Source organism: Ambystoma mexicanum, chromosome 7p, assembly GCF_040938575.1.
Source record: "Ambystoma mexicanum isolate Mex_15411 chromosome 7p, UKY_AmexF1_1, whole genome shotgun sequence".
Classification (NCBI taxonomy): Eukaryota; Metazoa; Chordata; class Amphibia; order Caudata; family Ambystomatidae; genus Ambystoma; species Ambystoma mexicanum.
In genome coordinates, this window is record NC_090939.1 from 374801135 (window position 1) to 374873223 (window position 72089).

Sequence of the window (72089 nt, forward strand, 5' to 3'; positions counted from 1 at the left end):
CCCACAGTTGAAAAGAGGGAAAAAAAAACAATAAAATAAATGTTCAAAGTGAATGTTCCCAAAAAGCTGAATGGTTCTGCCACCTGAACGCACACTCCAAAGAATAAAACACCCAGCTAGGGAATCATGCAAGGAGATCGTTTTGCAAGGATAACAATGTTTATATATAAATTCCAGCGAAGAACTCTGCTGCCCGAGAGTGCTCTGCCAAAAATTACACGGGCAGCACATTAAAAAGGGCAAAAGCATCATCAGTGACAACATTAAATATGGTAAAAAATCATATCACTGGTTGGTTGGAAAATATAGCTCAGCCTGCTCCAGAGGGGATGCCATACTCTAACTGGCTGCTGCTTCCCAGTCGACCTCGGTGCATGTGGGTCAGCTGGGCTCATCCTCGTGATGATGGTCAAGTTACACATTAGAAACATTCTATCTAAGCTAAACAACAGGAACCAGTAAGTCATTAGAAATGGCACACACCTGAACATCATATGAAAGGGATGCCTAACAGAAAAGGACATAATATATAGGCATAATGACCCTCTCATGTAGGACATTGTTAATACCACAGTTCCCGCACCCAAGATTCTTCCCCAGGGGTTTGATCTACCGTCTACCTTCCCTGGCGCCTCATGATACGAGAAGACGTGTGTTGCTATTGGAGAGATATACAGCGTGCAGGCTTTAGATCTGTGGTGGGTAATCTGGAATGGTCAGGATCAGAGAGTCGGAGACATATTGCTATGTGAAGAGATAGGAGGACAGGGCAAAGGAGTGTGGTGGGATCTGACCTGGTGGGGTGGGGGTCAGAGGTACACTGGCAGTTTAGTGGAGATGGTTGGACACAGTGCTGGGACCTGGTACTGTCTCACGCTCCTCGCAGAGCGCATTCTTGGAAATGATACTAGTTATTTGCAACATTGAGAGGACAGAGAAAGGATGGACTTCCGTGGGAACAAGGCTTGTGCGGAGCTGGCCTGGTGTGCTGATGACTTGGCACCTCTGTGTGAGCTGGAAATGCGAGAACCGCAACCCTCAGTGGCAGTTTTGGGCCTAGTAAAAAATGGTGTCCAGGCCTAATGCAAAATGAAGTGTTAGAGCTGGGGCATGGCTTACGTTATTCATTAAATTCTATGTGCTATAGGGCTCTTACATGCACCCTGAAGGTAGAGGCGCCCCCCCCCCCCCTTAGCTTCAAATGGAGTTAATTCACCCAGGCTGCAACTAGGGGCAGTGGGATAGGGCCATTCCTTTCCCAACATTCCCCCCTTTTGTTATTTCTGCAGTAACGAATATCCCCCCCAGTATTTATTCGCTCATTAGCCCTTTTTTTCTGCATCCTCCCACGGAGGGCTACCTTTTATAGGCATCCATGCTATGCACACGCTTCTCAAACTTTCCCCACATTGTGCATATTGTTCAGGGGTACAGGTCATATGTATACATCCCCCATCACCCGCCAGATCTACCCATACTTCTCTATAATTCTAGGGGTCTGGTGGAGGTACAATAGTTGTGTGATATAAAGTGTCCACCTCATCCCCAGTGTGGTATATAGCGACCATGCGATATTTGGGACCCTCACTTTCTCCAGTCTGTACTTGCGCTTCCTGTGTATCATGAGGTACCTTTTTATCATTTCTATTCCCAATTGTCACCATCATCATTGAACTATTAGGTACTGCTTTTCCACAGCATCGAAGACCCAACTGGCACAAACAAAAAATCTGTAAGATAAAAACGATGATAGGGATCAGCATTTTCACAGTTGTTCCAAGCCATGAGGATACCCAGCCGAATAAGTGATTTATACCGGTGAGTGGGCACAGCTTACTAGTAGTAAAAACTTAGAAAAATAACATTCTGTATCAAAGTTATTTGTTATTCTCCATGGGGTGCAGCCCACTATCAAGTACCACCGTGCCAGGCACTCATAAGTGTTAGCGAAAGAAAAGAGACCTAGGCCAACGGCTCATTAGCCTAGGTCTCCTTTCTTTTGGTACCCAGCCGAATGCCATATTGACCCAGTCATCTTCTTGTATTCCTGCTTCCTTTTTCATTTTTACACCCAGTTCGTGCACTGCTGCTATCATGTGCAATAGTGTCCCATTTTCAGCGTCTGTCAGAGGTACGACTGTGCAACATGAAATCTCAATCTGTTTGCAAACCCTGCCTTCCATAGCCGTGAGGAGGTCGAGGACATATCTGTTCTGCATTGTCATCAGCCGGAGAGCTCTTAATTCCACCTTGATGACGTTTAACCCTTCTTCAGTGTCATTTGCCAACTGAATTAGCTCAGATCTGACAATTTGGAGCCACTTCGCATGCGCTCTTGTTTGGATGTAGGGCACAAGGGACACAAAAAATGTCTCTGCTGAACTGAAAAGTTTGTATTCGTTTGGTATCTGGACAAGTAGATGTGATATGATATGGCATTTATAATGCACCTATACACAAGTGTTTCAAGGCGCGACGAGGCAAGGGATGGGGAACAGAGGGAAGACAGACAACGATCCTACTAGGCCAGGTGTCAATCAGATCGTGCAAGTGCAACGGAAGGGGGAAGAGGAAAGTGTGGGGCGAGGGGAAGGGGAAAGTGCAGTACATGAGATAAAAATAACAAGATAAATAAAGAGCGGCCAGCTGGTGGCAAGTGCAGGGTGAGTGCAGAATAAGTGCTGGTGGGGGACTGTAGTGATGCAGAAAACAGTCCACATGTGCTGGGGTTGCCAGGGAGGCAGTGCAGGCGTGCAACTGGCAGGGCTTGAGCCCGAGATCAGATGGGTGGCCAGGTAGCCAGTGCAGTATAGTGTCAGCCAGGGCTTCAGCAGGGGAAAGGGGGAGAGAAAGCAGAAGCAAAGAGGAAGGTGTTAAGTGCTTCCGGAACCAAAGATGGTTCTCAAGTTTCAGGGAGGCAGGTAGGCTGTTCCAGAGGGAGGCTCCAGCCGAAGAGATAGATCTACCACCAATCTGTTGCTTGGAGAAGCGACTGACCCTGAGGGAGTTGGAGGCGGATGAACAAAGAGCTCGAGAGTGGAGATATTTAGGAAGACAGAGTTGAAGGTATTGAGGTCCCAGGCCCCAGAAGGCCTTGTGGAAGATGCAGAGGGTTTTCAACTTAATCCTCGCAGCCACTGGGAGCCAGTGCAGAGATTTCAGTCCTGAAGAGATACGATCCCTGGGCCTGAGGCCAAGGGCAAGTCTCGCAGTCCTGTTCTGGATGAGTTGCAGAGGGCAGAGAGTGGAAGCAGGAAGGTTTAAAAAGAGGCTGTTGCAATAGTCCAGCCTAGAGAGAACCAGACCCTTTACTCGTCGGATCCCCTGCACAATTTGTGTCTGTACCCAGGATGGCTATTCACAATTACTATTCTGATGGAAGTTGCCTCGATTACACCGTAGTTTAATATTCCTCATTACATGCCACGAGGTTTAAGCTGTTCCAAAATGGCTGCTCACCATTCTTCGTCTACTCCATTGCCTTGATCTGCATCAGGCCCAGGAACTCGACCGGATTGGTCTTCAGCTTTTTTTTCTTGACCAATTGTGAGCCGTCAGGCTCAAGCCAGTCCACACACTAAGGCACATGCACCAAGGCACCCCCCTATCGTGAGCCTATCTGGAGCCGTTCGTGTCGAGTGCCAGGAGCCTTGCCACTCAATCAACACTGATTCTTATCAATGCCTGTCTTCGCACTCCTGTAATTACTGGGTAAGCTGTCAACTCGAAACTCATCTGACTTTTATACCGTTATATGTACACTGTGCCTACATTGCGTCCCATCTCCACTTCCAGTGCAAACTTTGCCACCACCGTGCTCTTTGTGAGACTTTAAACTGCACCATATAACTAACATCTGCTAACTGCCTATTGGAGGCACTAGCCACTTGCAACCACCCTTCGCGGGGTCTATCTGTTGTAATACTAAGTTAACCTGCTTTTATTCAGATTGGACGCCAGGCCGCTGAATGCGCTGCTATGCCTTTACATGTTGTGTTAATTTCATTCCTACTGCCTTGCGTGCTTTGAAGGCACGCTTTAGCTGCCTCCTACACGCTGCTCGAAACTAAATCCAGCTGCCCATTACATGCTGTGTCTAAACCCTTGATGCTGCTTCTAAGGTTTTTTTCCCCAAAACATTGTGATGCTTGGTAATGCGTTATGCGATCACGAGTTTAGTTGCAGCCTACATATTGTTCTTTAAGTAATTCAATTATTGCGTTTCATGCCGTGCTAAAACGACAGTTACTGCATTTTCAAGTTGCACCTAATTCTTTTTTCCTGCCTTTCAACGTGACATGTTAAACATATTCTTGTTAATGTTCATGTGCCGTGCCAAAACCCTGTCTGCTGCCCCTCACGTGGTCTGCTAAAATGATCCTGCTGCCTTTTTAACACGTTGCGCCCACTCGATTTTAGGTGTACCCTGCATAATGTATTTCAACTAATTCAATTGCTATTGAGTTACATGCCACGCGAAAACGCCATGCAGTTACTGCCTTTTCACGCTGTATCTAATTCGATTTTGCTGCCTATCACGTGCTATGTTAAACACCATTTTAGCTGTCCTTCTGTGTCCAAACCCTTTCAGCTGCCTTTCATGCCGTGTTATCGTGATATCATGCCACAACGATGTGGCTGCCTTTTTCTACGTGCCATGTTCAACACGATTCCAGCGGTCTTCTATGGGTTGTTCTAAGCCAAACCTAGTTGACTCTCACGTAGTGTGTCAAAACGTTCTTGCTGCCCCTTTAACGTATTAGGCCAACACAATTCAGTTGCATTTTATATCCTTTTTCAAACAGACTGCCTCAGCAACTGTCTTATCGCCCTCTGATACTTCAACACCTATTGCCTAAGTTCTGCCCTATAGATCTCCCCACCATTAGTGCGCTAACTACATTACACTACATACACTAAGCCCGCACTATAAAAAATGCACCGTGCCTCCATTGTTTGTTACCTCACGATCATCTCCTCAACGCTGCATGTTGGAGTGCATTGATCTGTTTGTTGCCACTAGTGATGCTCCTACCCACATGTGCCTCTTAAACGCTGCATCTTGTACTGTCTTAACCACTGCCAACACTGTTAACTTAGCCCTTGCGTGTTTACCACTGCATTTGTTTTGACTTGCCCACTGCCACCATTGCTACCTAGCCCTTGTTCACCTCTATAACGCTGTGTTTTGTATCGCCTTGATTGCTGCCCTTGTGCGCCTCTATAACCCTGCGTTTTGCATCGCCTTGATTGCTGCCCTAGTGCTGCTTTTAGCTCACATGGGCCTCCCTAAACGTCGCATCTTGCATTGACTTAACTGTTGCCACCATTGCTACTAGGCCTGCTTCCACTACTGGTGGCTTACACATAACGCATGCCTTAGCCCTGTGTGTTGCCATTGCATTCTTTCCTGACTTGTCCAATGTCACCATTGTTGCCATAGGCACCTCTTCAACACTGCATCTAGTATTGACTTGCCCACTGCTATCATCGCGCCTTGCCCAGGTGTACCCCATCAACGTGCATCTTGCACGGACCTTCCTGCTGCCACCCTGTGCTTTGAGGCCTTCTGCCACCTTGCTGCATCATCCCATATGTGCCTACCGTAAAAGCGGTACTCCGCAACCCTTTGCAGCACTAGCCCACACAGATTACTCCAATGGCCAACCCTAAACCCACATCAGTTATGCCAACCTGGCTCATCCTCATCATGTTTCCCTTCTGTCTGGTACAGATCAACCTACCCTGCATAGGCTTGTATTTCCTCTCCCACCCCAACGGTCTCAGTAGACCAGCATGTCCTAGACAGCATCCTATCCCTTGTCCCACCCCATTCCTACCAAACACAAGCCCATTCCAGCCCCCTCAGACTCAGTCCCACCATAAGGTAGACATATGTATTACCCATGCCCGCCACTATCCCGTGCAATCCTACTCCACAGTACAACATCATCAGTAACTCCTACCCTAGCACAGGCACTATGAGACATGACCGCGTCAGGTCCAGGACACGCATCACCTCAACTCCTACTAACATAAGTGCAAGCAAAAGCAAAACTAAACCCAAACCTGACACCCCTATCACACATACAAGAGTATCCCCCAACCAGTTCACCCATCACTTTAGAGATTCCTCCCCCCGCACACCCATCAGAAAACCACACCAATCCACCGCCGAAACCATCAAAGGCGCACTTATCAACGCTAGATTTTTAGCCACCCACGCAATACACATAACTGACATCATCGCGCTCAACAATCTAGACCTCATAGCTATTACCGAGACATGGCTCCACGCTGTATCTGGCCCCACCCTAGCACTAGCCATCCCCAACGACTACACCATATACCGCACAGACAGACAAACAACCAAAGGCGGAGGAGTAGCTTTTATAGCTAGAAGCTCCCTCAACAAAAGACACATACAAAATCAATCATTCCCTTCCGCTGAATTACTCACATTGAAATTATCCACATCTAGCACAGGCACCATCACCACCCATATTATCTATAGACCACCGGGCCCCATTTCGCCGGGACGATATAGCCCTCCTGCCTTCCAACAACACCAAACCTAACTCACGGATTCTCATTCTAGGTGACTTCAACCTGGGGTACAACGATGAGAAAGATGACAAAGCAAGCATAGTCACTAACACGATCTCAGAATTAGGACTTACCCACCACATCTCTCAACCTACAAACAATAAAGGCTGCATCCTTGATTGGATAGTAGACCTCAACTGTAACACCACCATCCTCTCCAACACACCTTGTACCTGGACTGACCATCACCTCATCACCCTCACCATCAACAAAGATAAACACACACTAGCGCCCCCTCCCAACACTCCACACGCACTCACAATAAATAGTAAAAATATCACTGTCAAGAAGCTCATCCCACTACTCCAACCCATCATCGACTTCACATCCACCATTACCAACCCCACAGAACTAGTAGACCTCTACAACACTACCATCCTCAAAGCCTTGAACACAGTAGCACCCCTGAAACTATGGAAAGCCAAACCTTGTGCACACCTCAATTCCTGGTTCACTCCTGAACTTAAATCCCTCTGCAAAGACAAAAGACAAGCCAAATTAGCATGGAAACATCTCCATCGGCTAATAATAAAACCTCCTACTCCCTAGCATCTTCTATCTGTGAGTCTGCAATCATGCAAACTAAAAAAAATATGTTGAATGAGAGAATCTGCAATGCCAAATCTAACACCAAAGAGCTTTTAAACATCCTGAGAGACCTCGAGTCCCCATCCCCTATCCCTGACACATGTACTAAAGACATATCTTGGTGCACCAACATACAGGAAGCACTTCTTGGCAAATGTGCAATGCTACAAACCAAAATTGAATCTAAAAAAAGACAGTCTCACCCTCAAAGACAATCCCACCTCTCCCATCCACAGCCCATGAACAGACAATATCAACCCATTTGAATTCTCCACCATCACGATCAAAGAGGTTGAAGACATAATCAAATCTCTGAAATCTTCCAAATGCCAAATGCCAAGGGATGCCCCAGGGCCAGGCGGCACTATATAAATAATAAACAAACAGCTCTGGAGACAGTGAGCTTCTGGGGGAAGGACAGGAAAGGAAGAATACCTCTGAGGAGGTGCAGCTGGTAGTGCGACTTCTTGGAGACGTCAGAGATGTGAGGAGAGAAAGAGTGTGGACTCGAAGATGACACGAGGTTTTTAGCCTTGCAGGTGCGAGCAGGAAGAGGGCCAAGAGAGGCCGGCCAGAGAGTTACAGGAAAGGAGGGAGTGGGTGTGCCGATGAGGAGAATCTCAGTCTTACTGGCATTAAGGCAGAGGTCATTGGCGGCACACCACTCCTGGATAGCAGACAGACAGTCAGAGATGAGGGACAGAGAAGAGGTGGCGGAAGGTAGCCTGAAAACGAGCTGAGTGTCCTCCGCATAGCACTGGAAGTTGGGGCAGAGAACGGCAATGCGGTGGGCAAGGAGGGCCAGGTATTGGTTGAACAGCCAGGGAGAGAGGTTAGACCCCTGGGGAACACCACAGGTAGAGAAAAAGATAGCAGAGAGGAAGGACCCAAGTTGGACCTGGGAGGGTCAGTCAGAGAGTAGGAAGTCAGCCACGCCAGGGCCTGACCAGTGATACCTAGGTTATCACGGAGACAGTTTAGCAGGATGGCATGTTTGACAGTGTCAAAGGAAGAAGAGGGATCGAACAAGATGAGGACACAAGGGGTGTTAGAGTCAAGGTTGGAGAGCAGGTCTTCACAGATGTTCAGGAGAGCAGTTTCCATGGTTCTGGCAGCTCTGAAGCCAGACTGATGGTCATGAAGACAACCAACAGATTCAGTGTAGAGATAAAGCTGGTAGATGGCCAGTTTCTCCAGGTGCTTGCCCAAGAAGGGAGGGATGGAGATTGGGCGATAGTTTGCCGGGCAGGATGGATTGCAAAGGGTTTCTTAAGAAGAGGGTGCACAAGGGAGTGCTTCAGGGGGGATGGGAAGACTCCAGTGGCAAAGGAGTGGTTACAGAAGTCATCCAGGGCAGGAGCCAGGGTGTCAATGCGGTCGTTGATGGTTTTGGAGGAACAGGGGTGAACCTGTTTTGACAAAACTTTCATAGATTGGACTTGTCCAGAAACCTCATCAGCGGAGAACAGGGGAAAGGCAGAGAAGGAGGAACGAGAGGTGGCTACAGAAGAGCCAGAGGAAGAGCAGGGAGTAGAGGGAGAGATGAAGTGAGAAGCCAGTGCCGTGCAGAGGGCCTGGGAAGGGAAAGGAGAGGTAGAAACTGCAGCAGAATTGGCCAATTCCTTGAAGATTTTAAAGAGTTCAGCCGAGTTGTTTGATGCCGCCGAGACGCGGGCTTGGATATGAGCCCTCTTCTTGGTGAGGAGAGAGAGTCAGTATTGCCTTTGGAGCAGGCAGCAGGCCAGTTTGTCAGAGGATGTACAAGAAGCACGCCATTGCCTCTCGCCCACCCTGCACTTGTGTTTTAGGGTGACGAGGTCTGAGTCATACCAGGAGTTGCACTTGCCATTGGGCTTCAGGCGGATCCTCATGACAGGGGCAAGGATATCAAGATTATCAGATATAGCAGCGTGGAGAGGGCTGTGCCAGGGTGTGAGTCAGCCAGGAGGGCCAAGGGGGGTTGAGAAAGCGGCAACGAAAGACTCAACTGATACGCGCTTCATGGGTCGGATGACCGAGAAGTTGGATGGCTGTGAAGGAGGTGGCTTGGCCTGAGGGGTAGGGAGGGTGAGATAGGAGGAAAGGAGATAGTGATCACTCCAGGAGAGAGGAGTGGTGAGAGGGACAGAACGGGGAAGGTCTGAGGAGATCAGAACATCCAGAGTGTGCCCTGCAGAGTGAGTCAGGGCAGAGGGGAGAATAGTGAGTGAGACAGAGTCGCAGAGGTCGTGAAAGAGTACAGAGGGAGGACAGGAGGCATCCAGGTGGATGTTGAAGTCTCCAAGAAAGAGGAGTTGAGTGCTCGAGACCAGGATTGAGGAGGAGAGGTCCGCCCACTCAGAGAGGAAGGATGAGATCTGACCAGGTGGCTGATAGATAGTAGCCACTGTAAGGGAATGGCTAGGTGAGAGAGAGAGCCTGCAGACAAGGCATTCAAAAGAGGAGTAGGCCTGCGTAGGAATGACAGATGCAGGAATCCACTCTGGGAAGATCAGGGCTATACCCCCTCCGGAGCGGTTGGATGGGGGCGGAGATGATCTTGTAGCCATCAGGGAGGAGCGTGTCAAAGCTAGTGACAGAGCTGGCCGTGAACCATGTCTCGGTGAGGCCGAGGACATCTAGGTCAAGTTCTTCCAGAAGGCAGCAGATGTCGGAGGAGTGTTTGACAGCTGAGCAAGAGTTAAGAGTGGCAAAGTGGAGAAGGTTGCCATCCTCGAAGAACTTCCAGGGAGGGGTACATATCAGAGGAAAATCCGAGCATCGTTTTTTCCTAAACAGGTGATCGTGCCGCCCTTCTTCTGAGAGTATTTGGAAGATGGGGGGGGGAACTGTGGGTAGTGTCTCCGTTGTTTTTGGTGCCACTGGTCCATCTTCAGGTTCTACTCACCCCTTTAGGTGCTCCTCAGGTACGACCAACAGTGCTGAATGTAGTGTTGCAAGTGAACAATAGCCCCTCCATGATGACGGGAGGTGCAAGTATGCCTTTTAACGCAGACACAATAGTAGTCCATCCGCGCTGATGTTCCTTTTCGAAGTTCTAGAATGATGATTGTTCTGTTGCAGTGTTTGATAGAGCCCATAGATACTTTTCCCTCGCCATAGAAGCACAGTTCATAATTTTCCTCTTGCTGCATCTTCACTGGTTTTTCGAGAACGGAGACCCACATTAGCTTTGTGATATGCTCTGTCCATATTTGCACACGTCTTTTCTGTGAATTCCAATTTTTCATTGTAAAGTCCTTCTGCTTTGCACATAAAGGTTGATTCTTGCCACTTATTTGCTGTGCAACGTGTGCCATCTATAGCCAGGAATGGTTCTTTGATGCACTTAGGGCCTGATTCAAAGAGCATTTTCTTATGGGATTGCACCATTATAAAACTCTTCCATGAATCTGGCCCTTAGTGTCTTTCAATCACATGTTGCATTTCCGGCTGTCTGGAGGTAGGAGTTTTAAATTAACAGTGCATGTCTGAAGGTGCCCTTTATCCTACATAGTGCAAGCTGGATGAGACATTGTGACTCTACCAAAGGTACTTGTGGTACTAAAACTAAAACCTTGGGTGCCCCAGATGCGTGCGATATTAAGGAACACACATAGCAACTCCCATTGGTCGTTTGCCTTCCTGTGGCACTCATATCTGAGTACCAGCTAATTCATTGTCCGGGTTGGCACAGGTCCTCCACTTTATCTAAACCTAAGCCGTGGTAAGCATCATATTTATACTGGTGTGTTTGCGTTCACCTTGTACTATTGTTCAAAAAGAGATTGTCGTTTCCCTGCCAAGCTTCTACATAATCTATCATTGTTACATAAGGGCCTTTGCACTATTGGTGGTAATAACTGGACCATTAAACTACTGCACAGTGTGGATTGAGAGTCGCAACATGCAATGTTGGGGGTGGACATTGAAGGTTGTTGACCATGCATTGGGGAAACATTAGTAATTACATTCACTTGTTCATATACCATTGTGGGATACAAGGATCTTATTCCTGTATTGGGAACTGGTGTAAGTAATTAATCAGACATTGAGGTAGACATTATATTAGGTTGGGAGGTAAAATGATGGGCGGTAAACATTGTGGGTGATGCTAACATAACAGTTGGTGCATCTGGTATACTTTCAGTCACATTATCATTGAATATCAGCACATCTGGGGTTATTCTTGTTGCATTTTTGTGTAAAGTTGTTAAATTGAAGGACATACTGCTATTCCATATCCATTTGACCCCTGTTTTTTATATGGGACCTCCAGATAAAAGATGCACCCCAATAAATCTCCAGAAGTAACATTAATAACGTAAAAACTATAGAACTGAAGTGCAGTCCACAGTGGTAACTATATGTTTGAGTTGCACTCATCCTATTTCTACTGCTATCTACAGGTGTAGTGTCATTGAGTGGAGTCAACTCCAGCATCGTTGTACCTGTTGAAAGGGATAGAATGGGGCAGGGGTGAGTTAATAGAAATCTATATGGGACAAAGGAAGAGGGTGAAGGACCGAAATGAGGGAGAGATACTTATAACATCTCATATTTTTTACATCTGCTTCTCTTTTTTTTTCCAATATGTATTTTAGAAATCAGTGAAGTGTTTACTTATTGCCACGCCCTAAGGTGCAGTGGCAGTCGTTTAGCTTTCTGTCTGAGTGTTTGGGGCCACGTTACCCTGTGCTTTTCGAACATCTGAGAGATGGATCCAGTACTGCACCCTTTCACCTTTACAGCAAGCAGGGTGCAGTAGACTATCTCATACGGTCAATGGAACCTTGGGGAGTTCCATTTCCGGATGAAGCTTCGTATGTAGACCAGTTCTCCTGGCATTAAAGGTTGCACAACATTAAGTTCTATTGGGGCCAGTGGTTGTTTCACGCTCTACAGTGAACAGGGTTGCAATTTGCTTTGAGATGCATCTTATGGCACGTGTGAGTTGCGTGAGATATTCTTTAAACTCTTCCCTGAGGACTGTGGCTGTTCTATGAGCATCAGAGGCTCTACTTACTGGTGACAATGGTGTTTGCATGCATCTACCACTTACATTGTCATGGGGGGACAGGTGGTGGTCCTTTCTAGGCTGTGTGCCCCGTTGGAACAGTGCCAGAGGCAGGCAGTACACCCAGTTTTTTCTTTAGGAAGTTACACCATTTAGATAACCTGCTCTTGAGGAGGCCATTTATTTTCTCAACCATTCCATTCGTTAGCAGGTGGTAAATCAAGCACATTTTGTGTTTTATCCCCAACATTGACATGACCTCTTTGAATAGTTAATTAAAGACACGTGTGTCATTATTTGATCGTATGACCTTACATACTCCCCATCAGGGGAATACCTCTCTCACTAGGAACATCATCGTGCACTTTGCATCTCGGTGGACACAGGGCCCTCCTTCAACCCATCAAGAAAAGGGACACACCACCACAATCAAATATCGGGCCTGTTACATATTTCTCCCATGTCTGTGTAATCAATGTGCAGTTCACAGAAGGGGCCTACAGGGTGGGGCAAAGTGCCCTGCAGCTATCTTATTGTCATCCCTGTGCTGAACACCTGACACGTTGTGCACTGAACCATCATCTTGTTAAGGTATTCCCGAAGGTTTGGAATGAACCAATCTTCCTGGAGATCGGCAGCGATGTGCTGCTTCGAACTGTGGCCTGGAAAGTGTAACTGTTCAAATGCTATGTATAGCAACTCTACTGGCATGACAACTTTCCGTGTTGTGTTTTGTCTCCATAGCAGATCAGTGGGTGATTGGGTACAACCACGTTTAAGCCATATCTCTTGTTCTGCTCTTGGTGCAATGCTTTGCAGCTCTATCACTTGTGCTAAGGGTAAAGCATTGTAAGTGTCTGTTTTGGGCGTTTCTCCTTTGCTCATTATGATGCATTCTGTACTCATGGGTACTAGAAGATACACTGCTGCTTTTGCTGCGGCGTCTCTGTTCCCCAAAGATATTTTGTCTGTATTCTGTGTGTGCTTGTCATTTTACTATCACCACTACAGAGGGGTCTGCAAGGGCCTCAGTCAATTTGTTTAGCAATTCCGCATGTTGGACCGGGGACCTGCCAGCCGTCCTAAATCCCCTCCTCCTCCATCTGGATAGCCCAGCGTGTACCGTAGTGGTTATAGATGCTGAATCAGAATATATTGTCGCAGAGCATTCTTTCGCTACATGATGTGCTTCAATCAGTGTTATGAGTTCTGTTGCTTGCGCGGAATAGTGCATGGGCAGGCGTTTTTTAAACAGTGTTTCATATTCTCCTTCTTCCATTCTCACAACTGCGGCCCCTATGTGTTTTTCACCTGTTTCTTGGTCAACGGACGCTGACCCATCAAAGAAGAACACTTGCCCCTCCTCCGGGGCACATTCTCTGGCCTTTGGAATGTCATCCACCTCTCCCTCGTATGTTGCACAGTCATGCTCTTTCATGTCTTGGACGATGCATGGCTCTGTAAGGAACATGGCAGGGTTTACTGTCTTCCACCTTACCATATGAATATTGGGGCTGGACAGAATCATTTCGTACGCTGATGCTCTTTGTGTAGTTAGTGTGGATTTTGATTGCACTGGTATCGCAAACCGTGAGTGTTCAACATACAGAGTGATGGAGCACCCCAAGACAATTGTTGAACCTTTCTCAATAGCAAAGGCAGCTGCTGCAAGAGCCTGTTCACACGTGAATCGACCTTGCCTCACTGAATCAAGTGTGCCACTATAACAGGCAAGTGGCTTGTGTCCCATTGAACTTTTCTGTGTCAGTACTTCTGTCATAACAGTGAAAGAGATAAAATTCCTGATCATAGTCGGGTGTTGCTAGTAGTGGGGCTATTGAAATTAAAACTTTTAGGTCATTAAAAGCTGTTACTATTTCAGCTGTCCATGTAATGCATGTTTTTTTCCCTCTGTGCTTCCATCAGCCCTTGCAGGAGAGGCCTTGTGTACGCTGCATAATCTAAAAATCCATGCTCTACAGTAGTTGCAGAGTCCTAGGAACTTTTGCATTTCTATTACTGTGTTTGGTTTGGCAGTGGCTCGTACTGTTGCCGCTCTCTCAGGGATTATTCTTTTGCCATCTTTGGAAATAAATTGGCCCAAGTACAGGACATCTGCCAAACAGTATTCAAGTGTATTCTTATCCACCTTGTACCCTTTTTGTGCTAGGAGTTGGAGCAGGACATTGGAATCTCTTTGACAGCTTTCTTCATTCTCACTACAGACCAGTAGGTCATCTACATACTGAATGATTTTGCTAGGAACCTGAATATTGCCAAGATCTTTGTTCAATATCCTATTGAATATGCTGGGACGCTCACAATACTCTTCAATCAACAGTGTTCATATCTCCTCCCCCCCAGAGTAAAGGCCGCGAGGTACTGTGATTCAGAGTCTAAGGGCACTGAGAAAAAGGCGTTGTTCAAATTTACCATGGTAAAGTGAGTGGCTTTGGTTTTGGGATGCTGCACAAAATGGAGGCAGGATTTGGGACAAGAGGAAACTCCTTCTGGACAATATTGTTGAGGGGGCATAGGTTCTATATCATCCTCCAACTTCCCCTGTCGCTTTCTTAATGGAGTACACAGCCGTGTTACATGGGGAGGTAGAGGGGACAATTATGCTTTGCTCGAAGAGTACTCGCAGTGTCTCTTGAATCCCTTCCTCGGCTTCTCTGGACAGGGGGTATTGCTTCACTCTGAGTAGTATAGCTCCTGGCTTAAGTGTTATCTTTACAGGGGTCACTTCCCTTAACAACCCCACATCATGGGGGTTGGTGGTCCACAGGTGGGGCGGGGCCTGCTGCATGTCTGTCTCACAAAAGGGTGGTGGTCCGCTGACAATAGCCATGAGGGGGCTTGGTACGTTTCTGTGCTGCACCATAATATCATAAGGAATACTTATTTCTAACACAATCTCCCCGTCATTGTTGTCGTCAACGAACAACGCTTCATCAGTTAACTCATACAATGGTATATTAGGATCAATGCACAGCACTCGCATCGATGAATGTCAGTACCCATTACAACAATTCTTTTAGCAGACACTTGCTCCCCTTACAGATCTAGGGACAGGATGGTACCAGCAACCATTTCAGGGGTTGCCACAGGGCGGGAGACAAAATCTGAGGGCACTCGCCATTCCTTCCTAGTAAGTTCAGGTACTGAGTTGGCTAGTACTCAAATCCCATTGGCAAACATGTCAGGATTCACTGGTTTCCCGCTCACTTTTATTTCATTGGCCACAGTATGGATTATCAACATTGCCATAAGGGAGCACATACCGGGGGTGGAGCAGACAATCTCTCTTTCAGTGAAAGATATGGTCATGTTTAACTTGCTGAGCAAGCCTCTTCCCAGTAGATTGATGTGGGGACTTTCATTTTAAAGTAGAGGTGCTCCCACTACCTTTCCCCCTATCTTAATATTAAAATCTTCTTTGTAAGGAACCGTGACCACAGTCCCAGAGAATCCTTGCACATCGAGAGTTTATAACAGGAAGTCACCTTTGCAGATGCATGACTTTTCCACCCCTGAGTCCACCATGAAGATGATCTGTTTGTTTCCTTTCTCCGCCCCCACCAGTGGTTCCTCTTCTGGACGCAAGGTAGCCAACAGTACTGGACATGCAAGTGCTCTATGTGGGCTATGTAGGCGGGATAGGTGTCTGTCCCGGGGCAAGAAAAAGAGTCTCCTCCCAGTACACAGGCCCCCTGGTACGATGCAGGTGCACCGTTTGGGGCAGTGGCAAAAGGGTTGTTGTTCCTCATTACTTGTTGAGTGGGGTGGTTTCGGGGCAACTGCATCATATGAGGGGGTGACGGAACGTACTATGGCCAGGCATCGGAGTAGGTAACTGGGGGTAGGGTAGGGGTATTTCATAGGCTCCAGGTGCTGGTCCCTGTGGGTGCCCAGGGTGGGGGTTCCTGTAGTGTTGTTGGTTGTAATAAGGTCGGTTGTATTGGTAGTTCCCTCCATGCCTGCTGTGATATTCCTGCACAAAAGGCCCCACCTCCCACATGACCAACACTGCCCTTGGCTCCCTCCTCTAGGGCCTTGTCCTCCAAATCTTCCTCCCTCTGTCCCTGGGACCCACATCCTCCTCTCGCCGGTCTTCCTAGCCGCTGTGGTCCCATATTCTGTTGATCCCCTCCCCACTGTTCCTGCCCGGTGTCTGGCCACACTGCAGCCATCCTTGCCTGTGTTGTGACGGAGACACCCCCCTCCTCTCCTGTCTGCTCAGGGCGCGGTGCTGCTGTTACGGCAGCCACCTTCACTAGTATTGTTTGCATGAGTTTTGCTTCCTCTGCTAACCTCCTCTGAATAATTTCCTTTTCTCTCTCTTTGATCCTACTACAAATGATGCGCTATTATGCTATGAATCTCAGGCCAACCTTTTGCTTCTATCCCAGCTATCTTATCAAGGGTCTTCTGTACTTCCTTTGGCAGTCCCCGCTTTATTGTAAAGTAAAATAGGGAGGTGGATCGGTCCCACACAGTGCTCGTCTCTGCCCTCCACATCTCTTGCACGGCCCGTATGGGCGAGTTATCAATCCTGAAGAGAAAGTCCCCTGATTTCTATTAATCTTCCGGTGGGGGAGGAGTGGCACTTGAGGGTCAGGGCCCATTTTCGGGTCCTCTTGCTGCCTCACATGCTGCTCGTAATCGAGCCAACTCTGTGCGGCTGGAAGTTAATGCCACCTCAATATTCCTTGCACTAACTCCCATAGGTTGGATTTGAATGCCCTTCTGCTGGTTGGGTGAGCAAGGGTTGCATTTTGTTCAGTTCCCCTTCCCCTTTTCAATTTCTCGCACATTGCCCCCATTAATGTTAATGTTTCTGATACTGTCTCTTGTCTTTGAACTTCTGCCACAGATCTAATATCTCCTTTCGGTTTTGTAGCTGTCTCCCCTTATACTTGGCCGTCAAGTAAGTGGACAGGTGATCTAATGTTCCCTTATCAAAAGACCCGCCCTCTGGCCAGGCATGAGGCAGTCCCTCCCCTTTCGTCTATGTCACTCACTGTCCATTATACCACTTGATTTTGTCACTATACAGGGGTCGGTGTTTACAGATGTGGGATACCGGGGTATCTATTCCCATAGTTGGTTACTTGTATCTAAAGCGTAGGTCCCAATAAATAATCGTGTGGGCATTTCCTCCCCCCACCCGTCTGTACCCTTGAGGTCTACTATTTGTCAGTCAATGGATAAATGTCATATATATATCAATCTTGTTCGTCAAGTGGTCAAACATGCATAGACCTAAAACAGTTTTTAACCAAGGAACAAAGACGCATAGCACAAAACATATACTTAACCCCTATTTTTCCCCCTTGGAGCAATTACATTTCTCGCCTACTCACTCACATCACACCTGCACCTCCTGGGCCTCCTCCCTACATATAAAAAAGAGACACGGAAAATAACACGCTAAAATAATAAGTTAAAATAATAACCACTACTTGTTCCGAGCCACTAATTCTCCACTTCAAATGATCAACCCGTTCATTCACTTTCAATCACTGCGTATTCCCTTCAATCACACTGCTCTATATCCAAAAACCCCACCATATGTTTTTACTTGCAGTCTATACTCCTGTGTCCGTGTTCTTCCGAAAGCCTCCATTTGCGGTTAATCCACAAAACCTCTGGGTCTCTCACTGGGGTCGCACCGAGCTCAACGAGCAGCAGGGTATTTGCAGAGTCGGAACCTGCAAGTGACGCTTCTGCTGCTTACGCTTTTTATGGGACTGGTCAGCTGTAGGTAGGCACAGCCTTTCTGGAGAGGCCCTGGATCTCGCCGCAAGTACAGGGGCTAAGGAATCCTGTCACAGGGGTCACCAAATGAATGGTTCTGCCACCTGAATGCACACTCCAAAGAATAAAACACCTCGCTATCGAATATTGCAAGGAGGTAGTTTTGCAAGGATAACAAAGTTTAGATAAAAATGCCAGCAAACTCCTCTGCGGCCTGAGAGCGCTCTGCCGAAAATTACACGGACAGCACATTAAAAAGGGCAAACATATCATGATGGGTTATGTTAAGGATTCCAATCGGGCGTCACACACTGGACAAGGACACTTTGTCTTAGCCTAGGATGCGGTGCTCAATACGAATGCTTTTTCTTTAATTTCAATTAATTCAAATTGAGCCGGTACCTGACCCGTCTCACACCCTCTTCTACAAATACCCCGGGTCACAATGGACCATGAACCAGGCCGGTTGGTGAAAATACAATATTTATTTATTTTTAAAATTCACAAAAATCACACACATTTTAATATTGGGCAGCAATCACCAATAGGGTGATGATGACAATGGAAATGGAAGCAGTACACGTGGTTAACCTGCTAGTAGACCATATCCAAAGCACAAGTGAATAGGAGCACTTTTTAGAATTAGGATAGATAGCACCCAAGTTAAGGTTTCCCCCTGCAATGTTCCCTCAACCCACCAATATTCGAATTCTGAGTGGATAGAAAGAAGCAGCAGGTAGTCAGGGATAAGAGGCAGAAAACAGATGAATTATATGTGTTAAATAATGGTATACATATGTTTTATGACAGTATTAGGGATGTTACCTCACTATCAACCATCAGGCAAGGTATCACAGAAGCATACAGTTCACAAAACAGATTGAAATTGAAAACCCAGTGCAGCCGAATTCACACATGGAAAAGTTTAATTTTTTCTGGTTTGCAGTTTTAAATAAAAAACGTTTTTTAAAAAAACGGATGAAACACACTGAATCGGAATGCGGATTCTGGGCAGTGGGATAGATGCACAGCACAGGGACAATATATAAGTGAAAGGATGGCTATAGCTGGAGAACAGAGTAATTTGGAAGGTACAATGAGGTTCGTTTTTACGAAAATAGAGGAGTGAAAAAGAGAAAATCGGTTAAAAAAATGAAAGGGAAATTTTACTTAAACTAAATTATTTAGACTATATTGTTAAAGAAAGCCACGGTACGTTCAAAGATTGATTCGCAACATCAACCTTTTCCCGCCGTGTTCTGATCTATGTGGGAATTAATTTAAATTACTCCAAATATCACTAATGAGTTACAAGGTGAGGTGAATAAAAGAGTTGCGCTAACACTAGGAAACAAGAACAGGGTGCAGAGAAAATTGGAATAGTCTATACAAGTTATCAGGGTATGGATATGGTTGCCTAGAGAGTGGCACAATGCCAAAAGTCAAGGTGGGCTAGACTATGTGTTATGGGATGGGGGATACTCACAGTCCAATCCTAAATTCGGGGTTAGGAACAGTCAACCGGGTTCTGGACTCCAGGGCTCGGGTCACCAAGTAGCGGTGGACTCTCCTAGCAGAACAGCTGGGCCTGTCTGGTCACCGGATAATCAGGACAGGTGGATGGCAGGGTTGCAGTGGGCATGCAGTTGGTGGGCAAAAAGCCAGTCTGGTTTCAGGATCCTTCCCAAAAGAACACCACAGCTTTTCCCTTTGGTTATTGGGATTTCTTTAGTGGGATCTCTGGATGGAGGCCTTGCTGGGATGGTCAGCAATGCTTTGGCCTTGCAGTGGAGTCTGGAATCAGTTATGCTTTGGTTTTGAAGTAGGATCTGGAATCAGCTATGCTTTGGCTTTGCAGTGGGATCTGGAATCTGGCAAGATGAATTTAGAACATCAGGAACGCAGGCGCAGGAAATTCAGGAAAAAGTCTGTGTAGAGTTTTGTCAGCCACCCTTTTTATAGAGCATGGTGACATAATAGAATTATACGTCAGGGCAGGCATAGCTAAGCACGCCTCTAAACAACTGGATTGGTCAGGGGAGATAGTTACCACCTTCCTCTCAGCTGGTTGGGTTTCAAGGGCATGATGTCAGATTTCTGATGTGAGTTTTACAATGTCCAGAACCTCCCACAGTTACTTTAGCTACAATTCAGTTTTGCCATAAATGGCACATTTGTGCAGTTGGGGCATCTTAACAAATTACATAAATAGGTTACATATTTTCTGCAGAGCATGCCAGTCCAACTCTACAGTTTGTAAGACATTGTATTGCCCTTCTAATAATTGTTAGTCATTTTTAGTGTGAAATATTCAGCCTAAAATTCTATAACTTTACACGTGTGTATGGATCATTAGGCATGTCAGTGTTGAATTTCACATTGGCATCATGTACACTTTCTGTGGAATACCCAATTCTCTGCCATTTCTGTTCCCTATATGGCAGTGAAGGCTACAATGTCTTAAATTAAAACCCACAAAATTACATTAAAACTTAACTTTTTACATTCCTGCAAATTTTCTGTTGCAAAAATAACTGTCATCAAAGTTTCTTAATAACATAGTCTTTTGAAACAATTGGGCATCCTTTGTCCTTCACTGGAACGATTCTTTTCTCTTCAGCTACCACCAACTGTCACTTCAGCCCAGTGTGGGGAGGGGTTTTCCCAGTTTGATTGAAGGTTTATGGCTGCTTCCACTTCACATGTTGGTGTCCCGGAACTTCCATTGTAAGAGGCCTAAGCCCAGAGGAAAGTCTGCCAAGGTAGCAATTATCACTTGTGCGTTCTAGCATCTACTGTGAGGGGCCTTCTGTTGCTGGAAACCCCCAAGCAGAAACCTGTTTGGGGCTGATTTCCCCCACTGCAAATGCAATTTAATTCCTTATTTTATTTATTTTTGTTGTAAGTCAGAATAAAGCCTGTTGAATCTCCCATGTCTGTTTCACAGCACAAACCTCCTTCATATTGCTAGATAAGGGCAGGGCCTTATCCTACATACACCTTTAAGCAAGTATGTTTCTTAGTTTGCAAGAGTACATTTTGAAAGTGTGGTGACTGCTGACATGTTTCTTGCAAATCTGTTTTTTCTCTTCCCTCTGAATTCCCACATTGTTTTGTAGCCAGATTTAGCTTCTTGTATGCAGCAATGGGTTAAAACACAGATGCACTGAAATTGACATAGGCCCAGAGAGCCAGGGCCTTTTTGATGCATTGATCCTTGACATTTTGTAGCCAAAAAGTAAAGCATTTCCCATGTAGCTGAAGTAAAGCTTCTTTCGATTTCATCAGATCTGAAGAACAGCCTGTCATTCAGGAATACTACTCTTGTCTGCTGGAACACAATGCGAAGGAGGATAAGCATGGCAAGGTCTCATTAATAAAAGTATTGTGATGTGGAACAGAGGAAAAAGAGCATCAAAGCGCCATCATTTTTAAATGTAAATATTTCCCTTTTTCAATGGGAACTTTGGGCTTGCAGCAAAGCAGCGCTGCTTTTTTTCACTCCCCTTCTTTTGTACATGTAATAACACACTGGTGGGCTTTCTCAGTGTGCCCCCTTGTTCCATCCTGCCTAATATGTGTTTGGCAAGATGTGCAGCCATCTTTTTGTAGCTGAAAACACAGTTTTGGTCTGAGGCAGTGGTGCTCACAGGAGCCTGCACAGCAATTTTGCTGCTTCTACTGAAGTGCAGCTTGGTTAGAGAAGGGAGTACAGCTGAGTGGGTAAACATATCCCACTCTTATTTATAACGCACTTAATACCCAGTGGTTGCTAAGCGCAAACCCAGGGATTGAACCTGTGTTGCTCCGTGTCGTCTTGCTTCCAAGGCAAGCATGTTGCCCCTGAGCTATCCTCCCGAGACATCAGTGAAAACATTACATATGGTAGAAAAATCATATTGCTGTTTGATTGGAACATATAGCTCAGCCTGCTCCATAGGGAATGTCAGGCTCTAATTGGCTGCTGCTTCCCAGTCGATCTCGGTGCATGCGTGTCAGCTGGGCTCACCCTCATGGTGAAGGTCGAGTTACACACTAGAAACATTCCATCTAATCTAAGCTAAACAGGAACCAGCAAGTCATTAGAAATGGCATACACTTGAACATCATATGAATGGGATGCCTAACAGAAAAGGACATAATATCTGGGCATATTGACCCTCTCATGTAGGACGTTGTTAATATTGCAGTTCCCGCAACCAAGGTTCTCCCCTGGGGGTTTGATCCACCGTCTACCTTCCCTGGCACCTCAAGATACAAGAAGACGTGTGTTGCTATTGGAGAAATATACAGCCATGCAGGCTTTAGATCTGTGGTGGGTAATCTGGAATGGTCAGGGTCAGAGGGTCGGAGACTTATTGGTATGTGAAGAGATAGGGGACCAGGGCAAAGGAGTGTGGTGGACTCCGACCTGGTGAGGTCAGGGTCAGGGTTATACTAGCAGTTTAGTGGAGATGGATGGGCACAGTGCTGGGACCTGGTACTGTCTCATGCTCCTGTAATGCTTGTGCAAAATGCGAGCAAGAACAACATGGCGCCGTTGCGCAGCCATTTTGGACACTCATCTCCCATCACAGTAATAAAGCCTGCGTCCCTGCCGGGCCTCACAGAATAAACAAGCATTTTCAATAGCGAAAACAACAGAGTAAGGTCACATAGCTAAATAAATATTATTGTTGAATGGATTTACTGTGGAGAATAGTTATTGTATTGTCCACTGAAGGACGAATACAGGGAGGGAATCGGAACGTCCTGCTGGTGCATGATAAGGGGTTCTGGGAATGAATGCGAGGGGAGGGGCACTGGAATTTTCGACTTCTGACTGGTTTTTTCCATCCTCTGTCCCTTCGACTTGTGATCTGCTCTTCGGCTGAGGGCGAACACAACTGAGAAGGGGGGAAATTACCCCATAAAGGAGAGCGCATTGCGTGGCAATAGTTAGTTGGAATTTGGACTCCCGGGTGATGCAGTCTCACTGAGAGGGAGGACGCTCCGCCCCAGACCCCGTTAGAATGAGTGATCTCATTGCCTACCTGCTGAGGGAATAAGCAGTGTGGTAGTGGCGAAGATGAAGGTGTCTTCTTCTTCCTCTCTAACGGTGACGTCCTTTATATGTATATTATTATATATCCAAGTGTATGTTTGTTTATGTATGCCAATTTTATATATGCATATAATGTGTGTATAAAGGGCCTGTAACGAGCCATTTGTTTTGTGATAACGAGTAGTTTATGTGTCTTTTATTTTTGCTTGTCTGAGTACAATAACTTGTTTTGACAGGGGGCCAGGGCGACGCAAGTGTAAGTGTTCCCCTCACGCGGCCAAACAGATGTAAAACAGCTCCTTGCAGAGCGTATTCTTGGAAATGATACTAGTTATTTGCAACATTGAGAGGGTAGAGAAAGGATGGACTTCTGTGGGAACACGGCTCGTGCGGAGCTGGCCTGGTGTGCTGACGTGGCACTTCTGTGGGAGCTGGAAATGCAAGAGGCGCAGCCCTCAGAGTGGCGGTTTTGGGCATAGTAAAAAATGGCACCCGGGCCTAATGCCAAATGAAGTGTTAGAGGTGGGGCATCGCTTACGTTATTCATCTAATTCTATGTGCTATAGTGCTCTTAAACGTGCCTTGAAGGCAGGGGCTGCTTGCTCCCCCCTTAGCTTCAGATGGAGTTTATTCACCCGGGCTGCAACTAGGTGGGCTGGGATAGGGCCATTCCATTCCAAACAAATCCCTCAACAATGTTCCAATGATATGTTCCAAGAGGGAAATCCTTAGAAAGCCAAAGTGCAAAGTTCCCTAATTATCCAGAAGAAAGTCCAGGTCCCCAGAACACAGGGGAAATCCAATCACAATCCAGGAGAAAAAGTCACAGTAAAATACCAGTAGAAAAACACAAACCAGCAAAATCCAGAAGAAAATCCAAGAGGCAAATCCAGGAAAATGAAGCCAATGTCAAGGTGCACCAAAAACAGGAATCACAAGTAGGAAACAACCAGAACGCCACCCACACGAACTCTGAGAATCAATGATGAAAGGATGATTGGGTCTTTTAAAGGTTGATCCCTGGTTGTGTGATTGCATGACTGGTGTGGGTCATGTGAGCGGGCGTCCTCGCAGAGCGTCTAGGAGGCGCCCTGGCAACCTCCAATCACGTTGCACGGAACACACTGCAGGCGCAGCCCCAGACCCCCGGCAAGAAAGCCCATGACACTGGGGATGCGTAGCGGGAACCCTGTGTTGCCCCAGCAACCCCCGCAGGCTAAGCGGGGAGGAAGCAGGACAGCCCCTGACCTGTTTAGGAGGCTAGCGCCAAGGAGGTGCCTGTCTCCGGGTCCGCAGCAATGGTGAGTGCACTACAGAGTCCCCTTAATGGCCCACGACCCCGTGGGCATAAAGGATGCTCCTGATGGAAGCAAGAAACCAGGACTGGGGCATGGACATTATCAGTGGGTTCTCAGCTCTGAAACCCTCAGAATCAATTAGATATTGCAGACGACCCCAGCAATAGCAAGAGTCAAGGATGGCCCAGATCTCATACTCGTCAGAAGAGCCTTGAATAAGGGGTAGAGGTGGAAGGGATAGAGGTGGTACTATACGGGAGGAAGAAGGGCATAGTTTCAAGAGGAAGGTGTGAAAAACAGGATATACATGCCAAGAGGCAGGCACTACTAGGCGGAATGAGACTGGGTTGATGACCTTGGTTACCCAATATGGGCCCACAAAACGAGGAAGCAGCTTACGGCAACCTGGGATGCAGAGATGCCGTGTAGACAGCCAGACTTTGTCACCAATCTCAGAGCAGAGTCGGGTGACACCGCCCGTCTGCCCAGCGACACTTGGTAGCGTAGCTTGACTTCCAGCAGATGTGTCAAGGTTTGCTTGTGTATCATCTTGATGTCCCTTAAGCAGGAATCTGCAGCAGGAGTAGAGATAGGTGGTAGATCCAATATCGGTAGAGTGTGGGGGTGTTAACCATACAAGGAATAGAAAGGAGAGAAGCCTGTGGAATAATGAGGTGCGTTGTTAAAAGTGAACTCTCCCGTACCGGGTGGTAAAATAAGGAAAAACGTACATCAATTCCCAAAAGCGCAGTAAGTGCTCTCCAGAACCGAGATGTGAATTGGGATCCCCTATCCGAGATGAGGATGGATGGAAGACCAAATAGGCAGAAGACATGATGAAAGAAGAGATTGGCCAGCACAGGAGCAGAAGGGATACCAGAACAAGGAACAAAGTGAGCTATTTTAGTAAAGCTGTCAACCACAACCCATAGTGTGTCAAACATTTTAACCATGGGCAAATCGGTGATGAAATCCATCAAGACCATGTGCCAGGGTTTATGGGGAATCAGCATGGGTTGAAGTAGGCGGAGTAGTTTACCCCTATAATTCTTAGAGTGGGAACAGATGGAACAAATGTCAACATAGTCGATAGTATCCTGACCCATGGAGGGCCACCAACACCACCGTTGAAGGAGAGCTAAAGTCCTTCTCTGACCAGGATGTCCATTGACCAATGCATCATGAGACCATTCTAGGGTCTGGAGTCTACTTTGGTGTGTCGGTAGGAACAGCCGTTCTTGGACAAGGGGTAAGCCTTCATGATATGTTGTTTTCCACTCCTGCAGGATAGTTGGATGTTGGGAGAACCAGTCACAGAACCGCGGTAATCAGATAGGAGGTGGTGTACATAAACAAACAAAATTAGTCTTTTCTAAGATGGTATCACAGTATATAGGAAGTGCACCCCCCGCTGCAAGATGGGACAAAGCATCCGCCTTGCCATGGGTCGACCCAGGACAGTGCTTAGTTCAAAAATCAAAAGGCAGCAAAAAACAAATGCCAGCTAACCTGCTGGCTGTTAATGCACTTCATTGAATCTAGGTCCGGGATAATGAAGTGGTCAGAGAAGACAATCACAGGCCATTTTTCTCCGAGCAAATGGTGCCTCCATGCCTGGAAAACGTCTTTGATTGCCAGTAGCTCCTCCTCGGTGACCGTGTAATACAATTCAGATGGGGAGAATTTGCAAGAGTAGTAAGCCACCAAATCCAAAAGACCAGAGTTCAGGCATGCTTGGGATAGAACTACACCTAATGCAAAGGAAGAGGCGTCAGGCTCCACCACAAATGATATGATATATGATATGGCATTTGTAACGCGCCTATACACAGGTGTTTCAATGGAATGTCAACATTAGGGTGTTGTAATATTGGGGCAGTAATAAACGCTGTCTTTAGTTTATTGAATGCTTCTTGTTGAAGCATGAACCAGACAAAGAGTACCTTATGGCTCGTAAATTTAGTCAGAGGAGAAACAATAGCAGAGAAACTCAGAAATAAATTGCTGGTAGAAGTTAGATAAACCCAACAAGAATTGCAAGGCCTTAACTGTAGTGGGAACGGGCCAATCTATTATGGTCTGGATTTTGGCAGTATTCATAGACAATTCCTTGGCCGTACTATGGACGCCATGGAAGTCAATTTCGGTCACATGAAACATGAATTTTTCAGCCTTGGCATAGAGAGAATTGCTTTTGTGACATGAGAACCTTCTTAATGTGCTTCACATGGGACTTATAAGATGGCGAGAAGATCAATATGTCATCCAGGTAGAAGATAACGTAAGAGTCTATGACATCATTCATGAACCTTTGTAATGTAGCGGGTACGTTGCACAGACCGAAAGGCGTTACCGTATATTTAATAAAGACAGTGCTGATTGCAAAAGGCAGTTTGCCATTTGTCGCCTTCCTTTATGCAGATTAGATTGTATGCCCCTCTGAGGTCCAATTTAGTGAAGATGGTTGCCTGCTTTACTTATTCTAATAACACAGAGATCAAGGGAACGGGATACCTGTTCTTGATAGTTATTCGGTTAATCCGTCTATAGTCAACACATGGGTGGAGATCCCCTTCCCTCTCGGGCATGGAAAAGATCGGACTGGCAGCAGGAGACTGCGAGGGTCTGAAATGCCCGAGACGAAGAGCGGTGGCTATGTATTCCTTCAAAGGCTTGGTCTTTATTAGGAGCTGGGAAATAAATATGCCCACATGTTATTTCAGCATCCGGAACCAGGTCTGTCGGGCAATCATAAGGACGATGTGGGGGTAGGACCTCTGCACTGCCTTTGTCAACAACCTCAGAAAAAGCTTTGTATTCTTTTGGAATGCTAGACGTACCAGCACCCACGATGATGAAAGGATTGCTGGGTCTTTTAAAGGTTGCTCCCTGGTTGCGCAATCACGTGACTGGTGTGGGTCACGTAAGCGGGAGAATGGTGTCCGCACAGAGCGTCTGATAGGTGCCCTGGCAACCACCAAACACGCTGCATGGAACACTGTGCAGGCGCAGACCCAGACACTCGGCAGGGAAGCCCATGACATCGGGGACGCGGAGCGGGAACCCCATAGCACCCCAGCAACTCCCGTGGGCGATGCGTGGAGGAAGCAGGACGGCCTCGGAACTGCAGTCGAGGTGTGAGCTGAGGTGGAGCCTGACTCCGGGTTTGCAGCAATGGTGAGTGCGCAACAGTATCTCTTTGTGTCCTCTGGTGGCGGCGTCCTTTCTCTCATCGGCTTTTTCATCCCATTTAAATGTGAATTTGTATTTAAAGAGACATTCGGTTTTTGGTGACAGTAACACATGTTATTATATGGTATGTCTTCTATATGGTCGGGTATTCCCAAGAAGGCTATTTTGGGAAATTCTTTAGGGAGTTCCTCCTCGGAACGGGAGTCCTTGTCCCCAAAGGGAGAGTCGCTCCCAGTGAGGTCCCACTTGCTTGTACCCCTAGGGAAGTTATTGCAGATCGAGCTCACCTTCCTAGCCTCAGAGGGGGATCGGGGGAAGAGACTCCCCTTTGGGGAGAAGGGATGAATTCCCTCAATTCGTCACAGCTGGTATGTTATAGGTTCATCCCTCCCTCCCCCGCCTCTCTTGGGGTTTTTGAGGTCATTAATACTGAGCTAACAAATCCACTTCTCTCTTGGTAGTCTCTATATATGTCCTCCTTTCAGGATAAGCAGTATGCTTAGGCATTAAAGTGCAATTAGATATCTCTCCATTTCCTGCCATATCATGGTCAACATTTGTTACACCCTTATCCACATGTTTATTAATTTCACATTTGCTATTTAAGTCTGATAGCAGTTTCTCAATCTCATTAATTACATTATTTGCTTCTCTAATTACTCCTGTGAATAACTGGGTTCAACAAAACAGGAACACGTGCGTTTCTGTTCATCATATTACCTGGTGTCAGAGGTTTCAGTGCAGGGATAAGTAACATTGCTGATATACTTAAAACACCAGATTATTAATATTAGTGCCGAAGCACAATAATTCAATTATACAAGATAAATACTAAGCACTTACAAATTCTGATACCTAAGACTTCTAAAACCTTGCTCATACTGTGAGAGCACTAAATGCCTTGATCTGGAAAAAGAAAAATCTGTCTCAAGGACTGCATTAAAATGTGGCACCCTTCAAATAACAAAGCCAGTCCTTGTTGACACCAGTAATGTATCTGTAAAACACAGTAACTGAGTCCTAATTCTTATTTTCTGTACACCTCAAACTGTCAACAATCCCATACATGCAGTTTCCCCAACCGCAGCCATGAAAGACCACCAAACACTGCCTCCAAGCCGTATGGGCCTGTGGTTGCCAGACACACGGTCAACTGAACTCATCTGAACAATTGTTAAAGGTTGGTGCCAGCAGTTCATTCCTTTACAACCTCCTGTTATTTCTCCAATTTCCAATATGTTCCAGGTGACACAGGCACCTAAGTCTTCATGAGAGAGGACACCATTAAACGGCACACTATGCGGCCAAGCGTATAGGCTCCAGCCTTTAAGGTCCTCCCTTTACAATACTTACAACATGCACTCCATCATCTTCCAAGAGATTGGGGAAAACACAGTTCAGTTGTGAACCCAAGCTCACTGGGGGAAGATATTGTGGCCTCTGCTGTGTTTGCAATGGGTGGGAAAAGAACATGACACAAGAGGGAAAAGGAATCTGTCATGACCACTATCCCTCGCCCTGGCAGTCAGGCCCCCTGGGCCGCAACACGGTGCCTCATCATGGCCCCAAGGGCCCAATCCTGTTCCCCAAGACTGTCTTGGAGTCGGTCCTGGTGCTTTTGGCGCCAGGCTCATATGGCAGAAGGGGGACCTGGAGTTCACAATTGCAGTGTCCCAACATGGATGCCCCCACATGGTTCAGTTCCAGAACTGAACCATGCGGTCTAGCATTTAGGGTGTGGTCTGGCCTGAAGGCACCTGGGATACCTGGAGGCTATATAAGCCACACCCAAGCTGGAGAACACGCTTCGCGATGCTCTGCTCTTGCAGCGTGATGTTCACCATGACCTGTCGGATCTTCTTCAGCATTCCGGGCCGACACCTGCAAGAAGAAGACCACTATTATGAATCTTACCTGTTAGCGAGTCCAGCTCCTGCCATCCGCTCCAGAACATCAAGCATATCGGTGACTGCTCGCTCTCTCTCTTGGAAGCCGCAACCTGAAGAAGAAATAGAAAAGCAGCATTAGTAAGCGTTTATTCTTCACATTTAAACAATGATCGTCAGTCTCACGCTTACCGGAGTTGAACTTGCTTCTGGTTCAAGGCCATTCCGGTCTTCTTACAACCTGCAAGAGAAAAGGCAAGACTGATTAACAAGCATAATTAGTCGGAGGCAATTCCAATAGCACCTACTCACCGCTCCGCATCCTCTCAGCAGCTTATCAATCGGAACATCACAGCGGCCTGCAAGAGAGGGACAACACAGGTTAGCACACCTCAAGAAAAGCACATAGCGCTGCGCTTTCACTTACCATCTCGAGCACAGCCCCAGCCAGCATGGCATCTTCAGAACTCCTTCCGCACCTAAGAGAGAAGGAAAGACATTAACAGGGACAATTGTAATTGAGGACAAGTTGTCAAAACAGCAGACTTATCTGAGGAACTGAGTCGCAGCAGGACTGGACTCACAGGCCCCGCACTAGTGAAGCAACTCGGTTGCGACACGCTCATCCACGACACACCCCTGCACAGAATAGCAGGATTGAGAGCGCACCATATCGAAAACAAAGGTGAGGAAAACACCAAGGGGTTGTTGGGTGCCCAAGGGAGGTGAGCTCAGGGAAAAAAAAGACTAAGCTAAAATCAGAAATCCTGTATTCCAGACTAGGTCCTCAGCAGAACAAGAACCAGAGGGAGTGGGTCCAGGTCTGAAGCAGTCCAGCCAGATCGGGTAGCGTCCCTGTGGATACCAGGTGAGCGTTACAGAACGCGAAGCCTCACAACCACTATCCACCCGGGTGTCAAGCATGGAAACCTCGGAAACCATTCAGTTAGCTCAGGTGCTGGGGCAGTTAAGCGCTGAGGTACATTCAGCCAGGCAAGAGACCAACGCCTTGAGGAGAGAATTAATAGTGGCCAAAGAACACACTGATGATTTGAGTAGACAACTTCTTCAATCACAGGATGGACAAGCCCCATTTCCTGGGACCGTTCCATCAATGTCAGCACCACCGATCAATCCGGTGCAGATTACCCTCTCAGGAGCAGTTCCTCTAGCCCCACTGGAGCGTTTCACGGGGGATCCTAGGAAGTATGCGACCTTCATGAACCAGTGTCGCCTCCATTTTCTTTGCAGGCCTGGGGCCTTTCCTAATGATCAATCACGGGTGGCCTTTGTGTTGTCTTATTTGAGTGGCAGTGCTGCGGACTGGTCTGTACCTTTCGTCAGTCGGGATGACCCACTGCTACGTGACTTTGGGGGCTTTCAGCAGGAGATGGAAAAGCTCTTTGCCCGTCGTACCCATGGACAGGCACTAGACAACGAACTCTTGTACCTCCGTCAAGGAAACAAAGACCTATTGACCTACATAGCAACCTTCAATAGGCTCGTGGTCGAAGCAGGGTGGCTGGAGGAAAAGAGAACCACGCTATTTCACCAGGGCCTAAGGGGGGGGAGCTAAAAGATGTTCTTGCCCAAGTAGTGGATCCACCAAAAGACTGTGCCAAGTTTATCAACCTTGTGGTTCAACTTGATCACAGGTTGCAAGACCAAAGAGCAGATCGGAGCAGATCAGACACTCGTCCCATGTTCGTGCGCTTGAAGGACCATGTTCCAAGAGGGGCAGACAGTTCCGTGGAACCAATGCAACTAGGAGGGGTAAGACCTCCTTTAACCAAAGCTGAAAGGGACAAAAGGAGAGAACAGCAGCTATGCTTATACTGCGGAAAAGCAGGTAATTTCCTCAAGGAGTGTCTAGTAAAGCCACCAAGGAGGACCGTATGAGCCACGGATAAGGAAAACGCGAGTGAGGAGTCGGAAAACTGCCAAGTCCGGCAAATGTAGGGGTCCATTTGTCGAGCAAAGAAAGTCAACTACAGACCTCCCATTTTGCATTGCCAGTGATCCTAATCAACCACCAACAGCCGTCTAGGATGCATACGGTAGAATCATACATCGACACCGGAGCGTTGGGAATTACATGGACCAGGATCTTGCTGCAAAGATGGGGCTCTCTCTCTGCCCTAAGTCAACCACTGAGACAGTGACCACCGTAGACGGTACAGAAATTGCTTCCGGCCCTGTATCCAAATGCACAACAGTTCTAACCCTCCTATGTCAGGATGGCCACCGGGAATCTATCACTTTTGATCTCATCAAGGCACCTCAGTTCCGGTTACTCCTAGGGATGCCATGGTTGGTAGCACACAATCCGCACATCGAATGGCATGAAGGAGATTGGTCTTTTCCGAAGGCTGTTCATGCACTTGCTATTATAAGGGAAGGAAGTCCATGAACACAAGCTCGCCTGCCTAGGAAAAAGCAGCAATTACCCTGTGTGTGATTTGTACCCTACCATACGAATACCAAGACTTTCAAGATGTGTTTCAAAAGGAACAAGCTAACACCTTGCCACCACACAGGCCCTACGATTGCCAGATCGATCTGATACCCGGTGCACAAATCCCTTGTGGCCGATTCTATGCGCTTACAGAACCAGAGAATCAACATTTGAAGTCCTACCTAGAACAATATCTGGCTAACAGTTTTATCCACCCCTCGGAGTCACCTGCAGCATCTCCCCTATTCTTCTTCCTGAAGAAGGAAGGAGATTTGAGTACTTGCATTGACTATCGCGCACTGAACAAAATCACAGTTAAAAATCATTACCCCTTGCCTCTCATTCCGGAATTGTTAGACCAAGTTAAAGACGACCAAATCTACACGAAATTGGACCTTAGCAGGGCATACCATCTTGTCTGAATTAAAAAGGGGGACGAATGGAAGACCGCATTTCGTACCAAATATGGCTTATATGAATACCAGGTAATGCCATTTGGCCTTTGCAATGCCCCTGCAGCATTTCATTATTTCATGAATGATGTCTTAAGAGAACTGATTGATATTTGTGCCCTGGTCTATTTAGACGATATCCTAGTATACCCAGCCTCAAAACAGAACCACGTCAAGCATGTTCGTTCGTCCTCACCAAACTCCGCCAACATCATCTCTATGTCAAACTTGAAAAAGGGATATGGCCGGCAAGACCGGATATGGGAACCCTGTGATTACATCCATGCACCACGTCTGATATGACGTTTCCATCGAGATTATCCCACCAAGCCAGGACCAGATAGAACCATCCTGAGAGGGGCCTTGGGACAGGGAGGGGGTTGGGAGTGCTGTCATGCCCACTACCCCTCGCCCTGGCAGTCAGGCCCCCTGGGCCGCACCATGGTGTCTCATCATGGCCCCAAGGGCCCAATCTTGTTCCCCAAGACTCTCTTGGAGTCAGTCCTGGCACCTTTGGCCCCAGGCTCATATGGCAGAAGGGGGAACTGGAGTTTACAATGGCAGTGTCCCAACATGGATGCCCCCATATGGTTCAGTTCCAGAACTGAACCATGCGGTCTAGCATTTAGGGTGTGGTCTGGCCTGAAGGCACCTGGGATACCTGCAGGCTATATAAGCCAGGCCCAAGCTGGAGAACACGATTCACGTTGCTCTGTGCTCGCAGCGTGATGTTCACAACGACCTGTCGGATCTTCTTTAGCATTCCGGGCCGACACCTGCAAGAAGAAGACGACCACCATTAGTAATCTTACCTGTTAGCGAGTCCAGCTCCTGCCATCTGCTCCAGAATATCCAGCATATCGGCGAACACTCGCTCCCTCTCTTGGAAGCCGCAACCTGGGGAAGAAATAGAAAAGCAGCATTAGAAAGTGTTTATTCTTCACATTTAAACAACGATCGGCAGTCTCACGCTTACCAGAGTTGAACTTGCTTCTGGTTCAAGGCCATTCCGGTCTTCTTACAACCTGCAAGAGAAAAGGCAAGACTGATTAACACGCATAATTACTCTGAGGCAATTCGAATAACACCTACTCACCGCTCTGCATCCTCTCAGCAGCTTATCATCCGGAACATCACGGCGGCCTGCAAGAAAGGGACAACACAGGTAAGCACACCACAAGAAAAGCACATAGCGCCGCGCTCCACGCTTTCACTTACCATCTCGAGCACAGCCTTAGCCAGCACGACATCTTCAGAACTCCTTCCGCACCTAAGAGAGAAGGAAAGACATTAACAGGGGCAATTGTAATCAAGGACAAGTTGTCAAAACAGCAGGCTTACCTGAGGAACTGAGTCGCATCAGGACTGGACTCACAGGGCCCGCACCAGTGAAGCAACTCAGTTGCGACGTGCCCATCCACGACGCACCCCTGCACAGAATAGCAGGACAGAGAGCGCACCATATCGAAAACCAAGGTGAGGAAAACACTAAGGGGTTGTTGGGTCCACAAGAGAGGTGGGATCAGGGAAAAAAGAGACTATAAGCTAAAATCAGAAATCCTGTATTCCAGACTAGGTCCTTAGCCTCAAAACAGGACCACGTCAAGCATGTTCGTTCGTCCTCACCAAGCTCCGCCAACATCATCTCTATGTCAAACTTGAAAAATGTTCATTTCACATCACCGAGGTAGAGTTCCTTGGGTTCATCCTCACTCCAAAGGTAATCCGAATGGATGTACACAAGGTCGACGCCATTCTAAACTGGCCAGCCCCAAGTTCAATCAAAGGGATCCAGAGCATGTTGGGCTTTGCAAACTTCTACCGCCGATTCATCCCAGCATTTTCTCAAATAGTACATCCAATCACATCTTTATTGAGGAAGTGCAACAAGAAGTTCCAGTGGACAGAAGAGGCAGAAAAGGCCTTTCAAGAACTCAAGGTGAGATTAACTTCCGCCCCAATCTTACGGCACCCTCGCCCATATCTTCCGTATGTGGTGGAAACAGAAGCTTCCAGCATGGCGATGGGTGCTGTTCTATCACAAAGGGACCCACACACCGGCCAGTTACATCCAGTAGCCTTCTGGTCGCGCAAGTTTTCACCACCTGAACTTAATTATGCCATCACGGACAAAGAGCTCCTGGCCATAAAATCAGCCTTCAAGGCCTGTCGACAGTATCTGCTAGGTGCCAGGCACACTATCACGTGATAACTGACCATCGAAATCTACAATACTTAAAAACTGCAAAGGCTCAATCCTCACGGCAACTAGGATGGGCCCTCTTCATTGCGGAGTATGATTATGTGATCACATTTCGACTCGGGGTGAAAAACAGGAAAGCCGATACCCTTTCGCGCATGGGTACTGATGAACTGGTATACACGACCCCTGATCCCATGGCCATTATCCCGAGTGACAAACTCTTGGGCATCACAACCACGTTCACTCAAGATGAATTACTGCAAGGAATCCGACATGTGATGACTCCTGGTTTATTGCAAGAATGGGGTTTGTGAGGACAACACTATGCAGTTAAAGACCAATTCCCATACTTCAGGAACCATCTATTCGTGCCCAAGAAAGAGCTTCAGGAACAGGTCATCTCAGGATATCATGACTCCCTCATGGAGGGCCACCCTGGAATTGCTAAGACTCTAGCCAAAGTGAAACGGAATTACTGGTGGCCCACATGGCGTAAGGACGTCATTCAATTCATTATCTCTTGCAGTATTTGTGCACAGAATAAGTCATCTAAGCAGAAACCAGCTGGATTCCTCAGACCATTGGAAATTCCGCCAGCACCCTGGCATACATTAGCTCTTGACTTTATCACCGACCTAACATCCGGTCAGGGATAAAATAAAATTCTAGTGGTGGTAGACTTGTTTTCTAAAATGGCCCACTTCTTGCCATTTAAAGGTCTTCCAAATGCATCCAGCCTGGCTAAGACATTCCTAGAACACATCGTAAGGATCCATGGTTTCCCGTCAGTACTGATCTCGGATCGAGGTATCCAACTTCTGGAGAAAATGCTGTTCAATGGCTCAAATCGACATCAGACTATCCACTAGCCACCACCCTCAAACGGATGGCCAAACGGAAAGAACGAACCAAACACTCAAACAGTACTTATGCTGTATGCTCCATGAAGTAGAAGGGAACTGGAAAGACTTGTTGTGGATTGCCGAGTATGCTTATAATAACTCCCAGCACAGCAGTACTGGACAGACCCCATTTTATACAATATACAGCAGACACCCATGCACGTCCGAACTGGGCGTCCTCATGGCTCTGGAAATGCTAGCCATCAAAACCTTACGCACCATCATTTCTCAGGCCTTCACAAAGGCCATTGAAACTTTACGTCAAGCCAAAGACCGCCAAAAGAAATACGCAGACCAGCATCGTGAAAGGGCTCCCAACTACCAAGTGGGAGACAAAGTTTGGTTAGCATCAAAGCATGTACCTATAAATGGGACCCGGATATTTCGCCCACAATACCTAGGACCTTTCATCGTTGAATCTGTTAGAAATCCAGCTGCAGTCAAACTGGCCCTGGCGACCAACATGCATATTCATCCTGTGTTCCATGTATCTCTCTTGAAACCAGTGCAGCCTGGAACATGGGTAACCACACCACCCGAACCAGTAATGGTCGATGGGGAACCAGAGTTTGAGGTCAAGGACATCCTGGACTCAAAGTACGTCAGAACAAAACTATACTACCTAGTGGACTGGAAGGGTATGGCCCACAAGACCGGATATGGGAATCCTGTGATTACATCCATGCACCACGTCTGATATGACGTTTCCATCGAGATTATCCCACCAAGCCAGGACCAGATAGAACCATCCTGAGAGGGGCCTTGGGGGGGAGAGGGGGTTGGGAGTGCTGTCATGCCCACTACCCATCGCCCTGGCAGTCAGGCCCCCGGGCCGCACCACCGTGTCTCATCATGGCCCCAAGGGCCCAATCTTGTTCCCCAAGACTCTCTTGGAGTCAGTCCTGGCGCCTTTGGCCCCAGGCTCATATGGCAAAAGGGGGAACTGGAGTTCACAATGGCAGTGTCCCAACATGGATGCCCCCATATGGTTCAGTTCCAGAACTGAACCATGCGGTCTAGCATTTAGGGTGTGGTCTGGCCTGAAGGCACCTGGGATACCTGCAGGCTATATAAGCCATGCACAAGCTGGAGAACATGATTTGCGTTGCTCTGTGCTCGCAGCGTGACGTTCACAATGACCTGTCGGATCTTCTTTAGCATTCCGGGCCGACACCTGCAAGAAGAAGAAGAACACCATTAGTAATCTTACCTGTTAGCGAGTCCAACTCCTGCCATCTGCTCCAGAATATCCAGCATGTCGGCGAACACTCGCTCCCTCTCTTGGAAGCCGCAACCTGCGGAAGAAATAGAAAAGCAGCATTAGAAAGTGTTTATTCTTCACATTTAAACAACGATCGGCAGTCTCACGCTTACCAGAGTTGAACTTGCTTCTGGTTCAAGGCCATTCCGGTCTTCTTACAACCTGCAAGAGAAAAGGCAAGACTGATTAACACGCATAATTACTCTGAGGCAATTCGAATAACAACTACTCACCGCTCCGCATCCTCTCAGCAGCTTATCATCCGGAACATCACAGCAGCCTGCAAGAAAGGGACAACACAGGTAAGCACACCGCAAGAAAAGCACATAGCGCCGCGCTCCACGCTTTCACTTACCATCTCGAGCACAGCCCTAGCCAGCACGGCATCTTCAGAACTCCTTCCGCACCTAAGAGAGAAGGAAAGACATTAACAGGGGCAATTGTAATCAAGGACAAGTTGTCGAAACAGCAGGCTTACCTGAGGAACTGAGTCGCATCAGGACTGGACTCACAGGGCCCGCACCAGTGAAGCAACTCAGTTGCGACGTGCCCATCCACGAGAGGTGGGCTCAGGGAAAAAAGAGACTATAAGCTAAAATCAGAAATCCTGTATTCCAGACTAGGTCCTTAGCAGAACAAGAACCAGAGGGAGTGGGTCCAGGTCAGAAGCAGTCCAGCCAGACCGGGTGGCGTCCCTGCGGATACCAGGTGAGCGTTACAGAATCAGTCCTTTAAATGGGCTTCTTGCAACTGCATCCAGAAGGGCCACTGCATCTGGAGGTGCCATAGCTGATCATTGCCTGAAGCATCGTTCAACCGGTTTTCTGTATACCAAAAGCTATAATCAAACACTTGTTGCTGGCCTATTACTTTGTTCACATCCACTGGTTCAGACAACAAAGTCTTTCACTGCAAATGTCTAGAGCAAGCAGTGTTTTTTGTGTGCATTCATACATGACCCATAAGTACATTATATTATTCTGCGATAAAATGACAAGTTGATACAGTATATATTATGCTGACTTAATTAAATTTGTTGATAAGACATACACTATTAAGTTATTAGTAACAAAATAAATGACCTTTTGAAAAATGAAGTAAAAGGATATATTTGGAGAACATCAAAATGAAATCAAATTTGCTATAACTTTTTAGTGTTTTGATTTAAAAACCAAAAACAGACTTGAGGTCTATAATGTGCTCCACATCACACACTTATAAACATGATATATTAATGTGTGAATTAATAATGTACATATTTTAATAACTCTCATATTACCAGTTCTTGAAACATGAAGGATGTCCATGCATTCAGAACTTCGTTGCAATTTCAAACCTATAGGGCCTCATTATTCCGAGGTCCCTTAGCGGGTCCCGTTATGGACACCTGGTTTTACCAGGCGCCCTTAGGGGGAGCTAATAATGGGCCCACTATTAGCGGGCCCGTTATTAACTCCATGCCCATTCCCATTGAGCCCTATGGGGGCTCAAATGGGAATGGGGAATGGTTCTCGGAATGCAGACTTACCGGGTCCTCCAAGGTTGGAATGACCCAGTAAGTCCCTATTTCGAGAACCCGGACCCGGAATGCGGTAAGGGGGTGGCCATGGTGCTAATAGCACCTTGGCTACCTCCTACCTCGTAATGAGGCCCATAGGCTTTAAAAATAGTGTAGGTCCAGACAATGAATTCTGAGAGGAAAAATAGATTTCAGTCCAATTTGATCAGAACTACTGATTGGAGGAGAGAAATCCCTCAAACTGTCACATGGAGAAATACATTGGACCAATCACAGCAAAGGGGAGGATAATTGGGAAGGTCAGTATTTGAAGAGTGCCTATCAAAGGCCCATCCAATAAAAAAAGCTGTGTCAGATAATGCTGTATGGGTTGAGATGATCGACAATTTAAGGCAAAGCACAGGAAATTCAGTTTTTAGGAAATCTGTGGAGGAAGGGAGCTTGTCAGATAAGAGAAGTGTTGATTATGGATTCAACCTGGATGTAGTTGATGGCAAACCCCCTTAAGAAGGCCTTTTCTACAGGGACCCAAGTCAAACATACTTCCTAAGTGTAAGGGCGTTGAAGAAGGAAGCTAACACTAGGGTGGCATGTTGGTTGCTATAAACTTTTATATATAGTAAAAAGAAACCCTCACTATACCCATCTTCTAAGGGGGGTTTCACTTCCTCAAACTTATAATAAATGATCTGTCAGAATGTCAGTCAAAATCAAACTCCACCATCATGTGTCACAACCTACTTCTATCCCTTACCTACAACTAAAGAATAATATAATCCAACAGACAGTTTTCTCCAGGAGAAGGACTCCCTTCTCCTGGTATTTGGGCTGTGTTCCCCAAAATGTTCTCTTGCAAAAGGATGCCAGGGGGAATGACTCCCTTCCCCTGGCGACTCTTGAGTATAGTAAAAGGGCTTTAGTTTCTTCACCAGGAGAATGACTCCCTTGTCCTGGTGTTTGAGAGTTATTTTCTATATCTTTCAAACATGGTGTTTATTTTGCCACTCTCTCATGATATTAGCAAAGTCCCAAGTCCTTCTCTGGGTTTCAGTGGACATATATCGGACACTGTGACAAGGAAGATTTAATCAGATATCAGTTTCACTGGCGTTGGGGTCCAAGACCCTTCTCTGGTTGTCAGTGGACTTATCTCTGCCACTGCTATGAGCATGTTTTCCTCCAATGCTTATTTCACTTATGTTGGGGTCCCAGACCCTTCTCTGGTGGTCAGTGGGCTCATCTCCCTCACTGCTACGAGGAAGCGGTTCCTTGGAGGCTTAGTTCATTGAAGTTGGTCCCAAACCCTTCTCTGTTAGTCAGTGGGCTTACTTCTGCAACTGCTATGAGAAAGCTGTCCTCAGATGCTTGCTTCACTTATATTGGGGTCTCAGACCCTTCTCTGGTGTTCAGTGGGCTTATCTATGCCACTGCTAGGAGGAAGATTAGTTTGGATGTACGGCTGACCCTTCTTAGGCCGAACAGCCATATGACTGTTCATGAGCGGAGGGAGTCACCTGTGCCTGTCCCGCTTTCACCTTTGTATCCCTCTCTGGGTCTCCCGTACCACCCGTTAACTTCACTAGGGCTTTGGTACATCACCAGGGCTTCATTGGACGGAGGTTAATCTCTCCTGCTTTTGGGTCTTCTCTCCTCTGCTCTTGCTGCACCACGGCACCTTAGCGTCCCGTACCACTCAGCTCTGCTTCTCCTCAGTCTCGCAGCGGGTCGGTTCCAGCAAGACCCCAGGAGGAATCTCAGCTGCTTGCCGGCGCCCTGTGTTTCTCTTCCTCAGGTCTGCCATCCAGGTTTGAAACTCCCACACAGGACAATCTCTGCCTCTACTGCTTCTCTGGGTTGGGCTTAACAAGTTCTTCAGTCCATCGTTTCTTCTTATACATTGCCAGTCTGCCCCAGGCTGATCGTCAAAGTCCTTTGTTTCTTTTGACACCTTGATCTTTATGCCTCCTAAGGGCCATCTCGTACCAGTACTAGCACAGTCAGTAATGTTCCTGTCTTTCTGTGTTGTTCTTTGTTCTTGTATTTTCTGTTTTGGTTGTATACCAAGTACCACAGTAATACAATGGTCTACTCTTTAGGTAGTGGCTTGGAATAGAGAGGAGGGCGGGGTTAAGGAAGGTTGGGTTGTGACGTTGTTCAATGGGCTGTACCCTAGTTGATCGTCCTTGTCCCCAGAAGGGGAGTCCCTGCCCATGAGGTCCCCCTGCATTAAACAAGCCCAAGGGGGACTTTTGGATAGCGGCTGCACCTCCCTAGCCTCATGGGAAGGCCCCCCCCCCCTGGGGAGAAGTGATGATACCCGGCTAATCGTCACATAAAACAGAACCCCATTGCCGGAGATGAATTTTGAAAGCAGAGTACAGACTGGAAGCAGAGTTTACTTGGCACAATGGCCTAGGGCTGCTGATGTTCTTACTTGTCCTGGGTCTTTAAGAAGATCTAGTAAAAGTGATTACAACAACTCCTTTGCATTTAGCTATATGGCAAAAAAAATTGCAAACCATCGATAGCAATTTAAAGTCTTTTTGGCGACTCCTTTTCAAGTTATGCATCTTATAACGCACCTAGAAACACTTGTGTACAGGCGCGTCATAAATGACTTATGTCATATCAAATGGGGACATTGCCCATAAAGGAAACTTTGTGGAAGTATACTTAAAATACAATGCCCTATAATTTATGATTGTGCAGGGCATACTATTCTCTGGCAGTAGCCACATATTTAATTCTAGAGTTTTTACGAGGGCAATTTGAATCTGGATTTGTGAAATGGCATACAACGTGATTCACAGATTTGCAGTAACTGATGGACTTCTTGACCTGTGAAAACCACTGTTTACATAAAAAAAGAAATCTTAAATAGAGTTTTAAACTCCCTATAGTGGAATAGGAAGGAGGTTACTTTATCCCTTGTAATCCCAAGAATATAATGCCAATGTAATTAACCGGTGTCATTTTTCTAAATGATATTTCGCAGTAAAGAAATGACTCTGCTTTACGTTGATTCCTAATGCTGATTAAAATAAAGCCTTGATGCCTTTTCTATCTCAAATGTATAATTTCATGCTTGTGTGACATATGAATACAGATCTTGTGTCGTAAAAAAAAAAAAAAAACTTTTCTCCTAACCCCAAGTATTTAGAAAACATGGCCAAACTTACCATACTCTATGTTATTATATATTTTTTTTTAAACTTTATTTTTGGTATTTGCAAAAACAAAATTATAACATAAACATGGAAGTAACTTGTGCTACTTTTTCCCACCTCCCCCTCCCCCACCCTCCACCTCCCTCTGGATTACACCCAAGCCTGAGTTAGTAGTAGTCTGCGGTTGATTGCATTGTTCGTGTTGGGACATGTGTCCATGGGATTCCGTTGGGGTTCTGGGGTTGTGCCTCGGGAGGAGCCACTGTCTTCGTTGGACAACAAATAAGCGATATATGGGCCCCAGATGTCGGGCAGCCGAGCATGCAGGGGTAATAGTTTGATGTAGTTCGTTTCCGTGTCATGACAGTATAGTATGTCTTTCAGCCACTGATGTGTGGTCGATGTCGGTCACTTTCCCCAAGACATTGCAATTCTTCTGCGTGCCAACAGTAGCAGCAGCCCTCCTAGTTTGCATGTTGTGGGGGAAGGTGTTTGGTGAATCCCAATAGGGTGATCTTGGGGTCGGGTTCAATGGGTATGTCTACTATTGCGGCTGTCTTTTCCAATATCGATACCCAGAAATGTTGTATTGCTGGGCAGGCCCATGCGAGGTGGCGGAAGTCTGCCAATGGTGCACCACAGTGGCCGCACTGTGAGGGGGGTCGAGGGGTGGTATTGGTGGATTTTAGCGGGGGTGTGGTATGCCTGGTGGATACATTTTAGGTGGATTAGTTTGTATCTTGTGTTTAGTGATACCTTCTGGGTTTGTGCTAGAATAGAATCCCAATCTTCCTCTGGAATTGAGGTCTGGAGGGCTCTTTCCCATCTCACTTTAGATGTTGTCGGGTTCGGGGCTGTGTCTGTTAGTAGGGATTTGTATAGTATCGAGACCAGCTTACCCTGCTGTGACTGGATGACCCCGTGGAGTAGTTGCCATGTCGCGGGTTGTTGCGGAAAGGAGGGTAGTATGGTTTGTAAGGTGCCTCTGACGTGGAAGTATATAAACGTATCTAGGGCGGTGGAGGCTCTGCAGGCTTTGGCTTGTTGGGGGGTGAGGAAGTGCCCTTCGATGAAGAGGTCACCATAATTTTAAATTTTACCTTGTCAACCCAATTCAGGTAGACTTTCTCTGCGGTTAGTGGTACTCCGGGAATTAATTTTACCGGAAGTAAGGGGGAGAACCTGGTCTGAATCTTACATTTCAGCGCAATTTTTTTCCATATTACTATGGTGGAGAGAACCGGATTTAGGGTTTGGTGTGGGGTATGTGTCAGGCCTAAAATAGCTGCTCTGAGCAGATTAGGGGATGCCAAGGCTCGCTCTAGTTGGACATGGGGACGGATGAATTGTGTGGCGTACCAGTGCCCCAGGAATTGGGCTTGTGCTGCCCAGTAATAGCGTTCTACTTCGGGGAGTGCCATTCCGCCTTTTTTTACTGGCTGGATTAGTGATTTGTAGGCTATTCTGGCTGGTTTGCCCGCCCAGAGAAGTTCCAGGATTATGCTCCTCAGATATTGGAGCTGTTTTTGGGGTACTAGTAGAGGGAGATTTATGAATAGGTAGAGAAGTTTGGGGAGTATCACCATTTTTACCAGTGATACTCGGCCCCATAGGGTGAGTGGTAGTGATTTCCATCTGTCTACTTTCCCCTGTAGTGATTGGATTACTTTACAGTAGTTGTCTTGGAAGAGGGTTTGGTGGTCTCTGGCTAATTGAATGCCTAGGTAGCGCACATTTGTGTGTTCCCATTTGAAGCCATAATCGTCTTGGAATTCTTGGGTCTCTGGGGTGAGTGGGACTATAACTGACTTATTGTGGTTGATCTTTAAGCCAGAGAAGTTGCCGAATGTTATTATATCGCAAATTACTGGGTTTAGGTTTGTTGTCGGGTCGCGTATGTAAAGGGCGATGTCATCTGCGTATAGGGAGATTATTAATTTATGGGGACCGAAGGACAGGCCTCTTTGTATATGTCTAGCACAAAGTTCTGAGGCGAGGGGCTCCATCACCAGTGCAAAGAGCAGGGTGGAAAGTGGGCACCCTTGTCTTGTTCCTCTCTGGAGATTGCCGTCGATCTGGTTTTCCCTAGAATGATGTGGGAGCGGGGTTGATTAAACAGTAAGGCTGTTAGTTGGAGGAATCTCTTGCCGAGGCCCATTCTCTGAAGGATTTCAAAGAGAAATGGCCATTCAATGGAGTCAAATGCCTTTTCAACGTCCAAGAGGACCGCCACTGCTTGGTGCGAGGGATCCAGTGCCTCCATGACCCCGAACATGCGTCTTATGCCGAACGTGGTATTGCGGCCTGGTACAAATCTGGCTTGGTCTGCTAGTACCAACGCGAGCATCAGGGGGATGAGTCTGGAAGCCAGGATCTTGGCTAATATTTTGTTATCCAAGTTGATCAGTGATATTGGTCTGTACGAGTCGCATTCTTCTGGGGGTTTATTAGCTTTGTGTAGTAGTATCATGTTTGCCTCTCGGAGGGTCGGGGGTAGTGATCCGGATTCCAGTGCCTCCTCATAGACCTGTTGTAGTAATGGGACGAGAATGGGTGCGAACGCTTTGTAGAACTCGCCTATCAACCCGTCGGGCCTGGAGTCTTGGTGCCTGGTAGGTCTTTACTGGCCTGGACGATTTCTTCTGTTGTGATTGGTGCGTTTAGGGGTTCCCTTAGCATGTCGTCTACCCAGTATAATTCTATATCTGCTAAATAGCAGGACAGTTCCTCCTGGGTGGCATTGAAGTTGGTTCCATATAGGTTTTGGTAGAAGATGCGGAAAGTTTCTGCTATTTCTTTATCGGTGTGCACTAGGGTGCCTTGGAGGTTTCGGATTTGCTCGATCTGTGTGGGTTTTCGGTCCACTGCTATCAGCCTCGCGAGAAGGGCGCCCGGTTTCTGTCCCTTTCCGTATTGGCGGACGCGGTGGGCGTGTGATAAGAATTTTAGTTCTCTGTCTGCAGCTGCTCTGAACTCGTCAAGCTCCGTCTTCAGTGACGCTAGCATGTGTGGTTCTGGCGAGGTTGATTGTAATTGTTCAAGCTCTTTCAGGTGAATCTCACTTAGTAACAGTTCTCGTCTAATGAGCATCAAGATAACTTGTTCTTTGGTTAGACATGTCCCTCTGATGTAGCATTTCAGGGATTCCCGAAGGTCCCAGTGGATGCCACTGAGCCCTGGTTGATTTCAAGGAACGTTTTGATTTCTGTACGGAGTTCGTCAGCAAAAACCTGATCCTGCAGGGACCCGGACTTGAACCTCCAGTGTCTCCTCCCTTCTGATGGGTCTGGTGGGGTATATTCGACTGTGACCGCTGAGTGGTCGGACATGGATCTGGGCAGTATTTGGCTATTTGTCCATTGAGCTTGGCTATGTGCGGACACAAGGATGTAATCCAGGCGGGAGCTAGTTTGGTGGACCCAGGAATGGAATGAGTAGTCTCTGGACTCGCCATGTTGGCGTCTCCAGATGTCGACGAGGTCATATGCTTTACAGATCTCAAGAACCTGGAGAGCAGCTTTGGAGGTAGTTGTAGAAGTCGGGTGTGATCTATCCTTCTGAGGGTCGAGAATGGTGCTCATGTCGCCTGCCCATATGATTGTTGCGGATCTTGTTTCTCCCAGGTGTGTCATTACCCAATCAAAGTTATTATATCCGTCCGTAGGAGTTTATAATGATAAATTCTGTATTTTCCAGCGTTCCATGTACCAGAAGTGACATCCCCTCTTCATCGCTTTTGACTGCAAGCAGTTTGAATTTCAGTGTTCTGTTTATTAGGATTGCCACTCCCCAGGTGTACGTGGAGTATGACGCAAAGTACCAGTGGCAGCCCCAGTCTCGGGCCCATCGATTCTCTGTCCCGGGGAGGAGGTGAGTTTCCTGAACCAGGGCGATGTCCACTTTGTGTCTCCGGAGGTATTGTGTCATTTTTCTTGTTTTGGTCGGGTTATTGCCCCCTTTAATGTTCCACGTGGCTAGCTTGAATGTTGTGGGTAGTTGAATTTTGGGTCGGTTTTTGGCCGAGATGTTGAACCATCTTGTTGTATGATGTCCCAGTTATGTTGTTTGAGTTCTCGCATTCTTAGATGAGAGCTGGCTTTGGTGCCTCCGTTGGGCGTTTCCAGGTGGTGGCGGGGGGGGGGGTGCAGACCTCTGGCAAGCATGCTTCCATAACATTAAACAGTTTCCCTCCCAATCATGGGCAACCCCCAACTCGCCCATCAGCTTTCCCCTCCCAAAGTCCCCCAACATAACTTAGCTGCGCTTGGGGCACTCGTGAACTTCCAAGGTCCAGCGCATCTTAGACTCTAATGTGGTTTTCTGAATCCGGGGGATCAACTTGAGCGGCGCAGAGCATCCTGTTAATAGGCGTAGATGGGCATCACAGCGGGTCTTCATTTGCTCGTTCTCTCTATACTGGTATTGGATTGTCGATGTTTTGTTTGCACCCCAGCTTATCGAGAAACAGATTTGCCTCCTCGGGAGTGTTGAAAAATTGTGACTTGCCGTCGTGTTGAATTCGTAGTTTGGCTGGGTAGAGCATGGAATACATCAGCTTGTTGTCCTGTAGCCAGCGTTTCACACCGGTGAATGTTCTGCGCAGTGCCTGGACTGAGGGGGAGAAGTCGGGAAAGAATTGGATGTTGTCCCCGTCATACTGCAGGTTTCCTTTCTCCCTTGCAATGCAAAGGATTTTGTCTCGGTCTTTGAAATTGAGCAGTTTTGCTATTATTGGGCAAGGGGCTACTTCAGGAACGGGTCGGCTGGTTGGTACCCTGTGAGCCCGCTCCACCACGAATAGGTTGGACAGTGCAGCGCCTCCAAATAGCTCCTTGCATAGGTTTTCAACAAAGTCTTCCATTTTCCTCGTGGTTTCCTGGTCTCTTACCCCAAGTATCCTAATGTTGTTACGGCGTGATCGCCCTTCGAGGTCCTTGTTTTTGGCCATGACAGTGTTCATTTGTGTTTCCAATGTTGTTACCCTGGTGGACATGGAGGACACGTTATCTTCTACATTGGAAATTCGTTTTTCAGCAGTGTCAGCCTGTTCCAATGTTTGTCTAGACGGTGTTGTAGCTGGTCAACTTTGGTGGACAGGGAGTCAAAGCTTGCTGTCTATGTTGCCAATCTCTGCTTTTAATTTGAGAAGGATTTCTTTAATATCTGTGTTGTGAGCATGGCCTCTTCAGGGTTCTCTTGTCTCTCGTTTGCTTTTGTGGTTTTAACTATGGCTCCAGCCTCAAATGTCAGCTTCCGCTGAGATTTGTCCGATTTACCCATCTTGGTGGTTTCGTTGTGCTTGGGCTGAGTGTGTTGAGGTGAACACTGGTGTTCTCATTTTATTTGTTGCTGTCCCGAGGGGGTGATTGGCAGTCCCTGTGGCCTGCAGCTGTCGCAGGGGTTCCCGCAGGGGCTGTCTCGAGTGGAAGCGTCTCCGGTGATCCTTAGGCTTTGGTCAGCACGCCTTTGTTGCCCTGCCCTTATTAGGGTTACTGGGTGCCTCGGGGGGGTTTCCTCCTGTTCTATGCGTTGTCTGGAGCTATCCGAGGTGGGTGTGGGGGGTTAGCCCCCGATGGCCGGCCCCAGCTCTGTTATGCTCTGTGCTCTGCAAGGGAAAATGGGTCTGCCTGTCCCTTGAATTGCTGGGGGTGTGAGGGTGGGCCCACCTGGGGCGCTGGATGTCGCTGTCGCCTGTTTGTGTCCTCATGTGGCAAGGTGGGGGCCTCCCGACCGCTGGTTGATCGCTAGGGTGGGCCCGCAGTCCGGCTGCCGTAGGGCCTGCTGTTTGCAATATGGCATCCGCGTGGGTCTAGCCCCTCCGGCTGACCCGGGTGTTGGTGGTGGCCGCTGGGCCCACGTGGTCTGGTTCCGGGTGGCCATTGGGGGCTCCCCCGGGGGGCTCCTGGGAGGGTCGCTGGTCTTGCCCTTTTGCTTTTGGGTGGTTTTCTCCCCACTTCGGGGAGATCGCAGGACACAGCCGGAGCGGGCCCCCCTCTCCCTGTGCTTCCGGCCCACCAAGCCACCGCGGGGGTCCCCTAGCCCCAGCAGCCCCCCGTGTCCCGCCCAGGGATGACCGCCTCACCTCTGGAGGGCTGGATGGCCTCCAGATCAGCTGGATTCAAAGGGGTTGGGCCGCCTCCTCTGTGCCTCGGCGCTCGTTGTCAGCATTGTTGTTGATGGCTGTGTCTCTGCCGGTGGAGCTGCCGAATCAGGCCTCCCCCGCGGGTCACTGCGTGGGCAGGAAACTGCCGGATTCGCTCCTTGAGCGCAGTCCCCTCAGGCCGCCGCTCCGTTGTTCTGGGCTCCCGAGGGTGACTCCCAGGGGGGCCGCGGGTCTTATGGCTGCCCTCCTGTGTGTTGTCTCCAGGCTACGTATGATGTTGGTTTACTCGCCCACTGCGCTGCGTTTCGGATGCCGCCGCGGGCCACACCTGGTCGGGGCCTCCCCTCTCTCCGCCTCCACACTGGGTAGGCAGCCACAAGTGTTCCCCTCGACGTCGGGGGGGGCGACGGCTGGTGCGTCTTGTGTTGCGACGGCTGTCTCACTGCTGGGGGGGTTGGATGGCCCCCAGATCCGTGATTTTTGGCAGGATTTATAAGTTGCGCTGTCGGAACTCACACCAGAGCGGCCATCTTGGTCACGCTCTAGCGCCCTCTACTCTATGTTATTATATATAGTTACAAACTAGAAACCATGCTGTACAACTAGGGCAGAATTAGCCCTAGAATAAGAAAGTTACATGTGATTCCAATGGCTTTCTCTGATGGCACTCATTGACGGGTTTCGAGAGAATCAAGTGAAAAATATGTAATACATTTATGATGAGAATATGTTGTGCTTTCTGTTGTGTGTCGGAAGTAGGAGTTAGACACACACCGCGGACCTGATACCTTTCTTTTAATGAAACTCATAAGAAAAAATAATCTTTTCCTATCACTAAAGGGATCACTCTGCTTATCTAAATTAATTAAATAAATTAAATTAAATAAAGGTGCTTGTCTGTCGTCAGGAAGTCCTCGGATCTGAAACTAACTCTACCTGACCCTACCACTAATGTGAACTTAAAATAAACCAAAAGAATGTCTGTCTTATCCTGGTCTCCTTTCCCTTCTGGAATGCTTCCCAGCAGCTTTCTCTTCGGGTCTTGATTATACCTCCTGTGGTTATATGATAAACAAAAGTCTCTCTTTAGCATATGTTTCTTAAAGTTATCTCCCCTGATGGTCTCTTGAGATCTCCTTCATGACCTCTTGCGAGTCTTGTACTCTCTTGAATAATAGATATTCTCTCAGACTCTTGCCTTTCCTTGTATATCTCTTATTTATTTGTTTATTGTGTTTTGGTTTCAATTACACCTTTCACAAATACCAAACATACTTAATCTTAATGATTACAATTTAAAATGTGTTTTACAAAAACTAAAACAGCAATACATAGTGAAATGTGCTGCGCATTTAAAATCCAATACCAAAACTGATCGGTCAATAACAAATTTAAGTTGAACAAATCTCCTAAACCAATACAGACAAAATGCCAATAATACTGCACATCCAACCAGCAAGTATTTTGTGGCAACACCGACAATCTTTCAGACCGTTTTATCCCATTTCTAGCTCTACGAACCTCCATGGTTAAAAATAAGTTTAATTTAAATCTAAAAAAAATCTACTCTAAAATCATGGGATGGATGTCTTAATAAATAGCAAGGAACATCATTAAAAGCTTTTATACCAAAGCTAAAATGATAGAACTGGTGATAGTTCATGATATGTTCTCTATTACGAATCCAGCCCTACACGTAAATCTTTTTTTTTTTTAAGTTGTTTTAGTTATTTTTTACACCGTAAGGGTGTGTTAAAAGCTCCTCCTGGTTGGAATCCACACCGACCAATATATTAGAACAATGTATTACCCAGGATTCCAATCCTTTACAAGCAGAGGAATCTAGTTGAACAAGTAGGTCCAAGAATAGATTATCTACCGGAGGATGAAGCAACTTGCCATATAGTTGTAGCAACTACAAATCAATCCTTGCTTTAACAGAAATGAGTCCAAGCTCATGTCAAATTATGCCCATTGGTTCTCCATGGGGCAAGGCTAGCGCCTATCTCGATCAATGCCTCTATTTTATCTCCGTCCATCTCAGAGATTTTCTGATGATAAAATTGCAAAAGTGGGGCAATGGAGAAGTGACCAAATTGCCTATCAAGCAATTGAGCATTTGAGCTGCCACCACCTTAGCTGATGTGCAAATAACTCTTAATTGCTCCCTTCTGTTTATTATATCATTAAAAAAACAACCATAGGTATTTAAATTCTTTCACTACCTCAATTCTATGGTTATCAAGATACCTGCTTGAGGACTTACAATTCCTTCTGACCCGCTTTTTAGCGTTCATCATCATAAATTTGGTTTTATCCACATTCACATTTAAATCAATATCTTTTAGATATGTATTTAAAGCATTCAAAGAGCACTGCACTACAACTGGAGTCAGGTCACAAAATTAAATCATCTGCTTAAGCCATGAGGTGAATGTACCCACACATGTAGGATGAGCATTAATGTTATGAAAAGCAGGGCCAATGTCCCCAATATAAGCATTAAACATAAATGGTGCCAGAAGGCACCCATGGCGCAAACCATGATTCGCCTGCTCCATCTGGAGAAGTTACCCTACTGATTCAACCTTATTTTGATCAGAATGAAGGGAAATTAAAATATTCAACAATGTGTTCGGACAGACTCATAAGCAAAGTTTACTCCATAAATTCTGCCGATGTACACAGTCAAAACCTTGTGGCAAATCAAAGAATTCACCATATAGTGGTGTTTTAGGAAGATTAGTTTGAGTTGCGAATAAATGCAACATAAAACAAATCAGGGAAGTGCCAACACACTTCTTAAAACCAGACTGGCGTTTGTCCAGAACACCATCCCAGGAAGCCCAAAACTGAAGTTCCTCTAATATCACTACCGTAAATATCTTACTGTTTGCTTCTAGCAATGATATAGGTTGATCATTACGAGGATCCAACCTATCTCCTTTTTTAAATGCCAGGACAATTAAGACACATCAATGATGAGCAGATCTTCTACCCAAGTTTCCTGGAGACAAATGAGCCCTCCTTCACTGCTTTCCGTAAGCTATGAAAACCATCCTCTTCACATAAGGTCCCTTGAGCACCATGAACTCTAATCAAATGTCCCACTGCATAAGCTGCAATTTAATGACCAAATGCATAAGCTGTAATGACAACTATGTTTGTAGCAAGCAATGTGCCAACGACTGCTACCATTCCTGTACCCCTGTAACTAAGTTTCTGCAAGTAACAGAGCCTCAATGCCCCTGGGCTGCTTGCGCGCTATATAAATATAAATAAACAAACAAATGTGTATTTCTCGCCATGAAATGCCTCAAAAGATGAGAAACAGCAAAGCGTAATTTCCCCCGGCATTCCAGGAAGCACATTTTAGTACTACCTCTCAATTCCTCACTCAGTACTTGGACCATTTAAGAGGCTCAATGTCGATACATTAGATAACAGAAGTGGTGCAGAGTTAGCTTTTGAAAGATAGATTCTTAATGGATCAAACAGGTTATGTGTTAAATCACCTTGACACTTAGATATTAACAATGCCGACTCATCATCAGCACTTTTGCCCAATGTTTGGAAATCATTATAACCCAAGGATAGGAGCATGGGTGCTTCTTCCAACAGGCATTCCGTACCATGTTTGAATTAAAATACAGCTGAACAATGTCAACGCGATCATCCCGGACAAACTCGACCTGAGCAATATCAGTCGAGCTTACTAGCCTCAGCCTCAGGATTTCATACAATAGAGCTAAAACAGACAGTGCAGAGTCTGCCCTCCTTGACCTAAAGTTTCAGCTCAATAACATTCATGACGTAAGGGATCTCACCATCCTCCTCTTACTTGACCTTTCTGCGGCATTCGATCTCGTTGATTACGATATCCTATGTCACCACCTAACCGTTCAACCTTTCCTTCGAAGCAGCCAACTGAATCAAATCTTGAGTGAGCAATCCTCTTGGGTCTTCGCTGGGGCGGAAGCAGCTAAACCCATCCCTGTCTCTTATGGGGTCCCACAAGGGTCCTGTCTTTTGCCTACATTGTACAATATGTACACAAGCCACTCTTGGATCATCTGGACATCCTGAATATCCCTTACACGAATATCCCTTTGCTGATGATATGTAGGCCCTCCTGAAACTCACTGGCAACCATGGCCTTGATTCTGCTAATATCAACCATATCTATAGCATCATTCGTCTCAGGAGAATAGCTCGGGGTCAATGTTCTCGCCTTGGAAGAAAGACGATACAGAGCACCACCGGTTCGATCTCCGGGTCCACACTTAGAAACCTCTGGGTATTAAGCATGTTATAAATAACCTATCATATCATATCATTCAGGCTTGGATGGCTAACCACCATCTTTGCCTGAATGATGACAAGACTGAGCTCCTCATTTTGGATCCCCACACCGTCCTCAAACACATTGACCCAGCTTTTGTCTCTACTTGCATCGATGGGAACATCACCCGCCTTATCTAGCCACGTAGAAACCATGGGAGACTATCTCAACTCCGAAGTAAACATGCATAAACATGTCAAGGCTGTGGCATCATCTGCAGCCTATTCCACTAAACATATTAATATATCCAGAAAATTCCTCTCCCCAGACAACTGCCGCACGCAGGCTAGGGCCATCATTGTCAGTAAATTAGACTACTGCAATGCCATCATTGCAGGAACTTCCATAAAAAACCTGAATAAATTACAACTGATCCAAAACCACGCCCTCTGGGCGCTGTGGGGTCTGAAACGACCCAACCAAATCTCTCTAATGAGGCGTGAAGCTGACTGGCTGCCAAAGGCATGCATTGAGTTCAAAATCCTCTCTATCCCACACTACTGCTGCCTACACAACACTGCTCCCTTCCATCTCACCTATCACATCTCTAAAAAGCCCAGTCTATGTAGTCTGCAATCCTCCACTTCACTAACAACCCTGAGACAAAGAGCTGGAGGATCAAGTTTCACCGTTATCGCTCCCACTCTGTGTAACGCGCTCCCCCCTGTATCAAAGAAGAGCCCTCCAATCTGATCTTTTGTAAAAAAGTAAAAACTGCACTGTTTAACAAATATGTCTAAATACTGTTGTCCTACACCCAAAATCTATTGCCTGCAATGTAAACTGACTTATTCTGTAATGTAAAGTATTCTATCCACAACAGAACCCTTCTATTCACAATGCATTGATTGTAATGTATTGTACCCTAGCGCTGTGATGCTTCCGGGTCTGGGTGCTATCAACAAATTAAATACATTAAAAAAAATGTGGTCTACAGCGTTCTTCACACAAACGGGAGTCCTTGTCCCCTAAGGGGGAGTCTCTCCCAGTGAGGTTCCATTTGCCTTGACCCCTAGAGAGGGTCTTATGGAGCAAGCTCACCTCCCTAGCCTCAAAGGAGGAGGCTCCCCCTTGGGCAGAAGGGACGAATACCCACGATTCGTCACATTACTTTAAAATGTGATGCTGACAAGCAGAGATTAAATGAATGTTCATATTGGAGAAGACTTGTGGGATGTTCTGACCCACTAGGCTCTGCCCTGCAACATCACTGTGTGCTGTTTTCATCAGAAACAACAGGATGGCCGCCAAAAAGCTCTATGCGCTAAAAATCTCTGAGAAGTGCGCAGGGAAACCTGAAAAATAGGCCGCCAATCCATTTTGCCTGTGTCAGTGGCAGAACCGGAGACCACACTACCAAAATCTGTCATTGGGCTGCCCACAGAGTGAAATGAAACTATTTGAAAAGGCCGTGTTGCATTCCAAGGAAAACCCAGAAGTGTTTTAAAATCTGTTTTTCCTTGGCTGTTGAAAGTGCAATATCATGTTTCCCAAACTTCAGAAAAGATCCAACATCCTTGTTGGGTGTTAAACATCACTTCATTTGGGGGAGCTGTTGCGCACATAGAAAATGGCCGCCTAAACCCGTTGCTCCTTCATCACCACATGATCCTGCGCTTGAAGATCCGTTCATAGGCCGTCTAGAGGGCTAAAACCTGCTGTAGCGGTTGCCGGTGAACTTATCCACAACTTGTGAAAATCTGGGCCTGCTGCTGTACCGGACTGCTGAGATCTGGCTGTCAACAAATCCGCGGGCGTGAGCATCGGTGTCGTGCCGATGCGCGGCACCAGGGGAACCTACCCAGAGGCCGTGGTTGCTGAGTGCTGCAGGCCGCAAGTTGGCGGAGTCTATGCTGGCGGCCCACGCCCGGACCTGCTGTCCGGCCCGCGCTCTTCACAAGGTGGCGGTTGGAGGCGCCTGTCGATCCTGTGGAAGCCCCAGCTCTAATCTGTCCTCGGCGCCCACCTGCTTGACACTCGCCTCCCCTTGATCCCGGAATATTGTGGCTCCCGTCTACACATAGACCCGCAGGCGGCAGAGCTGGACAAGCAAGTAAGCGGCCAAGTGAGAGGTGGGAGAGGGGATGCGGTGTGCAAGTCTTGCCGCGAAGGCTGCTCCTCGCGCGGCTCCCTGCCATGTTTCAACACATTAAGCGCTTTTCTACGCTGGATGCCCCCGGCAAACATTTCATCGAGATCCGCTAATCTGGGGCTGCGGTCTTCCCGATCCCTGCCCACCTCTTTAGGCCTGTAAACACTCCGTGAAGCCGATTGGAACACACCGGGCAGCTCGGCGAGCTCAGCTCTCTTTTGATTGAAGTGGTGCCTGGCCGCCGCCATACTGCAGCTACGTGGCCTTTCTTGATACGCCCTGCAGGCTTGGCCGAACCTCGTGGTTCTCCTGTACTGACCGTGACATTGGAGGTGCGCTGGCCCTCGCCCACGGTCCGAGGTTTGGACACTCCTGAGCTCTTTTGACATACTCAATATACACACGCGACTCGCTGTAGGCATGGGGGAACCAAGTAAGTCAAACGGGGCATCCAAAACCCCCGCCAGCAGGAAGAAGGGCCCTATGGACACGTTTACCAACACGGCCAGTCACGCTGTGACGGTGGACACACATCCGGACGAGGGTGCTCATGGCGAGCAAGACGTGGTGGACAGAGAAGATAAATTGTCCGCACTAGTACAGAACGGATTCCTTGCAGTGAACACTAAGCTGGATGAAATAATTGCCACCATCGGCTCCTTGAGAGCCAGAATAGACAAGGAAAGTGCGCGTGTCACGGAAACTGAGAGCAGGATAAGTGTGAACGAAGATACTATTGCCCACCACAGTCGAGATATATCCTACATCAAAGACACGATGAACAAACTACAGAGCAAATGTGAAGACCTCGAATCCAGGTCGAGGAGGAACAATGTCCGCGTGGTCGGAGTGGCGGAATCCTTCGGCAGGGGCCAAATGGAGAAACATGTGGAGGAACTTTTCAAAACCTTATTCGGGCCTGAATCGCTTTCTGAACATTTTCTGGTGGAGAGGGCACATCGTACTCTAGCACCGGTACCCAAACCAGGAGCCCCGCCACGTACAATAATTGCCCGCCTCCTGAATTACAGAGACAGGGATACAATCCTTCGGTTGGCACGGGAGGCCGGTACATTGCAATATGAGGGGAACCGTATACATATAAACCCAGATTTCTCCACCTCTGTCCAGGCAAACAGACGTTCTTATGAACCAGTTAAGAAACTTCTTAGAGCACGGCAGATCCCGTACGCCTTGATGTTCCCGGCCAAAATGAGAATTCAACATGCAGGAAGAGCACACTTTTTTGAAAACCCGTCTGAAGCCCAGTCTTACATTGAGTCCTCTATTCCCCTCCCTCCAAGGGGGGGAACGACCTGCGCCGAACAATAGACCCCTGCCGGCGGACTAAGATTTGCGCACTCTACTGATCTGGTTGCAACTGGTATGGGCCCTACTTCAGGGTCCCTGGTAAATTGATACAAAAGATGGCCATCTTCTGTGTTTGGCGATGGATGTGAGCCGGGGATGGCGGTCATGTGAGGCAACTTGACTACCCTGGGAATACTCCACAAGTTGAGGGACAGACATCGTCAAGTTGGGGGAGACGATGAGGGTGGTGGGCGGGATGGGGAGTTTGGATTGGGTTGTTGTCAATGCAATATCCCATGGTTTGAATTGGGAAAGGCCCCCCACGGCATGGCACCTTGCCCTGGGAGGAATATCGGGTGATCTGGTTATAGTTTATTGGTTAAACAAGTGGTCTGTGAGATTCTGACACAATTCATGTTATTTGAAAGATACATCCAAGAGGTTGGAGATGCTATTCGAACATTTCTACGTAGGACTTAGACCACGCTTTAAGGGTTAAACTGTTGTCATGGAATGTAAGGGGACTGAATAATCGGTTGAAGACTAACAAGGTTGGAAATTATATTGTCAGACATGGCGCTCAAATTGTTATGCTGCAAGAAACGCATACTGTTGATACTAGCAATGAGTGCATACTTCCCGGCTGGGGCAAATCCAGGTTTTGTACAAACTACTCCTCTCAGTCCATGGGTGTCGCCACGCTCATACATCCAAATCTGGGATTTCACCCCAATGGCCATAAGTTAGATCCCCTTGGTAGATACGCTCTGGTGTGGGGCTCGATTGCAGGACAGCGGATGCTACTGGTAAACACACATGGCCCGAACATTGATGACCCGCCTTTTATACTAATATATACCAATTGCTATCTGCCATTGATATTCCTATTATAGTCTGGGGTGGGGACTTCAACATCGCTATGGACCCTAAACTGGACAGATCTAGCACGGTTGTTAGAGCACCAAGTAGGGCTGTTCTAACTTTGAGACATGTCCTTTCCCAGCTCTCCCTCGATGACGCCTGGCGAGTGATGCATCCGAAAGGAAAGGCCTACACATACTACTCTACGGTTCACGATTCCGAGTCCAGAATTGATTATTGGTTTGTTTCTCCCACTATGCTTGCTGTAACAAAGTCGTGTGAGATACTGCCCCGTACACTATCTGACCACTCCCCAATAACACTTGAGGTTGCAATTCAAAACTGCCCTAGATCTCCCAGAAGATGGAGGATGCCCCGGGGGTTGCTGAGTGACCCTGGGGTGGTGGAGGGGCTACACACCGAAATTGCAGAGTTCCTCAAAATTAATATGGGCTCAGTCGATAGATGTTCCACGGTATGGGAATCCTTTAAGGTCTGGGCTAGGGGGACGCTTCTATCCAAATCCGTGGGTCTCCTGAAAGGGGTTAGGGCTGACCTGACCCAAACTGAGGACGAACTGGGAAAACTTGAGGACGAGTACACTCGTACACATGATAAGACCATACTAGCTGGAATACAACAACATCTCCAGGAATTTGGCAGACTAGCTGCTACGGAAGTACAATACATGGCGGCCCCGGTCCAAGCCCGTAAATATGGTGAAGGTAACAATGCGGGAAGGACACTGTCTAAATTACTGAAACAGGACAGGCACCCTAATCAAATTACTAGTATACAAACGTCTGGCGGGGAGGTTGTGCTGAATGAGAGTGGGATCAATATTGAGTTTGCTAAATTTTATCAACAGCTGTATAGCAATAGAGACACTAAGACGATCACGGAAATCAGGGCATGCTTGGAAACGCTGACAATACCGAAACTCCCTGAAGAGACCCGCCTGGCAATGGACCAACCTCTAACTACTGACGAGCTTGCTGAGGCGATTAAGGACTTGGCATCCAATAAAGCCCCAGGGGTAGACGGCCTGGGGGCTGAGTTTTACAAGGAGTTTAGTGCGGAACTCGTTCCATTGTTATTGCGGGTTTGGGAGGAATCCCTCCAATGTAAAATACTGCCCCCGTCCATGAGAGAGGCCCTGATAACTGTTCTCCCTAAACCGCGCCGCCCGCCCAAGCACATGTGTATAGGCCACTATCTCTTATCAACACAGATGCTAAGATAATTGCCAAAGTACTGGCCAGTAGGCTTCTGCCGGCAGTTCCTACACTTGTACACCCTGACCAGAATGGGTTTATCCCCACTAGATCTACGGCTCTTAACCTTCGTAGGCTCTTTGGTATTATGGCCCAAATAGACCCGGGCAGAAACGCTGTAGCCTTATCATTGGACGCGGAAAAGGCCTTCGATTCTGTGTCCTGGGACTACTTGCTGGCAGTGCTGGAGGCATTTGGTGTTGGCCCTAACTTCATTAGATAAGTGGAATTACTCTACACAGAACATGGGGCGCGGGTATTGACCAACCAGTCAATTTCGGATCTTTTTTTTATTGGGAAGGGGCACCAGGCAAGGCTGCCCATTCTCGCCCATACTATTTTCCTTGACAATAGAGCCAATGGCTATAGTGGTCCGACTGCGACACTAACAGGGGCATCAACCTTAAGGGGGCTACTCAGCTTATCTCGCTATACGTGGACAACACGCTTTTATATATCCGTGAACCAGAAAACAACTTAGCACCTATTATGGCTGAGATTCAAGAGTTCACCGCACACTCGGGGTACTCCATAAACAGAGACAAGTGGGATTTTTTCCCACTCACACCGTCAGCCGGCTGCCCTGGCTCCATGTGTGGTTTGAAGTGGTCTGGGGAGTCCATCCGATATCTGGGGATACTTGTTTCACGTGGAAAACACACGCTGTACACAGACAACTACAATGCCACACTACAGGCCTTGAAGACTAAATTGCTGTTATGGGGCCGCCTGCCGATGTCTTAGCATGGTAGGATAGCAGTCCTAAAAATGATAGTCCTGCCCAAACTATTATACCTATTCGTGAACATCCCGATATGACCGGGAAGACCCTTCTTTAATAAACTCAGATCTATGGCGACGACCTTTCTTTGGAATAGGAAGACTCCAAGAATAGGGTGGGAAAAACTAACTGAACCATACTCCACAGGCGGCTTAGCAGCACCTAACTTTGAACTGTATTATTATGTTTCCCAGGCCCAGTTCTCTAAATATTGGTATTCCAAGGATGAGGGTCCCCCACATGTGGAGGTAGAGGAGACCACCAATTCCCCCACACATACAGTCCGTAATCTTTGATGCACACTACAGGGACTCATGCGACTTCAACCCGGTGAGCTATACAATTGGCGCATGGAAAGCTATATTTAAAAGACTGGGAGTACTGGCCCGTATAACCCCGAGGTTTCCCTCTGGAACTACCCTAACATGACACCAACACACGACGCCAGCCTACGTGAGGCCTGGGATCCCAGTGGAGAGATGAGACTGGGAGATATGTTTATAGATGGGAAGTTTGTGACCCTTCAGCTGATCATGGGGGCTCTTGACAGGGGCCCACTTAGGACACTGCAGTACTATCGTATGAGATCGGCCTTCCAGAAGTGCTGGGCGTCTTTCCCTGATGAACCCCCTATGCAACCATGCGTGCAGATGATAACCGCGGGCGACCGACTGGGGGTGTCCAGTCTGTACACTGTAATACAGGCACACACACCCTCGACCAACCTGATCAAAGGTAAATGGGAGAGTGATCTCCAAATCTCTATAGACGATAAGACCTGGGAAAGGTACTGTTCCCTTACCAAGAGGGTTTCCCTGAACGCTGGGCTACGCCTTATACAATTTAAAATTATAAACAGATTGCACTACACACCGGCCAAGATAGCAAAGTTTGTTCCAGATAGTCCAGGCAAATGTCCCAAATGCAAGGCAGATCAGGCTGGTTCATTTCACATGTACTGGGCTGTCCGGTCGTGGCTGGCTTCTGGAGGGAGGTGGAGGATATCCTTGAGGAAATTGCACAAATCCCCCCCGATATTGACACCACAGAAATATTTATCCGGAGATATAGGCAAATGCTCCGAAAAAACCAGAAAACTATTTAATGTCTCGTGCGCAGTTGCCAAAAAATGTATACTACAACAATGGAAGAATGATGCGCCACCCACTGTAAAGCAGTTCCTCCGGGAATTGACATATGTAAATGAGGCTGAAGAACAATTTGTCCTCACCTGCCCATCGGCTAGCAGACCTAAAGATATTTGGGGTTTTTGTGTGATATGATCGCCGATGAAGATGAAGCTATGTAAATGTAACACCTTGATGAGATGTATGATATCTGTACCGACTTTCTATTTTGTCATGTTTATTTCTAGCTGTAAGGTAAAGATGCAACTGTGTTATGTATCTTCTGGACCACTAATAAAAAAAAGTGTTAAAAAAAACATCACTTCATTTAAAGAATCCACCTGAGCACAATGTCAGGAGAAGCACATTTCATCATAAGAAAATCCACATTCAAAAAGGTGCTTGCCTGGAAAAATCTGTCAGATATGGGCGCAGTACCACCGCTCGCCTGTGTCAGAGCGGTCATTTACTTATACTGTTAGTTAAACTTGTACATTAAGATCAAATTGTGGAAAAGAAGAGACTTGCAATCAAAAGCAATATAGGTTGCTACAATTCAATGTCTATGTTTTAAAAAGACTGGAATGAAGAGATCTGTGTGTATATTTGTTGAAAATGTACATTTTATTTTAGAAAAGACAATTTTAAAACAGTGTTTTAAAAGTGAACTAATGTTAGCCACAGTACTTCAAAGGCACATTCCACAGTTTGCCCCAAACAAAGGAATCTTCCCCCTGCTCTCTGCTCAGAAACTGTCATTGAGTTGTTAATGGAGGTGGGAGGAGATTTTGCTCTGCTTCTCTGAGAGAGAGACAATAGGCTTCCTGGACTGAAAGGAGATGCAAATTTGGGTGTCAACAGAAACTAACTGCCAACAAAGAGAGCCCCGGACTGCTCTGGGCCCATCAAACTCTGGATCTGGGTTTCTCCTGCAGAGCGCTTCGGGGCCAGACAGATTTGTGTATGTTAGATTACAAGAAAATATCTTTTTCAAAAAAGACTCATAGAAAACTGTGAATAATTTGTAAAAATCTGTAAATTAGAGGTTGTTAATATGAAAATGCTGCTCACCGTTTGAAACTACTCTGAGCTCTGTGTGATGTTCAGAGACAGCGCTACCGAAATTTGGATGTTGTAGCAATTGTGATAATGCTAGGAATATGAAAGTTTACAGGATTATGCTCAGATGTCATGCGCATGTATGGAGAAAAATGTGGACAGATCTGACACTGGGTACCCCACCAAAAGTGCTAAAAATTGTCAATTTTGAACCGAAGCTCTCACTTAAATGGAACTTGGACGGATGCATGCCCTACTAAATCTCTAATGTGAATATGTATTATTAGCAAGTTGGTGATATTGTAAATATGATTATGTGAAAAATAGATATACTGTACTGAAACAAAGGGGTGGTGCTCCTTGGATTGTAAATTGCAGCATCACTATGACACTAGATTTCCTTCTCAAATCAGGAGAGGGGCAATACTCTGACCAATTGGATTCCTAGACAGTGTGATTAGTATAATCAGCCTACCCACCACTTTGGGAAATACATAAATAGGGACAGTTTAGGACCTAGGGACACACAGATTCATCCATCAACTGACTTACTGGCGAAGCGCTCTGCAGGAGAAACCCAGATCCAAGACTCCAGAACCCTGAAAGCAGAAGGCCCAATTCCAAAGCTGAACCTTTCTCAGCTGGCCTTTAAAATCTTGAAACCTGATTTTACCCCCAGACTTGCAAGGGGTACACCAAAAATTGAACAGCCGGGCTGTGCTGCTTCTGCTTTCTTGCCAAGAACTCTTGCTAGAACCCAGAGATCCAAACCAGTAGAGCAGAGCTGTAAACCAGAACCAACCCATCAGATCCAGTCCAGAGGCCGTGCAGAGACCAAAGTGCCACGTTGAGTGCAGAACCAAGTGCTTGAATCCTGTCCGGAAGGCTAGCAGAATTCCAGTCCAAAACCTTTGACCAGATCTTTGACGGGCCTATTCCAAACCATAGTTGTGAGTATCCATAGCATAGAATTGTCCTAGCCAATCTCTTATCTTTAAGTAATCCTATCCAACCCATTCTATCATATCCAGAACTGCATTGTAGAACCTTTTGTCTTTTCTGAATCTTTCCCTCATCCATATAGTCATTTGTTAATGGTAGTGATAATATCATCTTTGCGCTAATATATTTGCTGAAGAAAGACAAGTGTCTTGGCGGGCAAACATCAGAGCAGATGCGCCGCTGTTCTGGTGGCTGTCCGTTGGGTATCTTGCATCTTCATAGCCTCCCTTAGTGTAAAGAAAATTCTTGTTTGTAATTCAAAAGCGCATCTTTCATTTGAAAATCTTGACTCTTTCTGAGAAAAATCGACCTTTACTAAAACCTTCATAACTCCTGAACCGTACATGCTAGAAACAACATTTAAATGTCAGATTGAAGCTAACATCCTCAGGTTTCAAATGAAACCAAAGCAGCCGTATAGTTTTGCCGCAATCGTGGCTTTGCATTTGGCTCAATTTCAACACGTGTAAAATAGCTATTCTTTGCATCCGACCTCATAATTCAGTTTCCAATCTGCTAGTTATTCAATCGTCAGTGCTAGTGTTTACCTGAACCTATCCAAAGCGGCTCCCACTAGGTTTCAATACAACTTAGAGAATTAAAGTCATTTTTCAGTGTTTTCCCATTAATTCAAAGCCACATTCAAAAGCATGTGACCTGTTTTGAAATCATTCCTGTTTCTCTGTACGCTTGCTGGGGTGAATTGGGATTGAAACTGCACTGGTTGAGATTGTATAATCCTGAAACCTGTTTTCTCCCCTTCCATCTCTATATTGCATATTAGGGAGGATTGAGTAGTATCAGGGGGAAAGAGTGATTGCTTTGCATTTGATTGAACACACAAAAGTAATATTTCTGTGCTGCATCAATTTCATATCATTGCATTTGACTGAACCCACAGTTTTATTCTATGCTACATTATTTTCTTATCCAGACTCATTCTGATTAAAGAGATGGTTGATTATTGTGATATGTGCTGATCATTGTATAAATGTTAATAGTGTGAGATATATATATATATATATATATACACACACACACACACATATATATATTGTTAAAATCCATAAATTAAATCTTTTAACTTTGCAAAACAACCTGCTTCTTGGTTCAGTGAGACCAGGGGGGATTCAAAGAGAGGGGCATGATATAAGGGTAAATCATTTAGAAATAAAAACTTAGACACAAAAATATAATTAAGGGTTCCAGCTGTGCATCACACGCTAGGCATTGACTTAGGTGGAATGCTGGGTTGAAACCACTTACAAGATTGGGGGCTCATCCAGGATTTCTCAATTAGATATACCACTTGTGACAATCTAATACAGTGTGCTAACTGACAGGGTACATAAATCCTGTTGGGCTACCACGCTGTGATATACTGTGAAAAGCACCCCTCAATAGGAACGCTCTAAGGAAACGTTCAGTTTTGCAAAAATAAAATAAACTTCTGTAAATCAGGAAGGAAAATATTATTTCCAGAATGGTGACATTGGTAGAGATCAATATGGCTAGAGAACACCTATTGCATAAATTATTTGTAAGTGGTGAATGGACAGAGCAGGATCAGAATGTGTGGTTGCAGGCAATCACAGAACAGATCACTGCAACAGGATTAGATACATGGCAAGATCAGGGTCCATTACATATGGCCCTGAGTGAACTATATATGGCCTCTAAGGCAAAGGAAGAGCAAAACAAGATTGCCAAAATAGCGGCATATCTATAGCTATATATTGGAGAAATGCAGGATAAATATGCTGAGGGCCAAGATCTGGCAAACTGGCAACTGCAGGCATTAGAAAAGGCCCAAACTGATAGGGACTCTTCTGAGCAGAGGCTACAGAGGAGCCAGGAGTCATAAAATGAAATTAGGCAGTACATAATCAAAATGAAAGAGGACATATCCTGCAGCAGGAAAAGGCAGAACAGGATACCAGAATGCTGGCCCTATAGAAGGAGTAACAAGAAGGTTTGGACTCTCTACTGCAGAGCCAGACAAAGCTGGAGCAACAAATACATTTCAACAGGTCATGCGCAGAGCAGGTAGTCACCCTGCAAAGCCACCTAGACAGAGAGAAGGAAGAGAGCAATACATTAATCCTGAAAGACCTGGACACCCAGGCAGAATTTGATGAAGAGTGCCAGAAAGCTGGTGCGCTTCAAAGACAGAGGGACAACCTGGCAGCACAGAGGCAAGCTCTTGTTCAGGAAAGGGACACCTTAGACCAGGAAGTCCGTCATTTAAAAGAGAAGCTGGAGAAAATCACCTGGCCCTTCAGGGACTGGGTGACCTCCAAAAAGACCATCAAAAATTGTTAGAGCACACCAGGAGGGTGGAAGATACTCTAGCAAGGAAGGACAAGGCCAGTATGGACAGGATTTGGGAGGTAACCCTCCTGCAGCAAAGACTGGCCCAGTACTCTTAAACAACACAAGAAGCAGGAGAGAAAAGTAGGCTCTCTGTGAGAACAATGATAGGCTCCACAGGCAGGTAGCCATGCAAGAGAGATTGATAGAAACTAGCAAGGCCTTGATTGAGGAACAGAAAGCTCAGGTTCTTGCATGGCAACAGTGAGCAGGGGCTTACAGAGGTGAGGTTCACTGGGAAAGGGAAACACCTGAGCATAACCTCAGAAACCCTAGTACCAGAGGACTTCATCTCTTCCAATCCCGGGACTCTGCCAACCCCATGTCCACCGGCGCACATGAGCCAAGGGCCACGGGATGGCAGATTTCAATCCAATCAGAAATATGGGGCTCATAGTGCACCACCTCCCAGGAATGGATGGGCGGGCATCTGGGTGTGGGTACCCAAGTACTGTGAAATTTAGTGGGGAACTCCATGAGAATAGGCCCACTAAGGGCATCCTAAAAACCTCTGCCCAGTTAGGACAGTGGGTGGGTACCCATCAAATCCTGGGAGCAAGGAGGAATCTGAAGACTCCTCTGAGCGCCCCAGGTCACAGGAGACTAGGTCCCCACATTCTGCCAGCCATTCCCAGGCTTGCAGAATCCGGAAAAGCCTAGAAGACCAGATGGGCACCTCTGGAAGCAGTGCCTAAGTCAGAGGAGGAGTGGACCAGGGTTACCCGAACCAAAAAGGCCAATAAGGCAAAAAAGGGCCTTGCTTAAGGACCCCTTAAAGCAAATCAAAGCGATAAGGAGCATCATCGCACCCTATCATAAGAACATCAGGTATTCTGTTTGGGAGCACTTAGAGCTCTTTGAGCAGATGATGGAAACTTTCCATTTGAAGGACAGCCAAAGCTGTATTCAATATGTGAAATGGACCTTCTCACCAGAATACTCCAACTTCTTTGCGGGGCTGGAGGACCAAAATCATTCTAGATGGTCCACATATAGGGCGGCCATCTTGAAGCATTTTTCTGTGCATAGAAATCCTCAGCAGGCTCGTAAGGCAGCCTACAATTTGCAATGTGGGGAGGATCAGGCCCCACTAGAATTTGTGCAGGAATTAAAGCGTGCCTTTGCGCAGACCACCAGAAGGGTGCACACGGACAGCAAAGAATTTGTGAATACTTTTTTGCATGCTCTCCCCAAGTACATCATGACCCAGCTAGTGAGAGATTTTCATGAGAAAAGATCACTAGACTGGGTCATTGAACAGGCCACACAAATTTATGAGGTGCAAAAGCCCATAGAAGAAAAAAATACTCAAAAAAGCCCCAAAGCAACCAACACCCCTGCTGCTGCTAAGGTGGCAGAGTTGAAGGTTGCCCCATTTTAGATTTGGAGATGGGGGGGCCTACAAACCCACCTGCACAAAATCACAATAATCTCAAGCCCAGAAGGCACTCGGGACAGTCACAGACAGGGAGCCAAGGAGGTAGTCCCACAAATGGGATCCCTCACTCCCCTGACTACATAAGTCCCCACTACAAGGGGAACAGACCCATCCTGGGTTATGTGTGGACTCCTCCAGCCCAAGGTGGGGGGGAATCCAACAAGGCATCAGCTAACCCAGGGAACTTCCTTCCTCACTTCCCCCAGGAGGGCAGAAACTCCCCAAATCCTGGACAGAACTTCTTCTCCAGGTACCCGCAAAACTTTCAACCCCAAAACCATCCATCCTTCTTTCCCCAATTTCCTTGGCCCAGACAACCTAATCCGGGAGAGGGGAGGCCAAGGGTGGAGGGATACCCACATTTTCCAAACCCAGGATATTTTCGGAGAAGGGATAGCTACCCCTCCCGGGATCAGCCCAGGGGAGACAACAGAACCCCGTATCAGCTTGAGCGGGTGTCACAGTTAGAGCGCCAGGTCCAAAACATGGCACAGGATCTGGGTCACATGTTGAGGGCTCAACAGAGCCCTCAGATGAGCATGCCGGTGCAGAACGCCTCAAACTCCGGACCTGGTGCTCCAGAGCAATGATGGGGGCAGAACCCCGACAACACACCGGTTCCCAGGGAGGAGGCACAAGGGGAAGGGGGGTGTAAAGCCTTGGAGGTAGCTTCCTACCCCACTTGTTAAAAGCCCCTGGAAACCCAGGAACTGGAACCAAAATCTCCTGCCTCTGAAAGTCTGCCACCCAAGGAGCAGAGGGGGGGTGGGTGAAACAAAGAACCCAAACAGACCCATTTTGAGGAGGAGGTACAAATCTTCCAATTTGAAGAAGAGGGGTCCTCAGAGGATTCTGGGAAAAGGATCTTCTCCTTCAGAGATGGAGGAACTCCTCCCAAAGAGAAATGGGTCCCAAAGGATTCAAATCCAGACTGGGGAGATGTGGGGACTGAGCTAGCGCCACCCATCATCCACCCCCAGAAACAACAACATGAAAATCCCCTGCTTCAAACCCATCCTGGTGACTGCCTCCAAAAAGGGGGAGACAGCCCAGCACCTGAACAGGGGAACCCAAAACTTATCCCATATCTAGTTGTCACCTTTTCTTTTCAGATTCCCAAGACTCCCCACAGAATTCTGCCCAAATCTCTTCTCTATCAGTGTCCAAAACTAAAAAACTAACCCACCAGTTGTCCAAAAATGTACATTATCTGTGCCCACTTGAGGAGAAGGTGGGAAGATTTGATGCCACGGTCCAAATACAGGGGCAGGGTACAATGTTGGCACTGGTGGACACTGGATCCCAAGCTACCCTTCTGTCCTAAAAGGCCTTTGATAAACTGAATTCGGGAAGGGGGGAGAAATATCAAATTCCTCTCACCCCTCTTCCTGGACAACTCCAGAACTTTGACAGGAAGGAAATTCCCGTCGAGGGGACTGCGGATTTGGACATTAAAATTGGGCGACACAAGGTGAAGCACCCGGTCATAGTTGTGACTCCAGAGGGCACACCTTGTTTACTAGGGAAAGACCTCCTGCGAAGGTTGTCACCCCTAATAGACTGTGTAAACAAGGTCCTCTGGACCCAGACTAACCGACCGATAAAATTAAAACAGAGTGTCAACCATGTTGGTTTAAACGGCACCTGCCACATGGTTGAACAAAAATCTGACCAAGTAGAATTTCACTTCCAGAACAACCAAATCCCAGACGTGAAAGTAATAGCAGTAGGACAACAAATTGGTGATGGGGGTCCTCTCCATTTCTGAAAATCAACCTTCCTTCCAGTCTAAGGTGGCATTCCACACTGGAAGGAAACACTATGAAATTCTTTACAAATCCACAATCAGACATTCCCACTCCTAAGTCCAGAAAGATGAGAAATCAGCTCAAAGCCTGGCTAATATTCAGCAAATCGGAGAGCAGTTGTTCATCCCTGTTCAATTAAATGAAGGGTATGTGAACAATGGTAAGAGCTTCATCAGCGAAGCCATGTTCCGCAAACTCCCAAAAGATCCAGCCATTCCCACATTTAGACTCGTAGACAAATGGGAAATTGATCTAGAAACACCCAATTCCAAACATCTCCTGCCAATCAGGTGTATGCTCAAAATCTCCATAGGCAACAAGAGGATAGTCCATAATTTTTGGGTTGTGCGAGACGTCACTTGCGCCTTTGACTTAGGCAGTGACATTCTCAATTGCTTTGCCATTAGTTTGGACCTAATAAACCGATTAGCGGACAATCCCATGAGCTTTGATGACCAGGAGAAAGCATTTAGGTCAGCTCAACTGCTGCCTTACGCAGTTGAAATTCAGATTGGAGAGGAAGTCACCATCCCAGAAAGGACCCGACAATTCTCCCTGGAAGTGAAAGTTAAAAGAGGACAGAAATTGAAAAACTCTGATGCCTATATTCATCTAAATACTTCTCTCCAACAGCAAGGGTTGGGGGTAAACCCAATACCACTAGTCAACATAGAACATGACACCATTTCAATAGAGGTGCATAACAGTGACTTAAAGAGTATCACTCTAGCCGCAGGCAACATTATTGGAATGGCGGTTGATGACCGACATTTTTCCATAGATTTAGACAATTAACTGTTAGGACCAATCCCCAAGGACTGTTTTGACAGTGATGACAACACAACACCAGACAGGATCTTTACTCGGCATGGGGGGGAACTTCCTGGTGTACACTTCCTGCCCTTATGGTAAGGAGGATGTGACTTGTGACTTCAGGAGGGATGAGGTGATTTTCCAAGTCAGCAAGGACTGCCTTCCCCAGCGGAAGCCACCAGTCCAAATCAGCACTCTGACCAGGGACTTCTCCACCCAGCTGGAGGAGGCCGTTGAGATAGCAAAACCAGAAGTCTTTCCGGGCTTCAGGCAGATGATTGAAGAGAGAGTCAACCTAGCTGATGCCTGTGGGACTCGGAGCAGAAGCAAAAATTGAAACAAGTTTTCTTGGATTTTCAAGATCTCTTTGTGATGGACTCATATGACTGTGGTCGCACCGACATCCACACAACAACAATTCCCACGAACCCTGGCATGACTCCAGTGTTTGTGAAGCAATATCGCTTGCCTCTCGCATCAATGGAGTCCCTTACTGAAATAATTGAGAACCTTGAGTCCCGTGGGATAATCCATCCAGTCCACAGCACCTTCAATAATCCGGTGCTGGGGGATTTTGAAGCCAAACAGCCAGTGGAGACTCTGCGCCAACCTTAGGGAGCTCAACAAACGGGTCCATACTTCCCGATGGCCTCTTCCCTACATTGACCAAAGGCTGGCCCAGATCCAGGGGTCACAGGTATTCACTGCAATAGACCTGACCAATGGGTACTGGACTGAACCTGTCAGTAGGGAGGAACAATACAAGCTGGCCTTCACCTTTGGGGGGCAGCAGTACACATGGACCCGGACTCCCTTCGGATACATCAACTCCGGCAATGAATTCAACATTTTTCTACATAAGGCCATGCCCAACCTGGGTGAAAGGGGTAACCTGGTTTATGTAGATGATGTTCTCATCAAAAGCTCAACTTTGGAGGAACACATAGCGGAGATCCGTTATGCTCTGACACAGTTGAGGGCTACCGGAGCAAAACTCTCCTTTCAAAAGGAACAGTGTGTAGAACCCGTGTCAATTTCTTGGGGCATGAGATTACTCCTCAGGGTCTCTGTCCCCAGGAACAGAAAGTGGAAGCACTCCAGAAATTGAAAGACCCCACAACTCTGCGGGAACTAAGGAGCCTCCTAGGACTGACTAATTACAGTAGAAAGTTCATTGAGGACTACGCAGAGATCACAAGACCCTTGATTCATCTTTTGAAGGGGGGAGTGGGGTCCAGAACAAGCCGAGGCAGTAAGACAATTCAAAAGAAGCCTCTCACAAGTGCCTTATCTAGCTTACCCTGTCAAAACAAGGAGTTCTACTTGGAGACAGGGTTCTCCAATACATGCTTGACTGCAGTATTATACCAAAAGCATGACAAGGTCAATAAAGTAATCTCCTATGCGAGCAAAACTTTATCCTCTGTGGAGGAAAAATTCAACAATTGTGAGAAGGCACTCCTGGCAACGGTGTGGGCACTGAAGAATTACCGCCTGTTCCTCCAGGGGGGGCACATCATAGTGGAGACTGCACACCAGCCTCTGCAACATCTCCAAAGTAACAGAATCTGGGCCGGAAATGTGAGTAATTCCCGAATTACTTCCTGGATTTTGTCAAAGCAAGGCTTTCCTGTGGAGGTCAGATATGGCCAAAACAAGAAGAGTCCCCTCGCACAAGGTCTGGCTGACTTGCATGACTGTGCCAGAGAAAACTGTCTCAAGGACGAGAGTCTAGAAATCAAGGACAACATGGAGGCATACCTCAATTCCTCACACAAAGTCTTTGAAGAAGACAAGTGTGAGGGAATGCCCACTGTCTATGTGGATGGATACTCCTACCATGTTGAAAACAACGGGGAAAAATAACTTTTGGCCGGCGTAGGGAATGCATGGGTGAATGAGACCTCAGAACCCTCCGCTGGGTACAAGATTGGTCCCCAAAGTAGTCAAGTGGCAGAGTTGACGGCTGTGCATTAAGCCATCCTCACTGCTGTCCAACATCAACTCCACAAACTGGTCATAATCACAGATTCGGATTATGTACGGAACGGGTTCGTGGAGCACCTGGTTAACTGGAAAACCAGAGGCACGCTATGTGCTAATAATAAACCCTTCAAACATGGGAAATTAATTCAAAACATTAATGATCTGGTCACCTCGAATGGGATGACCATCTACTGGAAAAAGATCAAAGGTTATTCTAAAGTAGAGGGACCAGACAAAACTGGAAATGACCTAGCTGATCAGCTGGCCAAAACCGGAGCCATCCAAGGGGATCTACTTGAGATCTAGTCCCTGTTGGGGGAAATCCAGGTCACTGCCATCACTAGGTCCCAGACAAATGCTCACAATGAACTCTCAACTGCACAGTGCAGTAAGAAGACCCCAGATGCTGATTTGATTACGGCTCAAAAAGGGGATCCAATAATTGGCAAGTTTTATCAACACATTGAGGACCCTGAGGACGTTCCCCTGACGATACCGATTACATTGGGAAAGAGGACCTCAGAGTGTTGATGAAATGTCCAAAAATGTTCCAAATCCAAGACAGTTTGTTGGTGAGTAAATCCCTAGCTGGCCATGATCAGTGGGTGGTCCCTACCTCATTCCGAAGCCTGATGTTAAGTCACGCCCATGATGCAGCCACAGCTGGTCATAGGGGGGTTTCATACAACACTTGAAATCTTAAGAGAGGTCACATCCTGGCCACACATGGGACAGGACCTCGACCAATACTTGAAGGGGTGTCTTGTGTGTGCACAATTTCAGCCAACATCCCTCACGCGCCATGCTCCTCTCCAAAAGAGGGGGATGACTCTGCCATGGTCAGATTTACAAGTCGATTATATTGGGCCTGTGATTCGCTCCTCTAGGGGAAATAAGTACATGTTGACTGTGACATGCTTGTTTACTAAGTGGGTAGAATGTCTCCTGGCCCCAAACTGCAAGGCAGAAACAGCAGCTGCCCTGATGATCAACCACATCTTTTCGCGTTTTGGACTACCCCAAAGGATCGAGTCAGACCGAGGTAGCCACTTCACTAGCAAAGTAATGACAAAGATGTGGGAGATACTTGGGGTCAAAAGGAAGCTACACATTGCTTACCAGCTAGCTTCTAGTGCTGCAGTAGAGGGATACAACAAGACAAATGCGAGCATATTAAAAAAGTTTGTAGCAGATTCTGGGCCAAGTTGGGATATTTGATTACCTCTTGTCCTAATGGCCATCAGATCTACCCCTTCACCTGCAACTAAAATGTCACTGCTTGAGCTGATGACTGGACGCAGAATGGTGCTTACCCAGCATCTGCTCTACAGAACCCAAGAGCAGACATTGATCAATGCCTCCACAACTCATGAGTATGTTGAAAATCTAAGAAAACACCTTCAACATGTTTTTGCGTATGCTCACCGAAATTTAGAAAGATCTGCAGACAGCATAAAGACCCACTATGACTTAAAGACTACAAGAAAAGAATACAATGTAGGAGACCGGGTCTACTTCTACAATTTCCAAAGGAACCAAGCCAAAATTGTAGACAAAATCTCACCAGTCGCCTACAAAATCTGCATCCCCAAAGGCAGTTTGGCAGAGGGGGAAGACAAGTGGGTCCATATTAACCAACTGAAGTATTGACATCCTAGGCACACTCTGCAGCAACTGGAGGAGTCTTCTGGAACCCCAGAGGGGGTCACTCCAGCTCCCTAGAATTCCAACTATAACATATTCCATCAATATAGTCAATAAACTGCTAATAGAAAAAGGTGTCCTGATTTGTCAAAATGTATGTGTCCGCCCCACTACATTAATAGTGGTGGGGAAATGTCTACAAATATGTTTTTGCTTTGTCATCCTAGAATTGGAAACCATGGAAACTAAAACCAAGGAGGACCACCAGGGGCCGAAAGCAAAGATCCAAGGGGCCCGGGGTATCGCTTCATACCCACATCAGGACTGGGCGAGGAACTGGTTGATCCACCCCTGATGGAAGAAGAGAGGATGAACTTTGCCATTTTTGGAACCAAAAGAAAAGAGACTGATCATCCCAGTCTTGCGACTTCCCATTGATGGATGCCCAATGACAAATCGCAAGGGTATGCTTGTGGGATGTTCTGACCCACTAGGCTCTGCCCTACAACATCACTGTGTGCTGTTTTCATCAGAAACAACAAGATGGCTGTCAAAAAGCTCTATGCGCTAAAAATCTTTGAGAAGTGCGCAGGGAAACCTGAAAAATAGGCCGCCAATCCATTTTGCCTGTGTCAGTGGTAAAACCGGAGACCAAACTACCAAAACCTGTCATTGGGCTGCCCACAGAGTGAAATGGAACTATTTGAAAAGGCAGTGTTGCATTCCAAGAAAAACCCAGAAGTGCTTTA